This window comes from Dipteris shenzhenensis, chromosome 26 (genome assembly GCF_047967505.1).
Source record: "Dipteris shenzhenensis isolate YYH24624 ecotype China chromosome 26, Dip_SZ_1.0, whole genome shotgun sequence".
Lineage (NCBI taxonomy): Eukaryota > Viridiplantae > Streptophyta > Polypodiopsida > Gleicheniales > Dipteridaceae > Dipteris > Dipteris shenzhenensis.
Window position 1 is genome coordinate 51,773,443 of NC_141621.1, and position 72,089 is coordinate 51,845,531.

Here is a 72,089-nt window from a genome sequence, read left to right on the forward strand (position 1 = left end):
GTGTCATCTTTGCATAGGATAGACAATATACGTACAAAAGAAAGGACATATTTACAGGCATTGTAGGTATACATAATCTTATCACATAGTAGGCATATAGTTAATGCTATGGGTTTTAAGAGCTTTTTCTTGGTGTGGGATGCATTGTTGGTCTTGCTTGATGTTGGATAGGGCTTTAGTGCTTTGAAGTGACTTGGGTTAACTTTGGTTTAAAGTTGATGTTGAAATCCCACCTATTGTAAGGTCATGATCCTCTAGATTCATTATGCTTGACGTGCACATGTAAAATATAGACACTTCCACATAAGGTGTTGAGAGTGCCAACATTAGGGTGGTTTCACACATATTCACAAAACCAAACCATGAAAATTGTATGTGTGCCCATGCGATCAAACGTCCGTGTGTTGTTGGTCTTACAAGGTACATATGCTCCTGATGCAAAGTTTTATTATATCCAATAAACGCCCAGTATTATTCACCAACGAGAGGATGTTGAGCTGGTAAGGTTGATGGCCTGCAGACTTGAGGGACCTGAGTGATTGCACAAATCTGGTGGACGTATTCTTGGGCGGCACATAGAGGCCTAGCTTGTTTGTGACTTTTTTGTTTATTAGAGTGGGTGGACGGGTTTAAAAGTCTCTTCTTGATGTTGCCACTTTTGAGTGGAGTTGGACATCTTTGTGGCAAAAGGGGTATACATTTACAAACTAAGGCTGGGTTAACACCAACCGGGGGCTTTGATGGAGGCATCTGGGTGGTGAGGTGTTCACACCAAGCAGGCTCCAGGAGCTCCTCATGCAATCTCTCGATAGGCTATCAAGGAATCCTGCAGCAGCAACCTTCGGTTGGTACTATGGAGGGTGACCGGGCTCGACATCCACGATCCATAGGCGAGGATGCAAGGAAAGGTGTGAAACCAAACTAACCCTAAAGCAAGTTGTGACCCAACCCACAAACCAGGCGTTAGTCCTCCGCCCACACACATCGGCGGGAGAGGCGGACCCTTTTCATATATGCCCTGTGTGCCTGTTGTCTCCTTAGCACCGCCTGCTTCTTTCCCACGCAGGTTCTCATTCTTCTCCCCCCTTCTTCTTTGCAGCGATGCTTCCCCCTACTTTTCTCCTTCACTGAACCACCTCCCTCCCTTCGATTCCTCCCTCTTCCCTCCCTTGCCTCCCTCCTTCCGATCGGATCCGCCGATCTGCTCCTCCCTCTCACCCCAGTCGACAGGAATTCAATCCAGTTTTATATATGTCCCATCACGAACCTAAAGGAGACCGGAGCGACGCACAGCCGCGGAGCATTGCCAGGTCTGCACCCCACCAGCGAGCGGGCGCTCACGCTTCGACCGTGAAGGGAGGCGGCGGAGGAGGGCCAAGCCCTTCAACCAGCGCCCCCCTGCTCTCTCAAAATCCTGCTTCTGCGCTTCAGCCTCTGCCAGTTTCCGGCGCTAGAAGGTGAGCATCCATTTTACAAGAATCGACTTTGGATGTGTAGCTTGATCTTCCATGATTCCAAGGTCATGTGCTCTCAATCACAATTGGACCTTTCTCCTTGAACCTGCTTAATCTCCTGACCCCGATTCGTCTCTGGACCTGTGTGACGTGCTTCGAATCTAATATTAGGTCCGACCAATCATATAAAAACTCAATAGAAATCGTCCTTTGACACCTTGCCGACGATGCGGATTACGAGAACGCGCGGGGGGTGGTTAAACCCTGGAAGCATGTGTTTAAACAAAGAAGGGTTATGCTTTCTTTTTGCTTGTATTCTCCCTTGTCACGTGGTGGCACTGTTTCGGCGTATAGGCAGTGAAAAACTGGTTTAAATAAAAAAAACCCTAAACCTAGCCAATAAATGCCCATTTTATCTACGCAGTTTCCCCTTTGGATCTTCTCTAACAGTTTCGACTTTCTAACCCTAAACTTTTTGAAAACTCAGTGCTTGGGTGTTTATATCCCGGGCAAAGGTTTAGCAACTGTAAAAGTTTTCTCGGAGCTGGAGGAGAAAGAGATTCTCTCTGTCTGAGAGCCAGATTTGTTTAGTAAAAGGAACCCCCTCTTTATTGTGGTCGTGCTAACAACAACCAACGAGAGAAAAGTGCTGAAAATCAACGCAGAAAGTTCATTTATGAAGGATATAGCCTGGCTTAGACAGCTTGGCTTATTCTTTAGCTAGGTTAATGCCCACGGCACAATGTGTTGCTTAGGGAAGGATTTCTCACCTTTCGTGTGTACCATTGCTTTATTTTTCTCCCTGATAGCCTGGTTTCTGTGGCAGTGGCAAGCGGTCCAATGGAGGTAATGCACAGCCAAGTGGAGCTTCACCTGCCGGAGTTGAGACTACTGACAACCAGAGGGTTCAACGGAATGTTTCACCGCAACCAGGTCCTAAGATCGGCTGATTTTACAGGACCAAAGCCTGCTTCGAACTTGATCGATCTTTGTATCGTGTCAAGTTTTAACAAGCAACGTCTGTGTTCAAATTGCAGGGGTTCAGCCTTTCAAGCAACATTCAGCCGTGCTGCCAACTAGCAATGGGGCTGCTTCCAGGTCATCCCGGCCTGGGACACCACCAAGCTCTTCTGCTATGGTATCCACAGAAACTGTGGCACCTGCTGCTAAAGCAGGTTCGGAGGGTTGATATCTTTTAATTGTTGTATGCATCCGGTTTCTGCAGATGTTGTTTTTGGGCTAATCAGAAATGCGTTTCTGCTTATTGCCTCAATGCAGCTGGACCTGGGGAATGGAGCACTGCACAGTCTCCTCTTTCGATTCAGTTTGGAAGCATAGGTCCAGGTTTTATGCACAGCACGGGTGTTCAGGTGGGTATCTTATTAATGTTTGGATTATGTGCCTTCGCGTAAACTCATCTCACTATGCATTTGTATGGCTTTTGCAGATTCCTGCTCGGACAAGTTCAGCACCTCCTAATCTTGATGAGCAAAGACGGGCGACTGCAGTCGTTGCCCTTGATGCATCTATGAGTAGTTCGAGCCTTGAACCAATTGAAACCACTGCAACCAAAACTAATGATGCCCACAGTACAGCTGAAGTAGTTGGTGCACACACCCAAAAAAATTCAGACGATTCATTCAAGGACAAAGAAGAGGAGCAAGAGGATAATGATGCAGTACCCCAAGTGACAGGCGAAGCAGTGAATTCAAGTGTTGCACACACCAGCATTTTGGGTGCTGAACCTTCGGGGACTGCCTTAGGGACGGGGGTCTCAGCTGGAGCTGTCAAAGCACACAAGGCCAAAAAGGAACCCGTCACTGCAATCGAGGCTATAAAAGAGGAGAAACAGGAGAGTGAAGCAATGGCTCAAGTGATGTCACACACTCCCACTTCTAACGTTGTTCCCACAAGCAATCTTGGTGCTGAACCCTCAGCATCAGAGATGGCGGTTGTTGCTGAAGGTGCCAAGGTCGTGGGGCTCTCTGATGGGCCAAGTGAGGCAGCTTCAAGGGCAGATGAGGGATCTGATGCAATCATTGAAGATCAGAGGAATAAGGAAAGGGTTAGTAGTGAACACGATGCTGTTAGTTCTCGAGCTGGTGATGTTGTTAGTGACTTCTCTTCCTCCCTTGACAGTGCTAGCAAGTTGGATGAAGGTGAACGATTGCAAATGGATCCGTCAGGATTGCATGAACGGATGAATACAGCTGAAGTAGAAAGTTCAACACGCAGTTCCCACAAAGAAGGTCATGGCAGTAAGAAGAAAAAGAAGAAAGACCTTTTAGCAAAAGCTGATGCTGCAGGTACCACTGCAGACCTGTATAATGCATATAAAGCTCCAGAAGAGAAGAAACTTGATGCGGAGAGGGTTTCTGAATTGGCTGGTACAAAAGTATTAACCACAGATGCAGCCAAACCAGTTATTATTCCTGAGGAAAAATTGTTACCACGAGAGGTCGACAATTGGGAGGATGCTGCTGAGCTTCCGTCCCCCAAGGTAGCAGCAGGGCTTGCAGCTATCATGACGACTGACAGTGCTAGAGCAAACGAGGCACAGGCACAAGAGACAGTAGGTGGAGAAAAATACACCAGGGACTTCTTGCTGACGTTCAAAGATCAGTGTAGAGAGCTTTCTGCAGATTTTGAGGTGAGGGCTGATATTGCTGAATTGCTTATGAGTCCACAAGCAGTGTTCTCACAGTCAACAGAGCGAGATGTGCTTCCAAGCCCAGGCAGGATGCTCGATCGCCAGTTTAGTGGGGGTCCTAGACGTGGCGGTATGGGGGCTAATTTTGAAGAGGAAAGATGGACCAGACAACCCGCCACTGTGCATTCTCCTGGTCGTCTTGATGCCTATGGTGAGATGGGACCTCCCAGCTTTCGGCCAGGCAACAGCCAAGGGCTTATTCCACGGATGCCCTTAAATGTTCGTCCAGGAATGGCGATGCCACCTCTGGTTATGAGTTTAATTCCTGGAAAACCTTTAGTGTCTCCGATGGCATCCGTAAACCCTTCTTTGGTTAGAGGCAACATTGCTGATGACCGGTGGCAACGGATGCCAGTTGGACAGAAAGGTCTTATTCCGTCTCCTCAAGCCCCTCTTCCTCCCATGCATAAGGCTGAGAAAAGATATGAGGTCAATAAGGCGTCAGACGAGGAGGACGCTAAACAGAGGCAAATGAAAGGGATTCTTAATAAGCTGACACCCCAAAATTTTGAAAAACTTTTTGAGCAAGTGAAGGACGTGAAAATACAGTCTGCTCTTACACTCACCGGTTTGATTTCACAGATTTTTGATAAGGCACTGTCAGAGCCAACCTTCTGCGAAACATATGCAAAGTTCTGTGTGCAGCTTTCTGTGGATCTGCCAGAGTTCATCGAAGATGATGAGAAGGTTACGTTTAAGCGAGTTTTATTGAACAAATGCCAAGAAGAGTTTCAGCGCGGTGAGAGGGAACAGGCTGAGGCTAATGTGGAAGAAGAAGATGGTGAGGTCAAGCTTACTCCAGAAGAAAGGGAGGAGAAACGGGTGAAAGCCAAAAGGCGGATGCTAGGTAACATTCGGTTCATAGGGGAACTTTACAAGAAGAATATGCTGACAGAACGTATAATGCATGAATGCATCATAAAGCTATTAGGCGAGTATGAAAACCCTGAAGAAGAAGATGTCGAAGCATTGTGTAAACTAATGAGCACGATTGGTCGGATGATTGACCGTGCAAAGGCAAAGGAGCACATTGATGCCTATTTTGACCGGATGATGAAACTATCTAATAACCAGAAGCTCTCTTCAAGGCTAAGATTCATGTTGAAGGATGTCATAGATCTTCGGAGAAATGGGTGGCAAGAGAGGAGGAAGGTTGAGGGCCCAAAGAAGATTGAGGAGGTGCACAGGGATGCCGTGCAAGAGAGGCAGGCTACTGTCTCACAAGCTGGCCGCCTGACACGTGGATCAAGCATAGGACCTTCATCCGGAAGAAGAGTTGTACCTACATCAGAGTTTGGCATGCGAGGTCCAGCATCGCCTATGTATTCTCCAACTACACCAACTGCTAGTGCTCCCTTGGTGGGAAGTCTTAGGGGGGCTCAGCCTCAGATACGTGGTTCTTATGCACAGGATGTGCGCATGGAAGATAGGCTTCTCTTGGACAGTAGAACAATGCCCATGCCTTTGTCACAGCATGAGGGTCCTATTACACTTGGTCCACAGGGTGGCCTTGGTAGAGGGATGGCAATGCGTGGGCAACCAGTAGGGTCAGGGCGAAGTGTGTTGGCAGAGGTTTCCCCAATGATAATTTCTGGAGATAGCAGAAGATTTGGACCAGTTTCTCTCCCAGGTTATAGTTCTGGCATATCTCAAGAGAGGGGGCATTTCGGGGCCAGGGAAGAGATGTCACAGAGAGGTGTAATGGCTGAAAGGCCTCTTACTCCTTCTGAAAGGCCCTTATTGGAAAGGCCTGTTGCATTGGACAGGTATGGGTCTGGAGCTCCAACTAGAGGAATGCGCAGCCTTGAGCGAACTTTAAGCGACAGGTCTGTGAGCACACCCATGGCATTGGCAGCGACCCAACAGCAAGGTTTACATAGCAGGCCATCTACTGCTCCTGCATTGGTATCTTTGAGTGAAGAACACTTAAGGAAGAAGAGTGAATACATCCTAATTGAGTATTTCAGGTCAGTATTGTTTGGCAGTTTGAGGTAGTCTTTCCACCCCTCGTTGTGCTTTTGGTTTCATTGATACGTTTTCTTGTATGCATGCTTTACTTGGCAGTGCTCAAGATGTGAAGGAGGCAGCTTTATGCGTGGAAGATCTGCGGGCTCCGCAGTTCCACTCCACTATCGTGTACCTTTGGATTTCGCTCTCTCTTGATCAGAAAGATATCCAAAGAGAACTTTTGGTGAAACTGCTAATATTTCTTTTGAAGACAGAACCTAGTTTGCTCAAACAAGATCAGATGATTGGAGGGTAATATGCTTTGGTAGCTCTGCTCTTTTATTTACCCCCGCGTGCCCCCAAACACACACACACACACACACAGACACTCACATATTTGCGTGCGCGCAGGGGGGGGAGAGAGAGAGAGAGAGAGAGAGAGAGAGGTCCTCACGGGCCTATGAGACAAAGTACACAACAGAATGAGTAGCTACTACATCTCTGACTATCAGAGAGTCGAGGAGTGCACATGGCATCTCAGCTTGATGTGATTATAGCAGACATCTATATTCTAGTCCTATCATAGAGTGGCCTTTATTACATCAGTTTAAGACTGAGAGTCTTTGGGTTTGGATTTTGAAAATGCTTGTCTCTCTTAGTAGACTGCCCACTTGCTTTAGTGAGTTCAATATTCTTTTGTGTTGGGGTTAGTTCTTCACCTTCAACTTATTTGTTTGTCTGAGAATCTTGACTCTTGCTGCCTTCTTTCTGAAATAAACCTGCAATTGTGTTCCCTTTTGAGTGATAGACCTTATGTCATTTTCATCCCATTCGACTCGGGTATTTTCTTTTTGAGGCATATAATTTTTTCATCTTTTGTGTGTTCCTCATCATAAAAAAGGCAGCCATCTTGCAGTCTCCCAATGTGTAGGATCCTCTTATTTTGTACCATGGCTTCCTGCTCCTTAACTTCCACATAAGGATCTGCTCTATTGACTTTATTATTGGCATCAATAGCCATTTCTTGCTTGACTGAGCTCGGTAATCATCTCCTTGACCGCGGAAACAAGCATTGTATTTATTTATAACTTCTGCAATGATTACCCTGCATACCATTACTCTACATATGAAGCCTATACTTTCCTCTGGAGGCTGCAAGCTGAAGCCTGAGCTCTTTTACTTCCTGTTGTAAATAGTAAATTTGCTCCTTTGGTTCTGAGCTGAACCTGGGCTGAACTGAACTGGACTGAGCTGTGGCGGGCTGAACTGGCCTCAAACTGAACTGCCCTTGAACTGTTGAGTAGTGCATGCGAAGGGACCTGCTGCTATGACCAAACTGCTGCAGCGGTTGCTGTCTGCGACCCGGACCTGGAGCTGCTGTTGTTACCCGGACCTGCTGCTGCCTCCCACGCACTGCGCTGCTGTTGTGCCCTTGTGAGCTGAGGCCGGCTGCAGCAGCTGGGGTTAAGGACGGAGGGTGGAAGCAGGTGAGAGGTGAGCGAGAAAGACAGAACGAAAGAAAGAAAGATCTATTACCATCCTCGGGGGCCTATGGGATTAGAGGATGGGTTTGGGAATGTTCCTGGATTCATCTAGGTATATACATGAACTACATCAATTGCTCCTTTTCATGCGTAGGATATTTGACCTGTGCTGGTGTCAGCTTTTGACTAATAAAATCTACATGTTGAACATTTTGGAACAATACTGTATAAATAATCTCTAGCTATCCTACAGGAACATGAATTTCTAATTTTTAGGAATTTATGGTGATTGACTAACCTGGCCTCAAACTGATTAAAATCGTAAGGACTTTAGAACAATAAATTCCATGGGCCAAGGCAAAGGATTTGAAGGTTAGAGAGGTGTATGAATCAAGTGACTTGCAAGGCAAGCAAAGCAGCTATTCTTGGCTCTAATGGATTGGGGGCTAAGCAAGGGCTGGTCCAGCTCCTTCTCAGTGCAGAATCTCGTTTTTCTTGCTCCCCAGCTGTCCACACACCTTCCAGGAGCCCATCTTGTTGATTTGCCACTAGCTAGGAGCCTTGCTAGGTCCCAGCTTGCAAAATCGCACTTCCCAGGGGCTGTTTTTACTGATTCGCACCTTGCTAGGGCAGTTCCAGGAGCCTGTTGCTGATTCACACTTTGCCAGGGAGCCTCTAGATCAGTGACTATCAGACTTGCAGCATCCAGAGCTTTTCCCAGGGCTTCGAGGGCAGTGGCCTATTCAGTTCTCACCTGTTAGAGGCCTTTCGGGGCTGCCAGACAGGTTCTTTTGCAGATCTGCTGCTATCTGGCTCTTTTGAGAATTTAACTTCAAATTCAGCACAAGTGAGAGGTGCTTCTGATGTCTCTTCAACTCTTGGAACCGGATACTTGTGTTGTCCCGTAAGGATGATTCAACAGCATTCACATGATGAATCTGTTGCAGGGAAGGGAGGGGCTGCAGTGTGCAGCACCCTGCCCTTATGTAAGGCCAGGAGGGCTGGTCGGCCAGCCCACAGCCCCATATAGGGAGCTGGTGGGGTCGGTTGCGGTCTGATCCAGTTGGCCATTAAGGGGCAGACTGGTCGGGTATTTTGAGGGCCCTAGAGGCCTATAAAAGGAGCCCAATACAGGGCATTCATTCATCCCATTGGAGCAGTAGTTCAGCAGCAGATTGCAGCAGGAGGAGGCCAGCCAGACAGGCTTCCACAAGCCCCAGGAAGGTGTCAAGGACCTGCAGACAAAGAGCTTGGAAGAGGCTTCACCCTTGGCTGTCATCTTGAACAGCAAGGTGCAAGGATCATGGACGGAGAGTCTACATACGCTTGAAGTGGAGCATGCAGGCTCAAGTTCTAGAGATATCCGGCAGATAGTAGAAGTACGTGGTGGTAAGATTAAAGGACCACGCTCTGGTGGGACTTTGGATCTATCTTTTTTGTATTGTGTCCATAGCTTTGGACGGAAATATATGGATAGCACTCTTGCCCATCATCTGCCTGTAAACTCGTCTTCTCTCTTGCTGAGAATTCTCAACGACTGCCAACTACTGCTCTTCTTTTCCCAGATTCTCTCTGGTTCAATCTTCCTCTCCTCAAATTCACTTCCCGAGCTGACAAAATCACAAGCTACTGCAAAATCTTCAACAACTGCGAATTGGATCCATACCTGGAATTCGCCACTCTATCGTAGCTTGCGTCACCTCAATCATGATTGAGATCATTCACGATAGGGCAGCTCTGATATCATTTGTCACGCCCTCACAGGATCTAGAACACAAGAATCGTATGCAGGCAACTCGCCACCCAACCATGCTGATTCAGACTTGGTCAGTCCCACTGAGCCCACCAAGCTAGAGAGCCTCGTGGAAATTGCTAGCCCTTCAAGCCAAACCTCATCCTTGGCGTCCCATACCGCCTGGTGAACAGCCGCACTGGTAGCTCCTAGCTCTGCGTTGTCTCTGGCCGGTGTGTGCAACTATGGCGTTGGCAATCCCTTTATAGCCTCAAGGAAAAGTGCTCGCCAAGAAAAGCACACGAGCGCCAATAAAAGTGAAAAAACAATCTGCTGACCCATGTTCCCACGGATAGCACTCTAGCCCATCATCTGCCTGCCTGGCCCTAGTGTGCACATGAGAAGCAGCCACTCTATGCACACTAAGTGACTAAAGCTCAATTCAGCCTGCTTCCCTTGCACATGATTGTCATGATGATATCCAGCTTGCTACATGCGAACTTGATGAATTGCTTCACAAACATGCTTCTTTCTAGAGGCCAAACACAATTCTCTATCCAGGGGCCAGTTGAATCTACCACTTCTTCATAAGAGGAAGATTTGTGCATGCATACATCAAACCACAGCCTCTACCAATGCCTAAAGACCACACATCATTTGGGAGAAGATTTCTCCACGAGATAAGCAAAAAATAAAAACACAGAGGTAGGTCTGAGGAATGGGTCGAGCAGCTAGCAGAGGGGGATGAACTCCTGGGAGCTTGAGCAGACCATGCTTCTTTAACTACTTACTCTGTTACTTATGCTATTAAAATGGGAGAACACTGGACCCATGAGCACGAGGGCGGTAGAAGCTCCATATTCTGCACGAGGGCCTGCCCCAAGCTTTACACAAGTACCTCCAGCTCTGCTTGTTCTCAAGCATGCAGATTTTGGGCACTGTGGGCTGAATTGAGACCCCTCTGTTGGCTGTTGAAGGCTATCCTGGCTGTGTACTGCTGAAGAGTCAATGATAATGACCCTTTCTTATGGTCTGCATGCCTCACTGTTGGCTGACTTGAAGACTGTAGGGGCCAGCTAGTGCCCTGGTCTGACAGTGGATTGCTGGCCTCCTTCCCAACTTGTGACAGGATGGCATTGCTGGCCTGGCACCCTTTCATGTGGTATTTTGGCTGCTGTCCTCGCCATTTCTCGCCCCATGTGGCCCTTGAATTAGAGCTATTGTACAGTACCAAGAGGATGAAAGTGACAGGTTTTGATTTTGCATTTAATGCATTCTATCCTTTAGCCTGTAAGGAGTTCCTGTCCTAGGACCTAGTCACAGGTAGCATAATGCGCATGGGGCTGGGTGGTGCATATAGACTTAATAAACATCTCGAGCTGCCTTTAGGTCAAGCAAAGTACTTTTCCTGCTGGATGGAAAACAAACCTTTTGGGTGCAGTTCTATTAATTCTTCAAAGCTGCTTAAGGGGGGCGTGTGTTTTCAGAAGAGAGGTAAGGATCTGAAGATAACTGAATTATCAAGTTCTTAAAGAAACCAGGGCTTTTAGCAAGATTGACTAAGAATTGTGCGTTTTCTATTTGGACAAAGCTAGAGGGGAACAAGATTTAGACCTGCAAGAGGCTGCTAAATGAATTGACATAAAGAGAGTTATGCACGGGATGCTATCGTTTTGCTGAGATTTGTTTCTCTGTGACAGTTTTGTAAAGGTTTTGGAATCATTGGATGATTTAGCTATGGATGCACCCAGAGCTCCGGAATTTCTGGCTGGAATTGTGAGGAAATTGATTACAGCAGGAGTCCTATCAATTGATCAAGTTGGTAAAATGATGAAAACAAGTGTAGTGCAGCTTAATTATGGTCTTGACATGCTCGAAAGAATACTTGAAGGTCTGCGTCAAGAAAGAGGAGAAACATCTTTACTAGAAATATGCAAATGTCCGAGGATCTGCCTTGATGACGTGTTTGAGTTTGGTGACATGCAAAGGAGAAGATTAGATGCCTTTTTGCAAGAGAAAAATCTTCACTGTATACACCTGGTCAGTTGGATAATCTGAATTGGGTTCAGGTTTTGAATTTTCTTTTGCCCCAAAAAAAAGTGATTGTTAGTTTACTTTAGGTGACGCATATGGTTTGGTCCCATGTCCTTTCCCTCTTCTGATGTGAACTCTGATCATGGATTTCAGATGATATTTGTAGGGAAACAATTGCGTGATCATCTGAACAGAAATGAAGCAATTTCAGAGACTCAGAGATGGCTTGAGGTCAGTGACGTTTATACTTCTGTAATCTGAAAGTTCCGTATCAATTAATACTTAGTATATACTATCATCATTTTTGGTTCCTGCCCTGCAATAGGGTCCAGAAGGGTTTCTTTGTCCTTTCTTTTCTCTGTTTCTGTTGTCTCCTTGTTTTCTTGGAGGAAAGTTTGTGTGGATATGCTTCTGTTCGTTACACTTATTTATTTTGTGATTCGATTGCTGAGCATTGAGATCTTTGGAAGGATTGGGGATTGCTCATGTGGGATGTTTTAAGTTCAGAGATGTTGGATGTTCTGTTCTTTCTATGCTTTCCACAATTGTTCACGAGTTGTTTCTTATATAATGAATGGCACATCTCAGCATGAAAGAAGGTTTTTCTGCACGGCAATACTGCATTGACCATGGTAGTCTGTCTGGTTCAAAATGCTTAGAAATGTTTTGCAAGCATTGGGGTACATTTCCTTAAAAACTATGATAAAGTTTGGATGCGTGTCAAGCACAGTAGTTTTGAATTAATGTCGTAGCATCCTTTTTTGCAATGATTTCATGCCACATAATGTCTTTTTGAATGTTCCAGAGGACCATTGCACCTGTGATGCAGTCAGATCCAGCTTTCTTATGGATTTTGATGACTGAAATTCTTAAACACTGCATGCCATCTTCACCAGGCAACTTTGAGGTGAGGAACTGTTGGTTGCTGTTTTCAGTCTCCTTTTCTATCTGCTTCTAGCAGGCTCTCATTCATGTCAAAGTAACATGCTGTTGGAGCACACTGCATATGATTTATTGACAAGCTAGTTGAGGTGCTCGTTTGGGAGAGACTAAAATGAAATCGTTTAGACTTCACAAGCAGTTGTAGTTTGAATGAAGAGATTTGGACTACTTTTTGATTAGCCTTCTCCTTTAGTGCTAGCCTTCGTCATGGCTGAGTTTGCCCTTCACCTCCGGAGTGCCGACAGAAACTCAGTACGAAGACTTTGTATAAATGGATGCTCAAGTATGTGTGGGTGTGTGGATTTGTATGTGTGAGAGCATACTTTTATACTATGGTCTACACCCACTCTTGGGTGCTGATGATGTCAGTGGGGATGTCATAGTAGCTGGTCCCTGCTATGCGTGATGGAGTTTATGGTTTTCAATCTTATGAGTGACTCTCGTGAGATTGAAACTGCACTATGTTGTGTTTTTAGAGGATGAGTTTGGGAATGTTCCTGGATTCATCTAGGTATAAGCTAGTTGAGGTCTCTGTTGCTGACCGAGTTCACCTTGTTTTGAATTTTTTTAAAAGTCAAGTTTATAGGTGGATCTATGTCTGAAACTGAACCTGCTGTACAATTCTGAAAGGAGCTAATACTCATGATTGGGGGTGAGCAATTAAGAGTAAAACAGACTGATATGAATTCTACTGCAAACGTATCTGTTCTTCCAGTATCTTGTTAGAGGATCCCTTGTAGTCTTTCTGCTCGTGTTAAGTATACTACGTGGTCAACACACTGACTTGTTTTGACCCGACTGAGGTAAGTGCAGAAGATTTTTGAGGTTAAGAATGAGGCACAGTTCTTCATAGAGAAACCAGCTCTCTCTTCAAAAATGGAGGAAGTAGAAGTCTTGAGCTTGTTACAATGTCAAAGACTTGCAGATACAGCTTGTAGATATATCAACAACACTTGATAGCTTGTGGGGCCCTTATAAATTTTTGTTAGACATGAGACAAGGAGATGGTTGGCTTATTGCTTCAAGAGGAGCAATGTCCATGGCAACATAAGAAATATTTTGAAGCTATTTCAAAGGGTTCTACATATGTACCCTATCACTATAAGCGGTAAGGTATCTTCACAGCCCGGGCAACAAACAACTAAGAGAGAGGAATAACAGATGCAGTTGTTTTCACAAGATGGCCGTCACACAAAAATAATATTATTAGCAATTAAATGTTACTAATTTGAGAGCTAGGAATTATGGATGCTTTTGGAGCCTAAAATGCTTCCGCCTTAAAAAGAAGAAGCCGAAAACGTATCTACCACCCTGAAAAGCCTATTCCCCTTAAAGCAAAATGATTAAAAAAAAAACAAAGGGGGTTTTAGGAGGGGGAGCATAAGTTATATGTATTTGTATTTGTATTTTCTCATTTACTCATAATTTTGTCTAAAGTCTCTTACAAGTTCCTTTCCTTTGTTCTTTCACTTGTTCTATAAAATATTTTTAGCCTTATGAAGGTATATTTTTTCTAACACCTTAGCGGATGCAAGTTCTATAAGAAATTTTGTCCAAGTGGTGGTTAGCTGCTGTGCTTATGACCCAGCAGCTACCTTATCAAATATGTCTGTGAGTTCTTGAATATTTTCAGTGAGTATGCTTGCCGAGTCTCTTTTTCTTTTTGTTTGCTTTGTTTTAACTTCTTCATTGATGTTTGCCATTTTGTTATGCTCTTACTCTTCTTTCTTGTTTAGTTAGTTGGTTTCTATTGAAACCAAGCAGAGAACTACTTCGAAATAAATGTTGATTACTTCAGCAAACGTTTACGCCTGAGTCTCTCTCTCTCTCTCTCACACTCACACACACACACACAACACACGCGCGCGCGCACGCAGGCACAATAGGACCCAAGACAACAATCGGGCTGGACTCCCCCCAAAATTGTGAGTGACTATCGTGAGATTGAAACTGCACTATGTTGTGTTTTTAGAGGATGAGTTTGGGAATGTTCCTGGATTCATCTAGGTATATGGACTCCCCCCCGAAGGTCTTTATCCCTTGAAAATATCTGAGTACAGAGAGTTCAGTGCAGAGCTGTTCTTACAAAATTCCAAAATGTGAATGAATTTATAAAGAGCTCAAGGCTCATTCATTTCGCAACATTCCACTTGTCAAATCAACTAACTAAAATCTAGTTACATGCCACAAAGGGCAAAACTGTAGGATCTTCGTAGCCCTTGGTCACATGGATACCTTTTGGCGGCGCGTAGAGCTCCATAGCACTTGGGTTTTCAATCCCGCTTGGTACCTGCAATAATTAACTAAAGTGCACAACCATGGCACCCAGTAATGGTTAGCGCTTTGCATGTAAATAATAATTTGTGAACTAATCTTAGTCACCGCGGGCGTCCCCACCAAGTAAACACGTGCACATAACATAGAACAATTTATTTGGTCGACCGAGGTCAACCCTCTTGGTCGTTAGTCAAAGCGCCTTAATTATGGCCAAGTCTCTCCGATCGAGGTTGGCACATCTTGGTTAATTGAACTTAACCCTCTTGGGGTGAGCCAAATCTTGTTGACCGAAGTCAACACTCTCTGACCAAAGCCCGCGCTTTGGTTCTTTGGTTAACCGTGGTTAACCATCTTGGCCGAAGCCAGGTCTCCCTAATCGGGGTTAGGCTTACTTAACTGAGGTTAAGTATCTTTGACCGAAGTCAATACTTTGACCAAATAAGTGTAACTCTTTGAACATAATTAAATAAATGAAGAACTTAATGGTCAACTAGAACTTTGGCTTTGGAGTATTTACAGCTTGGTGACATCTATAGTCTGGGTTAGTTTCTTATTTGGATGTGAGACTTATTGTACTGCTTTTTTCTATTTTGAAGAGCATGTTAGGGAAGCTAGGAAGTTCATAAAAAGGTTCTTTGATTTGAGAATTAAAACATTTATATGCAGCAATGGCAAAACCTGGTTTTGAATTCATTCATTTTTTTCCTATTGAGCATATGAATTGGCTAACTTGAAAGAAATTTGCAAGGCGACTAGACCCTGAGAAATTTTAGGAATTTACATGCCTTCTTTTCAAGAGGCTTCAATTTAGAAGGCATATCGACTCATCACAAGAGTAAAAAGGCTAGTCAAGGAATCCTAAGGTTTGGAGAACCCATCCAAAGACTAAGGATGTTTCTCCTTATCGTCGCTATCCAACTCAAGTGTGGAAGCCAAAAGTGATTCGTGTTATTTCTCCCCATTCCCCTAATGGTGATATTAGAAATGTTGCATCATGTTTCTTGTGATTCCCTTATTAGAAACATTGCATCTACGTCTAGACCGGTACATTATGTTTCATGTGATTCTTTGCAAATTGTTCGCCCATAGAGACTATAAGAGAAGGTTACAATTATTGGATGATTTCTATTAAGGTTTAGAGAGAGATAATATTAAGGTTCCTTTTGAATTTCTATGTACTTGATTAAAGCTCTCTTGTCAGGATCTTTATTTAAGAAATCAACATTGCTTTCAATTGAAAGTATTGCTAGAGAACTTTCTAAAGTCTCAAGTTCTTGGTCTTAAAAGCGCTCCCATTTAAAGAACAGAGCTTACGATCACTATTTTTACTTCTTGTCTTGATAAGGTAGGTTTAAGTTCTATATTGAAGTCATCTTAAGTTCTGAGCGCTCTTCCTTATTGGGTTAGAGGTGTAATCGCACTCCACTTAGACTTTACAAAACAGCGTTACCAAAACGTTCGAGAGGAGTTTGGAATTATCTTGTGGTTGCTCGGAAATACATGAAAACTTTAGGACAAAAGGCTTTCAATTTTGAGACATTGGTAGAAACCTTACAACGCATGGAAAGCTAGCTATTCTTAGTAGCCCTTGTTGCACTAGTAAAAAGTTTGCTCCTTTTGTCGATAATTCTTTAGGACATGTTATTGCTGATATCTTTGTGAGCCTTCTCCTTTAGCCGTCTCCTTTAGTGCTACCCTTTGTCACGGCTGAGTATGCTCTTCATCTTCGGAGTGTCGATAGAAACTGAGTAGGAAGATCTTTGTATTAATGGATGCTCAAGCATGTGTGGGTGTGTGGATCTGTATGTGTGAGAGCATATGTTTATACTATGGTACACCCACTATTGGGCGCTGATGATGTTAGTGGAGATGTCATAATAGCTAGTCCGTGCTATGTGTGATGGAGTTTACAGTTTCAACCTTATGAGTGACTATCATGAGATTGAAATTGCACTAGTTTTTTTAGAGGATGAGTTTGGGCATGTCCCTTGATTCATCTAGATATATGTTGTTATTGCTGATATTGAGAGGTTGATGAGTTGAATTTGGAATGACTCGGTAGTCATAAAGTTTTTTTAACTCCTTTGGAGTTAGAAGAGAATTGTACTCTAGTCTTGCTTGAAACATGTGATTTTACTACTCTCTATATTAAGATAGATTTGGAAGATTTGAAGTCAGGAATAGGAAAGCTTGTTTCACAAGTTTTCAATACATATATGAAAAATATAGATGCAAAGTCTTAAGAGTTAAAAAATCAGCCTTGCATTTTGATTTTGTTGGATGATTCTAAAAAGCAAGACCTTTATTTAAAAAAGAAAAGTACACAAAAGTTGTAGATGTTGAAGATGTCCTTTGGTAGTTAAACTTTCTTCTAGATAATTTGTTCATAACACTCCATGAATTCTTCACTAACTTTGTCGGGTCAGGATATTCATAGATGACTTATTTGACCCATACATTTCTATTTTTTAAGATTTTATGTACACTGATCCAAACTCTTTTGGTGGAGGAATTTATCCTTGAGAGTTTTGTGAATTTAATTGTACAGCTAGTGGAAGCTGCTAAATATGGAGTGATTACTTCCCAGTTCTAGTTGTTATATCGTCTTTGTACTTCCCAATACTATTAGTTCTCTCGTCTTTGCTCTAGTAAGAGTACATTTTATCTCTCAATTTAGTAATTTATTCCTATTACTTGAAACTTCTTAGATAGGACTAAAATACAAGAAAAGTAATGAAGAAACTCTACTTCATCCTATGTTGTTGTCATTATATTGTTGGGATTTCGGCTTTGGGTAGAGTGGAAATCCAAAGTGGGGACTTTGTATAAATGGATGCTCAAGTATTCGTGGGTGTCTGGATTTGTATGTGTGAGAGCATATTTTTATACTATAGTCTATACCCACTGTTGGGCGCTGATGACGTCAGTGGGGATGTCATAGTAGCTAGTCCCTGCTATGCGCGATGGAGTTCATGGTTTTCAATCTTATGAGTAACTATCGCGAGATTGAAACTGCACTATGTTGTGGTTTTAGAGGATGAGTTTGGGAATGCTCGTGGATTCATCTAGGTATATGCTTTTGCCGTATTAGCGGACATGCAAAATTCACCTTGTGAAGTTTTCGTCCAAGTTGCGGCCTGTTGGTATTTTCTATCTTTAATGGTGCGTTGCCCTATCAGCTAGATTTAGATGCTTGTTTGGGAGAGACTAAAATGAAATGGTTTAGACTTCACATGCAGTTGTAGCTTGAATGAAGAGATTTGGACTACTTTTTGATTAGCCTTCTCCTTAAGTGCTAGCCTTCGTCATGGTTGAGTGTGCCCTTCACCTTTGGAGTGCCGACAGGCACGAAGACTTTGTATAAATGGATGCTCAAGTATGTGTGGGTGTGTGGATTTGTATGTGTGAGAGCATATTTTTATACTATGGTCTACACTCTGTAGATGCAGTGTGGCAAGAGCAAGCTTCTCGTGGTTGGTCTTATCTTGATGGGCAAAATATAGCTCAAAATGGCGAATCCAATTGAGGATTTTATCCGCCTCTCTTGCTCCATCATACTTTGGGAACTCTATTCTCTCTCGAGGTTGAAATTTGGCTCTCTTCGAGGGGGTACCTAAATCTTCATCCCCAAAATTCAGCACTCTCTTAGTCCCAAATTTTGTCATAATGGATTGTTCAATCATATGGCTAAGTTGAGAAACCAGCTTATCAACGGGAGACTCCTCTCTCCCTCTCGCACTTGGATTATAATTCATGAATCTCGTAGGTTGTGACATACAAGGGTCTCACCAACCCAAAAGAATTGGTAGCAATAGCGGAGGTATGCTGGAGTAGAGTAATCTCTATCAAATGATGCGAGGTCAAAGAAGATCACATAATTGGTGTGGACAAAGTGACCCAAGGGCTGCATAAATGCTGGGGCCGAAGGTGCAGGTGTGATACACTACTCTGCTGAAGAAGAGGCCCTAAAACTGACAAGGTATGGCAACCTGTCAAACCTGTAAGCTCAATTGTCATGAGCTGAAGGTCTTCTGAAACTCCCTATCAAGAGATTCTTGAAGGAGAGATGAAGGTAATTTTATACGTGGGTTATCATACTCAATATGTGTGTAACTCTCATCTACATTATCCTCTTTAGGAGGAGGTGATGGTGTTCTCTCCCAGTGGAGGAAAAAGGACAATTTCATTATTAAATATCCCTTCTCCTTCCATTCTTTCCTTTTAGTAATACAAGAGAGAAAATGACTTGCTGTAATTTCAGAAAAGGGATTTATTTTACAGCAAAAGTCAAGTGTTGTAGAGTTGGTGGTACTTATCCGACTCCCGCTTCGCTTGTGTTGAAAAACCACTTCAGTTGACCTCTTCTTCCTTCTCTTTTAGCCTCTCTTCCTTGTTTTTATGCTGTAAACTGGTACACTCTGTTTGGGCTACTTGTTTTGAGCAGATTGGTGCTCTAGATGCCGTTATAGGGGGTACTTGATGGGTGGATCACCCCCTTAAAATCTTGTTCCAATCTGACTTTCCGTTGGGGAGAACCGGGGGGGGGTTCTCTTTTCCCACGGTTTAAGGGTTTTAAAGGTCTATTCGCACAGGGGGAGTCACCCCGTTAGGACACCCTGTTTTCCATCCAAAGACCAAAAAATTCAAAGAAATGCCTTAACCTCAAGGCCTCCAAAAATGCAAGGTTTGCAATGATTAGAAATACCTTCCTCCAAAACTTGCACCTTTGTTTTATAGCCAACCTTTCTGCCCTGTTGTTGCACGTGCTTTAGTTTTTGCACACGCCGACCAAGGCATTGTTGCACGTAGGCATTTGCAGGCCACCGTTCATTGTTCCTTTTGCATGCCTCTCCGCTTGCGAACAGCCTCTACGTGCAGCGTTCTTCTTGTGCCTTCTGTGCAGCCTTCTTTTCGCGGCTCTCTTCCATGCAGTCTTCCTATGCGCTCTCACCCTCTGTTCCGCGCACCCTCTTGTTGTCATGGTCGTGGATTGTCGTTGCTCTGATACCAAATGTGAAGAAACAGCTTTCTCAAGAATGCAAATTTTTGCAATGTATGCAGAATTTTGAATGCCAATTGGCCCTCCAATGGGGAAGAGCGCCCTCGTGAGAGTACTTGTTTCTATTTTGACCTACATGCAAAGTGGGAGAGAGACGACGGATGAATGCAAGGTGAATGAAGAATGCTCCGTGAGATTCACAGTGAAAGGGTGATACCCTTTCATTAATGTCCCTTGAGATCACTCAAGTTCCATCTTTCCATTTACACCTACCCTTAGCCTATGGCCCATGCATCTACCATTCAATGCACCTTAATGCACCCTTCCCTTCCTATTGCCTCTAGGACCTAGACATGTGTGTGCATATCTTTATTAATAAAATAAGTATCACATGTCCAAATTTGATGCTGTCTGAAGCAATGGCTCCAGCTTGACTAATATATAATGTCTACTAATCACGGATTAGTGATTTCTCTTGTCATGACAGTGTGTGGATTTGTATGTGTGAGAGCATATTTTTATACTATGGTCTTCACCCACTGTTGCGCGTTGATGACATCAGTGGGGATGTCATTGATGAACAAGTATTAGTTGCGTGGAAATCTGTGGAAATCCAAGTGACCAGCGTAGGACACCTCTGACGGGAGTTTCTGTTGGTAGGGAGACCACAGAAGAGAAGAGCCAACGCAAATTCAGATTGGCAGGTGTGAAGAATTCCATCATCCGGGTCCTGAGGCGTCGACTGAAAGACTACGCTAGGTGCCTTAGATTGCTCAGGTGTCTGATGGAGAACCCATGCAGGGTGCGGGGTACTATTTTATTGGTATCATTGCCATGTGCGTTGCGCAGTTAGGTAATAGAAACTGTCGACCAAAGCGCACGTCTGACGGAGAAATCAGGTTAATATCGAGGCTGAGTCATCTGGAGCGTGGTAGTTTTTCTTTCATGGCCCCGTGAAAAAGGTGCAAGCAGAGATTCTCCGAAGGTTTAGCGATGGCGCAACGATAAATGTGCAAAGTCTTTTGTTTTTTCTTCTGCTGTTGATGCCCTGTGTGCACAGTGCACGTAAAACCTCCCGCGACGGACGACGCCGGCCAGCCAGCCATGGACGTTGACGTCATCTGCTAACGTGGCGTACACGTGGCAGAGGGGGTCTTGACAGGTGCTGACGTGGCAGGGTAGTCTTGATAGGTCAGCAGACACGTGGCACATAGGTGACGTGGCGGGATGATGTGGCAGCCAGGTGGCATGCATGTGCAGGTGCTGATGCGGCACACGTGTGGATGACATGGTAGTCCATGCTGGCAGGCAGCCCAGTGGATGACGTGGCAGGACATGTGGCAGCTGAGCTGGAGTGCCAGCTAGACAGCTGAGGTGGCAGACTTGAGGTTACCCTAACCTAACTTTGGTTAGTGGACTGGTTAGAGGTCCAGTTAGATGACCCAACCAGACCAGTCTGGTCACTGTAACCAGACTGTGACCAGTCCAGTTAGTCTAGTTGCAGACTAACCAAACCAGAACCAGAACCAGTCAGTCTGGTTAGAGTAACCAGTAGTTACCCATCTGGTTACTATAAAAAAAAAAAGACAGTTGCAGAGACTGTTTCTGCTAGCAGTTTTCACCTATCTGAGAGAGTATTTACTGTCAGAAAAAGCAGAAATCAGAGAAAAATCAGAGATTTGCACAAGTAAAGGAATACATGCCTTTGTGCTCAAAAAAAGGGATCAGATGCATTCTCAGTGCTTTTTGCAGCAGCTAGAAAAGGGGCAATACAGTTGTTGATGCTTTGGCAATTTTGTGGGTTTATGCTTTGAACTGGCAGCCCATTACTGGCACAAGTTGTGAATGCAAGACACCTCTTGTTGAGGTACTTTCGTTCTGAAAAGCAAAGGTTGCGTGCATCAGTTGCATACACAGGGTGTGTGAGAAACTTGCAGATCTTAGACAAGTTGAAGGAGAATGGCTCAATTACCTATCCAGTGGGATTCACAAGATAGGGACGCACATCCAAGACAGAGAAGTGCGCAGCAAACTCAGCAAGAATTTGAGCATATGGTACGCATTCGTATGCAGGAGATGAAAAATCTCACAAGGGATCCAAGAGCTCAGCATTTGTTTCAAGCAGAAAATATGCCTATTGTAGCTTATGATGTGCCAATGCTAGAGGCACACTCTCGTGTACAGCCTGAGAGAGAGAGATCTCATAGGGGATGGTCTCATAGTAGGAAGAGATCGAGGCATCATCACCGATCTTCCAGTCCTTCACCATCTACCTCGAGCTCGACTTTTGTATCTTCTTCTTTATCAAATAAACCATCCAGGAAAAGAAGGAAACACAAGAAGTCTAGGAAGAGTAAGTCTTCCAGAGAGACCAAGGAATTCAAAGAGGGAGGTAAATCTGTTAAGTTTATGACCTATAATGGACAATATGGTCATATAGACAAAGCATCGCAGTTCATCAGGCAATTTGATGCTGCATTCGGTACAGAAAAGTTTTCAGAAGTTAAGAATGGTCAGTTTGCACTTGATAGCGACAGCTAGTGCATGGTGGAGTGCAGAGACCACAGATGGGATTGGATTTTTGGTAGGAGCTGCTCTACGCTGAACTGTGTATTGACTTTCTCTCAAGAAATAAAATACCTTCGAGAGGGTCCAGCCCGACATGTTGTCCTGGGCCCTAGCTGTTTGTTGAGAGAGGGAGAGAAAATGAGAGTAACTTTGCTATCTTTTACGAAGGGAGGATTACATTGGTATCAGATTACACATTTCGTACATGCTCGTTGCACGCCGTCTGTACTTCTGTTGTTCGTGCGATGTACAGCTAGTTTTGTATCTATTCTGTGCTGTTAGCGCATAGTATCCGTACAGGTTGCTGTACATGAGGTCGTCGTCGTACATTTGCATCAGCTCTCGCATTCTGCACGTGCTCGTTGCACGCCGTCCGTACTTTTGTTCTTGCGCCGTACAGTCAGCTTTGCATATATTTTGTACAGTCTGTACGGATTTTGTACTGTCACCGTAGAGCACCCGTACAAGTTGTCGTACAGTAGGTCGTCGTCGTACATCTGTACCAGCTCCCACATTCCGTACAGCTGACAGGTCTCGTATAACACACGTGTGGGTGTCCGTACAGATCTCTGTACATCTGCGTCATCTGTATAAGTTCGCCGCACACAGGCCGTACATCGTTTGTACCTTGTACAGAATTTGTACTGACAGTTTCGTACAAGTTGAAGGTGTCTGTACTTCGTGCAGAGTTTTCTTTGCAGGTGGACTTTGGAAGGCGTTTTTTGGTAGGCATTCGTGTAGAGAGCCATTGTTTGGCCTGCATTCTAGAAGCACGTTTGGGGCTTTTGCATTTTTTGTAGAGAATTGCAAAAATTTGGGGCTTTTAGTTGATTTGTCCATTTCAGGTGCAATTTCTTGCAGAATTTTGAGGCTTTTGCATTTTGGATGCAATTTGGCAGTTGAAAGATCATTTGGGAGATTTGCAAGCAGTTTTGGACTCGGTGTGAGTCAAATTGCATACTTTTGTCACTTTTTGCAGATATACTATGCAGATTTTTGGGCATTTGGAGAGCATTGTGGTGCATTTCAAGCCTTTGATAGGCTGTGACAGTAATTGTCACTGTGGGTAGAATTTTTTGGCAAACTCTGGTTGTGCCCTTTACATCCCAAGAAGGGATTTTACTCGTCTAGTTTGTTGCGTTTTTTTGAGTTTTTTGGCAGAAATGGCTCAGAACAACCCCGATGAGGTGTTTGGAGTCCTCACACAGGAGGATAAGTTGGATGGCACTCCTTGTGGAGTTTTATGGTTCGCAACATCTTGGTTGGTAGACATCTTTGGGATTATGTCAATAAAGGCTAGAATCTGTGGCTACACCTGTTACTCCTACAGCTAGAGGCAGAGGCAGAGGCAGAGGTCAAAATGCAGCACAAGTAATTGGAGCAGCTGTTGGATTCTCGGGATGCACAAGCTATTTCTGTTATTTCTCTTTCTGTCAAGAGATTCATTATTCCTCACATTTTAGAGAGCATGTTTGCAGCAATAAATGATGCTAGAGTTTCCTTCCTGAAGAGAGAGCTATCTCATACACATATGGATGAGGGAGATTCCATGAATGCTCACCTCACAAAACTTCAGGATTTGAGGGAACAGTTGTTGAATATAGATGAAGTTATTCCGGATTTAGAGATGATTACCACCACTCTGAATTCTCTTCCTGAGTCTTATCTTGGTTTCCATACCTCACTGAATTTGTCAAGAGATTCATTATTTCTCACATTTTAGAGAGCATGTTTGCAGCAAGAAATGATGCCAGAGTTTCCTTCCTGAAGAGAGCTATCTCATACACATATGGATGAGGAAGATTTCATGAATGCTTACCTCACAAAACTTCAGGATTTGAGGGAACAGTTGTTGAATATAGATAAAGTTAATGTGGATTCAGAGATGATTACCACCACTTTGAATTCTCTTCCTGAGTCTTATCTTGGTTTCCATACCTCGTTGAATTTGTCATTGAGGGGGGGCAACAATCCTCTCTCTTTTCACGAGTTGGTAGGGCTTTTATTGCAGGAAGAGTAGACAAGAAGAAATATGGCAATACGGGCTGGTGAGCATTGCCAAGCTTTCTAAGTTCAAGCCCAAAGGAAAAGGGCAGCAAAATCAACATGCCAATCAGCCAGCACATCAGCATAAAGCTAATTCAGGATAGCCCTCTTATAAGGCTAAAGGTAATGCAGATAAGCCAAAGAAGAAGGGCATTTGTCACTACTGCAAGAAGCCAGGTCATTACATTAGTGAATGCAAGAAGCGCATAGCTAAAGCAAAGAAAAGGGATTCAGGTATGGCTGTCTGAGATGCATCAGCTCCTAATGCACATGATGAAGGGGATGTTACAGCCAACTTTGTGGAAGAGCACTATGCCTTTTTGTTTTGCATTTCAGATTTGTAAGTGGATAGTTTAGATACTACAGCCACTCTTGAGGATGACCTATATGCTTTCTTGACTTGCAGTTATGACCCTTCAAAGGATGCATGCCCTTTTAGTGTCAATGAGACATTGAATACTTGTTATTTTGATAGTTGTGCTTCTAAGCACATCACGTCAAAGAAGAGGCTTTTTGCATCTCTGCATCCACCACCTACTAAAAGGAAGGTGACATGTGTAAACAATTCTTCTTATTCAGTGTGTGGAGTGGGGGGCATCATACTCACATCCACGGATGGCGCAGATTTCAGAATTACAGATGTTCTTTATGTGCCAGGTATAAAGAAGAATTTGCTTTCAGTGTGCTCTCTCAATAGAGGAGGATTTCAGGTCATATTTGACGATGCTAAATGTGCAGTCTGAGACAAAGAGAATGACTATGCTTTGATGTTGTCTGGCACTTTGTATCGAGGTCTTTTTCAGCTTGACATTTATGAGAAAAGATCCGATCTTGCACTTTCATTGTGCACTCCCACTGCTGCGATGTAGAATGCGGAGTTATGGCATGCCAGATATGGGCACATGAGCTATGGCAGCTTGTTGACACTTTAGAAGCATGCTATGGTTGATGCATTGCCTCCTTTGGAGTCACCTCCTCCTCATGCATGTGAGGGTTGCATCCTTGGCAAGATGCATATATTTCGTTTTAAGAAGGATGGTGCAGTAAGAGCTACTCGTAAATTGTAGCTCATACACAGTGATGTCTGTGGTCCCATGAGAACACTTGCTTTTGATGGTTATCTCTATTATGTTACATTCATAGATGACTTTACTAATTATACTTGGGTCTATGGTCTTAAGGAAAAATCGGAAGTATTTATGCATTTCAAACACTTTGTGGCTATGGTTGAAATGAGACAGGACTCAAGGCGCAGACACTTAGCACAGATAGAGGGGGGGAGTATATGTCTCGTGAGTTTGAGGCATTTTTGAAGGAGAAAGGCATCACGCATCAGCTTACAGTGAGACTTACACCTCAGCAAAATGGCAAAGCTGAGCGCAAAGATCGCACTCTTATGGAGATGGATAGATGCATGGTTACTAGTAAGAAGTTGCCTCACAGGTTTTGGCTCGAAGGTCTTATGTGTGCCAATTATGTTTTGAATCGGGCTCCCACAAAGGCTTTGAAGACAATCACTCCCTATGAAGCATGGCATGGGAGAAAGCCTTCCGTGGATCACTTGAGAGTTTTTGGTTGTGTTGCATATGCCCACGTGTCTGTGGAGTTTCGACATAAGTTGTCATATAAGGCACTTAAGCGTATTTTTGTTAGGTATAGTGCAAAAAGCAAAGGCTATCGTCTCTAGAGTCTACAATCCTGCTTCTCGTAAGATCTTTGTGAGTAGGGATGTTATTTTTTCAGAGAATTCAGCACATACACATGCTAAATTTACTATTCCAGCTTCTTCAGATGATGTTTTTGAGGGGAAGCTTCCTATAGCTTTTGGTTACCCAAGTTGAGTATCATGCTGAAAATTAGAATTTACAGCAACCTCTTCCTGATCCACATTCCCCGATTCAGCCACAAGCTGATTTTGTACCTCCACAAGGTGTGTAGGAAGTTGTCAGGCAAGATATTCAAGAGAGACATGTAGCCAAAACCGTTCTGAATTGGTTGCTACAGATTCTTAGGGAGAGTAGGCTTGAGGCACCTTTGCCTGGCAGGACTCAAAGTGCAGTAACACATGCAGGGGGGGCTCTTTTTGTTGTGACAGCTTATGCAGGTACTCTTCTTGATGAAGAACCTGACTCTTTCGAAGAAGCCAAGAATAATGTGCATTGGATGCATGCCATGCATAATGAATTGCAGTCCATTGAGAAAAACCAGACATGGGATGTTGTGGACTTGCCATCAGGGAAGCATGCCATTGGTACCAAATGGGTTTTCAAAGTGAAAAGGAAGCCAGATGGGTCCATTGATAGGTACAAGGCACGGCTGATTGCCAAAGACTATGCACAGAAGAAGAGCATAGATTATGAGGAGACTTTTGCTCCCACATCTTGGATGACCACCATAAGGCCAGTTATTGCCATGGCTGCAAATTTTGTTTGGAATGTCCATCAGTTGGACATAAAAGCAACTTTCCTTAATGGGAACTTGCAGGAAGAGGTTTATGTCAAACAACCTTTTGGATTTGAACTTTCTGGCAATGCACGTCAAGTTTGCAAGCTGAATAAAGCTTTGTATGGGTTGAAACAAGCCCCACGTGCATGGTATGCCAAGATTGATACATTCCTGGCAAGTAAGGGGTTACATAATAGTTCCACAGAAAGCACCCTCTACGTCAAGAAGGATGGGGGGGGATATTTTGGTCATCATTCTTTATGTAGATGACATGCTGCTCACAGGGTCAAATGAGGAAATAATTACAGATTTCAAAGTTGAGTTGAAAGTTGAATTTGACATGATAGATTTGGGCATGTTAAATTTCTATTTGGGGATCTAGTTCATACAAGACAAGCGTAGCATCGTTATGTCTCAATCCAAGTATGTGCAAAAGCTCTTGGAAAGGCTCAACATGCATGATTGTAAGCCTATAGCCACTCCCATGGAGCCGAGGCTGAAGCTTACCATGTATGATGCAGGTGAATCAGTGGATGTCACACTTTTCAGCTAGGCTGTTGGATGCCTCATCTATTTGTGCAATACAAGGCCCGATATTCAGTGTGCAGTATCTCAAGTGAGCAGGTATATGCTCAGCCGAAAGACAACACATTGACAAGCTGTCAAACACATCTTTCGTTATTTGCAAGGCACAAAGTGTTATGGCTTGATGTTTCCCAGGGGGAGTGACTTGCAGATGCATGCTTACAGTGATTCAGATTGGGCTGGAGATTATGATACCAGGCAGTCCACTAGTGGCAATTGTTTCTTTTTGGGCAAAGCTTGCATTTTTTGGTTGATCAAGAAGCAATCTACAGTGGCTGCTTCCTCATGTGAAGCTGAGTACAGGGCAGCTTTCATAGCGACAGTTGAATGTGTTTGGCTGCGTCATTTGTTTGCTGATCTTCATCTCTTATTGGAGGGCCTTCTCCAATTCTCAGTGATAGTCAGAGTGCTATAGCAGTGGCAAAGAATCCTGCGGTTCATGCTTGCATAAAGCACATTGAGGTTCGTTATCATTATGTCAGAGAGAAGCTGCATGTAGGGGAGATCAGTATGATCTATGTGTCAACACATGACAATGTTGCAAACATCTTCACCAAAGCACTTCCACGTGAGAAGTTTGAGGCATTTTGCAGTGCCCTAAACTTATCTCCTTTTGGTGATTGATCACTTCCTTATACACCACATTGGCACTGCAGGGGAGTGTTAGAATAATTATATAGTCTAGGCAGTGGCCAATGTATTGTAATAAGTAGGTTAGGGGCACTTTTTCCTCATTGAGGTTTTTTTTCCTAACCACAATCCGATCCCTAACTAGGGTTAGTGGATAGGATAAAGGTTTTGTCACTTAGACAAAATCCCTCACTCTCACATGTACTTCACTTATTCTATTCAATTATTCAGCTCACTCTTGCTCTCTGACTCTTGCATTCTGTTTCCATTGTTCTCACGAGATTTATGGATACTCCATTATGGATATTTATCATTTCTTCTGTCCCTCCCTGCATCGCTATCTTTAGGATGCGCATTTCATGGGAGATCTTCCTGCGGCCTAGTAAGAAGTGTTCTTTCACTTTTAAGCACTACCTTCCAGGCAACGCTATCGTTACACTTTTCTTAAAAAAGTGTCCCACACAATTTTTCGCCACGTGGCCCCTTTTATTTTGGTTCTTTCTCTCTCTCTCTCTCTCACACACACACTCACTCACACACACTTTCTTTTCTTAAGAACTCTCTCTCTCTCTCTCTCTCACAGAGTTTGCAAATCATTCGAACTTTCCTATACACGGGCTTCCATCACAGGTGTTGCAAATTAATCATTCATTCATCTTGACAATTGCTTTCCTTCGACAGAATCAATTGAAGGCAGTGCTCACGAGTACTTGTACTCACTTTTTTTAGTTTTGTTGTACTAGCTGTTCTTCACTAGTGCTGCTATCATGTGTTTTCTTTTTAGCTTCTTCTAGCTTATGAGCAGTAGTTGTCTCACTTAGGGATAGCTATGAATGTACATTCTTTTTAATGAAAGGTTCTTTTACACAAAAAAAGTGTGCGCGTGCGTTTGGGAGAGATTAAAATGAAATCGTTTAGACTTTACAAGAAGTTGTAGCTTGAATGAAGAGATTTGGACTACCTTTTGATTAGCCTTCTCCTTTAGTGCTAGCCTTTGTCATGGCTGAGTCTGCCCTTCACCTCCGGAGTGCCGACAGAAACTCAGTACGAAGACTTTGTATAAATGGATGCTCAAGTATGTGTGGGTGTGTGGATTTGTATGTGTGAGAGCATATTTTTATACTATGATCCACACCCACTGTTGGGCGCTGATGACGTCAGTGGGGATGTCATAGTAGCTAGTCCCTGCTATGCGTGATGGAGTTTATGGTTTTCAATCTTATGAGTGACTATCGTGAGATTGAAACTGCACTATGTTGTGTTTTTAGAGGCCGAGTTTGGGAATGTTCCTGGATTCATCTAGGTATATGTGTATGTGTGTGCGTGACTTACAAAGTTTTGAAACATCAAAATTTTGCAAGTCTTTTGGGCTTATGTGTCATCCAAGTCTTTCTTATCTCTGTGCAGGTTAGAAGTTTCATAAAAATCCTAAGAAACCTAGATTCATTGTAGCGGCTTGTAAGACTTCTCTAGCTGATGTCTCAGAGTGGTTAAGTTATTACTTCAAGGCCATATTACCAACTGTTCATGAACTTTGGAGAAACTTATTGAGAGAGGCTGACGGGTTGTAAATGCCTCGGTGGGAGTTATACCTGTGATAAAGTGTTTTAAACTCCTTTTGGAGTTAGAAGAGAAGCGGACTTCAATCTTGGTCGAAACACTTGATTTTACTACACTCTATACTAAAATAGATTTGGAAGATTTGAAGTTATAAATAGGAAAGCTTGTTTCACATGTTTTTGATTATAGATATGAAAAATATAGATGCAAAGTCTTAAGAGTTGAAAAATCAACCTTGCATTTTGATTTTTGTTGGAGGAAATCTAAAAAGCAAGTCCCTGATTTGAAAAAGAAAAGTACACACAAGTTGTAGATGCTGAAGATGTCCTTCATTAGTTAAACTTTCTTCCAGATAAACGCTCCATTTCTTCTTCATAAACTTAGTCAAGTCAGGAGATTCATAGATGACTTATATGCCCCTAACATTTCAAACTTTAAAGATTTTATGTACCCAGATCCAAACTCTTCTGTTGGAGGAATTTGTCCTTGAGGGTTCTGTGAACTTAATTGTACAGTTAGGGGAAGCTGCTAAATATGGAATGACTACTTTCCAAGTCTAGTGGTTCTCTCATCTTTGCACAAGTAAGAGTGCATTATCTCTCCATTTGGAAGCTTTCTTTATCCCTTTTTCCTTGTCCTTCTTTGTTTTTTTCGAGGCTCCAAGTAGAGCTAGATTCTCGAGAATGTGAATAGTATGAGGTCGGCGCAAAGTATATATAAGAAATTGCACCGTGCGGTATGTCACAATACCGCTTTGTATGTACCAAAACCCGAGTCTAGTGTCGGTGGTGGGCTCGCTTAGGCCAGCCGATGTCTACAAACACTAGGATGCAAAATGGACAAATGCGTAGCTCTCAGTTGATGGTTTATCGTTTGTGATTTGAAATATTATTTTTTAAAGAATGTATATATATATATATATATATATATATATATATATGAAGTTATTTTCACAAAAATGAAAGAAAGAAAGTAGTGAAGGAACTCTACTCTATCCTATGTTGTAGTCGTATCTTTGGGATTTCGGCTTTGGGTATCTTTAGGATCCTTGAAGGTAGAATCAAAATCCAAAGTGGGGAGCTTAAAAGTCCATCTTCTTTTTAGTTCTTAGGGTGGTTCTATTTTTTGGAGTTCATCTACTCTTAGGTACCTGTTGGTTTAGTTCAGTTTTGCAATATATGTGTGTGCGCACGTGCATGTCCTTTTGTGTGGATGTGTATACATTTATGTGTGTGTGTGTGGAAGCCAGTTTGTATAGGGTTTTGGTGCCTCCTCCTTGGAGTGCGCAACAAGGAAATCAGCTTTGGTCCATGAATCGTTATCTTAAATGGTATTGGCAGGTTTTACCTTCCTTTATTTTAAGGATGCTGAGTAGAACGCCACACAGAGTTAAAATCAAAACAGAATCTTTCATGATACTGCTTTGACTCCTTTTATTCCTGCTACATGAGTGGAAGGTCCATACTGTGTTAGCAGGAGGGATTTCTAGATAGACATAATGGTGATAAGAGATTTCGTCTTGTGAGCCTTACTCTTAGCTTTGTTTGTAGTTATATGAAGATCATGAGATCTTGTTATTTTTTGAAGGCAAGCATCCTTATTTCCCTTCCCTTTTCAGTATTTTAAGAAATTTCAGAGATAAGAAGCCTTTTTTCAACTACTTTGTTGTTATATAAAGATAATGAAACCTTTGTTAATTTTCTCTTCCGTATATAAGCCCCCCGCCGTCCTAGCGGCCGACCCTGCCCTCTTTTTGGTCCTTCTTTGCCTCAGCTTCTGTTCCCCTTCCCTTTTCTTGTTTTCTTTCTGTTGGTTTTTTTTTTGTTGGCTGTCCAATGATAAGCCAAAAGAAAAAGTGTTTTTTTGAGAAGTTGAATTCATATAATGGTAGTTGAATTTGCATAATTGGTGGCCTTGTGATTTAATGAACAGAGAGAAGATTTCAAAGAAGCTATCAAAGGAAAGCTGAAAAAATATAGGGCACTCTTAAAGAGATTCGCCTCTGGCACCGGTAACACTGCTGAAACAAACCAAAGGCAATGTATGTATTTTTCTTCCTTTCTGTTTGCATGTTCATGGTATCCTAATTTGGTCACTCTGCAAGAGCAATATGTCTCACTAAAGTTTTCAAGGGGTTTTAACACTCAGGATAGAAGTCTGATAAAGAAAATAAAGTATATTTTCTACTTTGGTTCTAAATCAATCTGGTGTAGCGGCCATTTGCATCTTCAGATGGATGTCGGCCATTGAGTTGGATTGGTCTTTTGATTTTATTTCATTCTTTATATGAGGCTAGGATTGATTGTTTGCAGCTTTTTGTGTAGTGCAGTACCTGAGATCTTCATACTCATTGAATTTTCTTAATGGCATCATCTAGGTGTGAAGTCAATTCTTGCTTCAGAGAGAGTTCTCTGAACAGATTTAAGTGTTAGTGGTTGAGAATGCTGCACATCTTCTTCTGATGCCCTTTTGTCACCAAATGTGATTAAATATACATGATCACTCTCCACACGTCCTGTCACAACCACAGATAATAAAAAGTACGGCTTGTACAAAGGAGCCACTACTTGTCGTTATGCTTCTTTATGTCTGTCAATTCTGTTAGGAGGTTAGTGCATCCATGTCTACTATGACAACAGCATGTAGACATGGCATTTAGTCACAATGGTAAGAATATGCTGCAAAACTGAACTGTTGTGAATTAAAAGGGAGCCCAACAGGACTATGGAACAGCAAAAAACCAGTTAATACCTCGGTTCAAGGCAGGTCCCAAGCAGTGCATAAAGCTACTCCGAGTTACTATAAATACCTACATTGCAGTCTGAAAATAATATATGGTCACACATCAGTTCAAGACTGAGGGTCTGATTTAAATTCCTTGATGAGGGCCATGCCCTCACAATATAGATCCCATTTTCCATCCTTCCTAGCAGCGTTGCCCTTGGCTGGTTCCGTTTCATTTCGGTTTAGCTGAGCTCGTGTCAGTTCTTCGGCTATCCATATCTTGGCCCCTTTCAGCTTATAGGATTGGCGAAGAAGCTTGATTCGTATTTCCCGTGTGCTAATCATAATTACGGCATGCCCTCCAGAGTGGCAGATATTAGTTGTTGAGTTTGTTCCATCTTCGTCTTCTTCAGGCCAGGCCGTTCACTGTTAGGGGTGACTGCCTTGATTTGTACTAGAGTCTCACTGCCTCGTTGAACCAGCCTTCAAGAAGGCCTCCTATCTTGATCTTTGGTGCATTTTTGTACCTGTCCTTGATCTCAGCCTGAACGTCAGCTTTATTTACCTTTGCATTAACCTCTACTGTCACTTCCTTCTTGATTGTTCACACTTCTGTTTGAACAAGCTCCTTGACTGTAGAGAGCTATTGGGGAGTAGGAGGAGAGGCCTTGCAGGTCTACAATTACCTCAGTGATTATGGCTTTCTTTCCGGGTCCTTCCAGGTCAGGATTTGGCTACCAACTGCCATCTGTAACTTTTAAGTCTCACACTTCTTGCTGCAAATAGGGAATCTGCCTTGGGGGCCAACGATGGGCCAGTTAAGGCCTGCATGTTGGTATGTCTTTGCATAGGGAGTGGGTATAGAAACAGCAACTGTAGAGTATAGGAATTTTCCAGCTGGGCTCGAGATTGCAAGAGATATTGAGGAGTTTGTCTGCTCCATTCTGGCTGTGACATCTTAATTGCACCCCCTAGCTGAAACTACCCCCCTGGGGATGGGCTGGGGTTTCAGCCCAACTCCGGAGGGAGTTGTTACTGAGCTGAACGAAGGTGAGAAGCTGAGCAGAGGTGCAGTAATGGTGGAGAGAAACTGAGTTGACGGGCTGATTCGAGGTGGCGAGCGGAAGGGGCTGTGAGGGGTAAGCAGAGGTAGCTGCCAGGGAGGAGTGGAAGGGGCTGGGAGAGGGGGGGGAAGTGGAAGGAGCTACGAGCAAGGAGCAAAGGGGCTGTGAGGGGGTGTGTGGTTTTGTATGTGTGAGAGCATATTTTTATACTATGGTCTACACCCACTGTTGGGCGCTGATGACGTCAGTGGGGATGTCATAGTAGCTAGTCCCTGCTATGCATGATGGAGTTTATGGTTTTCAACCTTGTGAGTGACTATCATGAGATTGAAACTGCACTATGTTGTGTTTTTAGAGGATGAGTTTGGGAATGTTCCTGGATTCATCTAGGTATATGTGAGGGGGTGTGAGTGGAAGAAGCCACGTGATGGGGGAAGGGGGTGCGAGCGGAAGGAGCTACAAGGCAGGAGCGAACGAGTGAGATGCGGGGTCACGCGTGAGAGAGAGAGAGAGAGAGAGAGAGAGAGAGAGAGAGAGAACAGCAATGTAAGCTTGAGAAACCTAGAAAACAGCAAAGTATTTTTAAAAACCTTAATTTATCTCTACACAATCCTAGAAATTTGAGGATGATCTCTTACTTTATTCTTCAAATTCTATTGAGGATGATCTCTTACTTTATTCTTCAAATTCTAGGCACAAGTACTTGAGCGATTAAATAGAAATCAAAGGACTAGCTCCACTTCATTTTCAAATCCCGGGGACAAGTGTGTGAGCAATTATCTATGTTTGGTGTATATTTAATCCTTTTTGAGTAATCTAGCGAGAGTTTCTTAATTCTTCAATTTAGGAATGCAATTGATTTTTCAGTTTGGCCTTGTCTGTGTGTCAGAGTTTGAGGATCACCTTCTTGAAATACTCACCTATTGTAAGTTGTGTTTCAGATATTGTTGCCATACAGCTGTTTTCACATGAGCTAGGTCATCCAATGGGCTTGATGACTGCATTATTTTCTTCATTCTACGAGATAGAGGTAAGTAAATGGATCATGTAATTTAACACTTGGTTATCTTATTATTTTATCTTTAGCTATGGAAAGGGTGCAATAAAATGAAAGTAGTGTGAAATACATACAATTTTAAGGCATGTTTGGTGGTAAACTAGAAGGCAGATTACAAGAAAATTAAGATCGACGTCTTTGATTGGAAATTAATCTGATGCACTGCCATGGACACTGGGGGCTGGTGATCGTAGCTAACCCCTGTCATGTGTGATGGAGTTCATGTTTTCAACTACCTGGGTGACTGTCAGGAGTTGTAGACTGTATTGTTTGTCTTGTTTTTAGAACCTTGAGTTTGGGCATGTTACTGGACTCATCTTGATAAGGAATAACAGCATGTGATAGAACGGTTTGAGAAGTACAGAATTATGAAACTGGGCACTGAGAAGTAGGTTAAGGACAACGATTACTGCTATTTCTTCAAGCTCTAATGTTGCACAAGATTAGTGAAAACATTTAGTTTATTAAAACTCTCTTTGCCAATATTTACTAAAGTTTTGTGTCCACTTTCAGAGATCAACTTGCTTAAGTAGCCATTCTTAAATTAAAGCTGCTGACTGAGCCTTAAAGTGTCAAGTTTTTCGCTGTTTACCAAACGGCTTCATTTCGAGACGAGTTTTATTTAGAGACAATTTGGGCGGATGTTTTGTGAATTGAAGAGGGCTCTGGACTTGAAGTTGAGGACTTCAACTGCAGGTTCGGTTATCATTGTTAACATTAATAACATTAATTCCCTAGGGCATGCACATCTGTAGACGATTCCATTAAGTGTAAAGCAGAATCTACTCCAGTGATGAGGCCAATCGTGGGCAACAGACCTTCTGGCCTCTGGTCAGAGGCCCTAAAAAGTGGGCCTCTAGACTGGCTGGCTTTGTCTGGGCCTATTGATAGCCCTTGCCAGCCCCTTCCTTGAGCCCGTCTGCTAGGCCTATTGATAACCCTTGCCAGGCCCTTCCTTGAGCCTGTCTGCTGGACCTTTCCTGCCCGAAGCTTGGCCCACCTGTTACCTTATGTGCTGGCTTTTATCCACAACCGATCAGGGATCAGATCTGCAGATCTTCGAGTACCTTGTGCATCCTTACTCCCCACATGGCAGCCTTCCCTCTGCCCACATGTCAGCTTTGCTGCTGCGCTATGTATGCTTCCGTGCTGCCTTATACACGGCCATGTGAGCTCTTGTAGATGCTGCCCATGTGTCGGTCTATGAGTGGACCACTTTGCAAAGCATCTTGGATAATCTTGATCTGCCTATGTAACACCACCACCATGCGCCCACATGATAGTCTATCCCCTCATCCTGTGCAGGTTCCAAGTCTCTTTGCTCTCCTCATTTGGGGGCTTAAACAGGTGGGATGGGACAATGAACCAGCTACTTCAAGAAGCTATAGATAACCTAAAAGATTCTCTATACCATGGCTCTCTGGGCTGTCGTGGCACCTCTGAGAGGCTGTGGGAAGCATGTGACACCCTTTGACAATCACCATCATTGTAGATAACCAAAGTGCATTTCTCTCTTAGTTGTTCGTAGTTTCTCAAGGGTGTACTAGCCATCTCTAGTTTCTTTAAAGAGCTGTTTAATATAATGATATTTTCTTACTTGCTAGTGTCATTGGCTTGTCACAAACTTTAATAAATCATATTCACTCTCTTTCTCTCAGTTTTTACTAGCTCCGTAAAGGCGTGCATAGCACCTTTAGTTTTCCTATGAGCACACAATGTATGATGTTGAGTCTCATAGGCTTCTCGGGCCTTCCACAAATGTTAATAAAATCAATTTTCATCCCTCCCTCCCTCGCTGTCTTCTTGAGTGCACACCTTCCTTAGCTTCTCGTGTGATGCCTCTCCTCAACAGAACTCACCCCGTACTTGCTTACTTGTATTGGTTCATTCCTACACATACCCACTTGCAAGACCCTCCTACTTGCTATATTCATGTCCTTGCCATCCTAATGTTTCGAATTTACTGATCCAAGACTCCTACTAGATGGACCTTTGACTGCATTTTGGCCTCCATTACCCTTGGCACATCTTACTCAAGCCTGTCTAAGATAGTGTGCTCGATTGACCTACACATGTATCTTGCTGTCAGAAGTCTTCTAGCATAGAAGTTCCATTGATTACTTGGATTGTCCTTGATGGGAGCGACTAGAGGAGATGACAACGCTCACTAATAAGGGTCAATTACGATTTAGATTATGTATGATGGATAAGACGGTTTTACATATGGGGCTCTTTACGTTAGGTCACAAAGACTAGGTGCTCATAGGTAGTGGTGCCTCGTGGACTTATGGGAGGAGTGTCTTTCATCAATGCCACGTTCTCTACTAGAAGGTTGTATTGGACAAGTAGGGATTATGCCCCTCCTATGAGTCCCCATGTACCATGTAAGGAGGTTTCGGGGGCTTGACACCTATGTGACATGGACACTAGTAAATGGCTTAAGAGCTACTTCGTGGGTTGGATCTGAAACCATAGAGAGAAAGATGATGGTCTGCATGTGCAGCCACATGCACCTGTATACATGTAGTGACCTTGTTGTGGCTTGATAAAGTATGTAGTGCATTTCCCTATCCATTGGATCGTCTAAGCATTTTTTACTTGTTTGGGGGAGACTAAAATGAAATTGTCAAGTCTTCACAAGCAATTGTAGCTTCAGTGAAGAGAATGTGGACTACTTTTTGATTAGCCCTCTTCTTTAGTGCTAGCCTTTTGTCATGGCTTGTTTTGCTCTTCACTTTCGGAATGTTAACAGAAACTTAGTTACAAAGACCTTTGTATAAATGGATGCTGGAATGAAGGGGGGAAAGGGGGCCAATTTAGAGGACCTTTAGAGGCCTCTTAAGTGGTAAATATGGAGGGACTATATAAGTCTCCAAAAAGTGGCCAATTCAGAGGACCTCTCCCATCCACCCCTTATTGTACACTTTTTGATGTGACATCTAATCCTATCTACTCCCACCTCCTTCCTCCTATGTGCTGCCTACCAATCTCTCTCTCTATTTTTCTCTCTTCCCTTCTCTCCCAATCTCTCTCTTCCTCCCTCTCTTTTTACACACTTCTCTCTCCTTCTCCCTCTTCCTATCTCTCCCTCCTCCAATCTGACCCTTGTCCCCTTCATTGCATTGGTATTAGAGCTCCTTCCTAGGGCCCTATTCCTTCCGTCCCTTTACTTTTACTCATTCTTGGTGCTGTCTACCATACCCCATGCAAGTAGAAGCAGTTTAGCGTCAAGCAAGGGCAATGTAGAACAAGATAGAGCAATATAACATCGATGATCCACGAGGTAGAAGTGAGTAATTTTCACTTCTACTCATTCTTAGTGCTATATTTACTTCTTAGCGTCAAGTGAAAATCCCACAAGGAATTGTAGGTTGCAACGCAACATCTGTCCAGCGCCAAATCTTGCGCTAAGACGATCAACGCCTAACCTTGTGCCAAGCATATCCTCACTGAGGCAGTGCCTTCTGTCGCTAGACCTGTTAACAGCTACTCACAAGGGCAGTTCGTCCAATTCGTCACTGCTGATGGCTGAATGGCTTGTCGTTGTGGATCCTTCTAGCACATGGTGATTGAGGGCTCCTCATTAATAGCTCACAGCCCAACAGCGCACAATGTCGCTCATTAACAAGCCACGGCTCTTAGCAAACACACGAACCAGACGACCCTCAGACTCCACTCCTTGTTGCCCGTATGACGAACTGGCCATCTACTCGAATGAACTAGACGAACAGTGTCGCACCACCGTCTGCGCCAAAAGATTTTTGCCGCGTCGCCAGTGCCCTCGCTATGCCACTGCCTTTGCCCTCGTCACACCATCGCCTTCGACGCCACGCTATTACCCTTGCCACTCGTTGGCGCCGCCCTTTCTTTTGCGTTGTGCCATTGCAGAACCTTAGCAATTGCTAAGGTCTGCAGGCTAGTTAGGTGGGGTAGGCCTAGTTAGCTTAGTTAGTAGTTTGGGTTAGGTTTAGCTAGTTTGGGATTAGGTTAGCTTAAGCTAACCACGGTTGAGTTGCGTTAAGACTTGGGTTAAGTTATACTAACCAAGGGTGTCGTGGTAGTCCTAACTGTCTTAGTAGTCTTTAGGTTAGGCCCAGAAGAAAGGGATTTAAAAAAAGTCCATTTTCAGTTGCTTTTCACAGCCCCCTTTGGAGCCAATTTAACTCCATTTTGAAGCCTCTTCATCGATTTTCCTCTCAATCTTCGCCATCAGCCTTTTAGTGGTTCTACACACTATATTAGGTGCTCATTACAGCAGGGTTTTGCTATCTACTTCTCTGATCCGCTTCATTTTCTTGCCTGCACTCGAGCTTCTCTCTCTTGTGGCAATTACCATGGCACCCCCAAGCATGCCCCTCGGGATATATTGCATGATAGTGATGAGGTTGCTCAACAATACCAATTGCCTTACACAGTGGGTGCATCCATTGGTGGTACAGAGATCCCTAGAACTCAGCCTTTCTCTCTTGCATCTCGCGAAGCGTAGGGAGTGCAGAACCAGTTTTTGGATGCCCTTGCTTCTATGCTCCAGGGTGCTATCCGCCAGATGGGACAGGAGTTCAGCCATAAGCTTACCACGGCCATGGCTATGCAAGATATAGCTCTTGCCTAGATGGGACATCAGCTTGAGCAGCGGATCGGCCAGGCTGTGCAGGACAAGGGCAAGCAGTCTGCACCCTAGCAAGGGGACCACTCAGACAGTCAGGATATTTGTTTTGCTCTGCGCAGGGGTTTTATGGCCGATGCCCACCGCGCCTATGAGCATGAGTCTTCTGGACCGTTGAATGTATCCCAACATGGGGATTATTTAGACTTGGATGATGCATTCTCTGCGCCGCAGAGCACCTTCTTGCAAGATGTCAAGCCATCTTTTGGCTTAGAGTTTTTTGCTTCTATGCAAGGCGAGCCATCTCTTTTGGGTCGACCTGTTGGTATGCATTTGGTTAGTGCTCCTTTCACAGGACTAGTGAGTATGCCTGGAGCCAGTTTTGGTTTATATGGTAGCCCACACCCCTGGGAGAGAGGTCAGTTCTCTTCTCAGCCCTGTGGCATGCCATCAATTCGGAGAGATGCATTTGGCAGAGAGACCTAGCCAGGGGTACTTGCACCTATCGCTCTGCCAGTGAGCACATACAGCCAGACGCAACGAGTGCATCAGATGGTAACAGCTACTACGCAGCAGGGGGTTAATGGTGGGCAGCATGCTACTTTTGATGAGATGCTGGCAAATTCCTTGCAATCATATAAGGCCCTACATGAGGCCATCAAACTTGAGATGTCTTTCTTCGATTATGTGAACCTCAAGCATGATGATGTCCGCACTTCTGGAGGTTACGTATACATGAATTATGCAGCCAAGGATGTCAAGGACAAACTCTTAATGCATAAGTTCAAAGGGGACACTCGCATACCTAATGAGCTGGAGGAGTGGCTTACAAAGTTGGAAGATTACTTTCGCTTCTACCCAAAGCAGGATGAGCACCACAAAATCTTTGCGGATATGCACGTGCAGGACTATGCACATACTTGGTGGCGGTATATGAGGGATTCATCTCAAAGGCCAACCACATGGAGGGGTTTTAAAGAAATCATGGTTTTAACCTTCGTATCCCCACTCATCTTGGATCAATACTTGTCTGAATTCTATGCATTATCGTAGACTGGTACACTTCAAGAGTATTTGCAGTGCTTTCGGAGGCTTGTAAAGGATGTATATGAGAAAGGGAAGTTGTTGCATTTCATCCAGAGATTGAGTCTTTCCCTGGCTGCAGATGTAAAGACACATAACCCTCAAACAATTGAGCATGCAGCCCAGTTGGCAGAGGTGTATGAGCCCAAATATGCCAGTAAGTATAAAATGGCAGTGGGCAGCGCATATATGACTGCAAATGAGGTTGAGAAGAAGTCTAAGGTGACTGATTGGCATGATAGAAAATCAGCATCAGCACCATCACCATCACCATTTCCGAGGTTTCCCTCTGTTACAAGCAGCAAGATGCCATATGCATCTGATGCTAAGTAGCTAAGCTAGGTGTTGGAAATGAAAATCAGAATTTAAACAGCACACCAGGGCTATTACAGACAGCAGAAAGCGGGCAAACTTATGCTTTAAGTATGGTGAGGAATGGACTCCTAAGCATCGTGAAGTTTGCAAAATGCATAACAGTGGCACTGTAAAACTCAGCATGATTATTGAGATATCGGATGATGAGGATCTAATGGATGCTTCTGAGACCTTGGATGCCACTCATGATGAGCTAGAGGGTGCACATGACGTGGAAGAAGCTCCAGATACTGGAGCCACGAAGGGGGTTGATTTACCCTTTGATCCCGGTGGTGCTATTGAACAAAATATGCATGGTATACAATCAAATGACATTCAGCCCACCTGTGGCATGCAAGGCCGTTCGCCTATTGTCTTTCATGTGGAACATCAGGATGCTGTGACTTTTTATGCGTGAGAGGATGCAAATGGAAATGCTCTTGTGGACGAGGAGGAGATCTATTGGGATGTGCAACAATTTATGCTCTCTCTTCTCATGCCTTGATGGGTGCCAAAAGTGCTGACACAGTTAGATTGAGAGGACAAATTAATGGCATGATTGTTCACATGCTTGTGGACAGCAGTAGCACTCATAGTTTCATCAATTCTAAGACCTTACAGAAGGTGGGACTGATTGCTACTAAGATTGATCATGGGCTGAGAGTAGAGGTGGCAAATGGGCTGCATTTGATCAGTAAATTTTGTTGCCAAGATGCAAGGATCAAGCTCTTTCAGGATTATGAATTTCTTGGGATCTCTTGGCACTGGACATGGGCCCAATAGATGCTGTCCTGGGCTGCAATTGTTGAAAATCTTTGGGTAAAATCAGCATGGATTTGAATGCCCTATCACTCAGCTTTGTCCACAGGGGTAGAATTATAGCATTGCATGGCATTGCCACTCCTAAATTGCAGGTCATTTCAGCAAGGCAGCTGGCCAGAGAGCTCAGGAAGGAGCATGCCCTTTATGCATTGAATGTGTCAGTATCTCAGGGGAGTAGTATTCTTCGTGTTGAGGATTGTGATATGCAAGAGTTGCTCTAAGAGTTTGCTGATGTATTTGCTGATATGCCGTCCCAATTGCCTCCCAAGAGGGATGTGGATCATGCCATTGTTTTAGAGCCTGGCAATAAGCCCATAAACAAAGCCCCGTACCGTCTTTCTAAGGTGGAGCGCGAGGAAGGGATAGATAACATGTTGGAAGAACTCAAGGGTGCTCAGTTTTCATGAAGATAGCTTTGAGGTTTGGTTATGATCAAATCACGGTGAAAGAAGGAGATGAGCGCAAGACGGCCTTCTGCACATAACATGGCTTTCTTGAATTCAATGTGATGCCTTTTGAAGTGCCCCTAACCCTCCTAGCTAACTAATACATTGGCCATTGCCTTAAATATTACAATATTGCCAACAGACAGTTAGCAAGTACATAAAAGTAGGTCTGAGATGAAGTGCAAGTACACCTAACAATATAGAGATCCATCAATAGGTGGTTAGAAGGCCACAAATTGTGTATAGGCATCTTCTTAGGCTACTGGAGTCAAAAGGATATTGGCTCTACCAAATCTTGCCAATAGAGACATTTCAAGAGCATGACATTAAAGAAAGAGGTGAAGCCTTGTTCGTGGAGGAAAAGTAGACGAAGGAGGTATAGGCTCTGCAAAAAGAAAAAGAAGAAAATAAAGAAACCTTTAGAGATAATTGAATTGCATTAATTTGCATACGTGGGTAATTTTTTATGCTTGGTCGCCAAATGTCCAATAGGGTAACCAATGTCCTTGGGTTATTTATTGAAAGGTAATTAGTATCGGACCACCAAAGCGTTAGTACAGAGAGCGGACATTGAGGGGGTGAATCCACATCCATCTAGATCTAGTTACTCATGTGTAAGGCCCACCATGAGAGCAATAGGACAGATGAGGCTCGGTTACATCAGCATCTTGTATTAACATGAAAAGGTAGGTGGACAACATGGCAATAAGGTATGCCCACATGGTCTTTTTTTCAGTCTATTGCTGACCTGGACTACAGGTGCTGATGTGGCATCCATACAGATGACGAGGCATAGTTGTATTGGTGACATGGCACAATGGTAAAGCTGATGTGGTTGTCGATAGATGACTTGGCAGTAGTTGACAAGCCTCATGGTAGACTTGTGACGTGGCAGTTAGGTCATGTATCGAAGGTGCTAAACATGGCAAGTCAACCACGTGAGAGGTTGGCTGGTCGATTTCAACCTAGGGCTGGTTGCCCTACATACTTGCTTTCAAAGTGGGCTTTTCACTCCGTACAATCACATTTAACTCATTTGCCGAAATGGTAGGGTGAGTTATACTTCAGGTGTATAATTTCTGAAGATGAAAGGTAAAGCTATTTTAAATGGCCTTATCAAGGAATGTGGAAGAGTTGCAAATATTTTTGGATTATCCAGCTTTTATAGAATGCAAGGCAACATCTTAGAAGATAATTTTTGATTATATGTCAAAGTGGCTGAGAAACGTGACGAAAAGTTTCTATGGAACGTACAGAACACCAAAAGAAGGGTCATTTAAAAAAAAAATCATTTTTTATTTTGTAAATAAAAATTTGGGGGTTGGTTTTTGGTTTCTTGTATGTATATGCGATGCAATTTTAATTATATATATTAATAATTTTATATGCTTTATATACTATGTATTTTTATTGTATAACTAGAACACGTTTCTAGGAAGAAGTCTTATCAAAATCTTGAAACATTTCTAAACAAAACTTGAGAAATGCGTTTCGCAAAATGTTTCTAGTAACACTGGAGGTATTATTTATGTGGTGCTAGGTTGAGATCCTCTCCGATGAGGAAAATATCAAATCGTGGTGTATTCAGTCTAAGCTAGGAGGCTTAGGCCTGGAGGGTTAAGGAAAGGAAGGGCTTGCCATAGGTCTATTGTTCCTAGTTACGACACTTATAAGATGTCTTGCTTTCTGGCTTTGTGTAGAGCCTTCCAGACACTAGAATGTTCGTGTGGATTGGTTCAGGCATGCCCATCCATAATGGAGTTTATGGTTTCTACCTTATGTTTGTAAAGAGTTTAAAAGTGCACTATCTGTTTTAGAGGATGAGTTTTGTGTACTGTTGCAATTGGATTGGCTGTTAGGTCCGGGATGGCGTGCTGATGAACTGCCACTATTTTGAAGGTTGTCATTTGAAGCAGCTATCCATAGTTACCAGCCGAAACGGAAACGGAAGAAACGGAGTTTCTGGGCCCCGCCGAAACGGAAACGGAAGAAACGGCAATATGATACAATTTATGTATAAAAATTTATTTTTTATACATAATATAATTATCAATAGAGTGCAAATCATACATAATACAAATTACAATTATCTATACTTGAAGGTTGAAGCTTCAGGTTTCAGCCTTCAAGCATCTGCCATCAATGCATCATTCATGATTCATGCCTCTATGATTCTAAATTCTTGAATGATGCTTCAATAATCTGAAATCAACATGTATCATGAGTCATGACTAACAAGTTTGGCATTACAAGAATCTGAAATTTAGAAGTTTGAAGTACTTAAAAGTTTAAACTTAGCACACAAGTTGAAACTTGAAACTTGAAACTTGAAAGTATTCAATGTCCAGACTCCATAGATGATCATGATTCATGGTCCACAAATTTCATGATCATGATTCATGACTCATGACTCATGAGTCATGCAAGACTCAAAATGAAAGCACTCATGGATGATATAAAAAAAAGCAGCAGGACTACTGATCATCTGCATCATCCATGGACTCCTCATCATCGTCATCCTCTGCGTCCTCAGATAAGTTCGAGGCATTTGTGTCACTGTCTGAAGAAGAATCATCAACATCAGGATCAGGACCATCGGGTGCAACTGAAGTACTAGCACCATCTCCAGATGGTTGAGTGTATGATCGTGTGTGGTGTGCTGGTGCTGACAGCTCCTCATACAACATGGTGTATATGTCCAGCTCCTCCCGTGGGATATCTGGTATGACCTTCATCTTCTCCACGTCCACCTTGTCTACATTCACTTGGCGAGGTTCGGGGCAGCTGGCGGTGAACTCAAGGAGACGGAGGTTGCAATGACAAAACACCAATCGCTCCAATTGAGCCGTGCTCAATCTGTTCCTCTTCTTTGTGTGAAAGAGGACCCAAGTGCTCCAGTTCCTCTCACAAGGACCGGAACTGCAGTCCTGTGAGAGAACACGTATAGCAAGGCGTTTCTGCCATAAGCCAATTAAGCCGAGATAAGTATCAGGAACTTGATAACTTTAAACATATTTGTAGTAGATAAAACTTCAAATTACTTAACGACTAAGCTCCAACTAGTGGCGTTGAATTTTGTCTCTTAGACTCTTACCAAAGTAGGAGTACAGTTGCCATATTTCTCCCACCAGGAGACAGGTTGCAACTGTGTCTCTCGGAGCCTAGCCGTAGGTCGACCAAAGGAGAGGCTGTGATTGCGGAACAATAGAAGTTCATCCTCCAGTCTTCATTGCATCTCCAAGTCACCACCCGTCCAATTTTGTAGATACTGTTGCATCCCCTCCTCCAACTCGTCATTCTCATATTGCTCTTGACTGCGCCAGAGCGGATGCAATACATGTGCCACCGCATGGATTGGGCGGTGGAACCAATGCCACCGCTTATTCCATATAGCACGGATGGACTCAACCCTAAATCATGCCACAAGAAATTAGAATGCATTATGCATGCAAAATTCATAGACTATAGATAATAGTACATACATAATATATATCTGAAAATTCCAGGCTTCATGATAACAAATTGCCATTTAGTAACTGCAATAATTATACATATTACAAAAGTAGGAAGTCTTACTTATCAGGCGATAGGGAAGTGTTTCTGTTGAGGGCCTCTCCAATCTTGTCCATAAACTCGTACAAGAGCCCTAATGTGCTTCCCTCCATGTCTGTGATGCGAAGCACCGTGTAGATAGGATTAATCGATTTGATTAATGCCTCCGCCTGATTCCACCAAGACTCATCCATGATCATGCGAAAAAATTTGATAGACTTTGCTTGGCCTCTATCATCCCAATCTCCCCACTCCCGAGACACAACCGTGCGCAACAAGCCCTAGTGCACTCGCACAAGCCTCTCCACCACTATGAACATGTAAGCAAACCTTGTGGCTGGAGGTTTCAATAGCTCAAGGTCACTGTAAGCCCGATAGATGCTGAGGACTTTGGGTCTCTTCGTGACAAACTTGACGATACTGCGGGCTGTGGAGAAGATGGCATCAATCCAAGGTATCTTCCCTAGGTCCTCCATCAAAAGATCAAGGCAATGTGAGGCACAGGGTGTCCACACAATCTTAGGGAACTCATCTTCTAACATGGCACCCATTGACACACAATTGCTGCCATTATCTGTCACCACCTGCACCACATACTCAACACCTATCTCCATAATGGCTGCCCGTAAATGCTCCCAAATATACAGCCCTGTAATCACTGTACCTGTAGTGGAAGCGTCTATGGCTCTCAAGAACATGGTTCCCTTGCAAGAAGACACTAAAATATTGTACACATTCCTCTTGCGTGCATCTGACCATCCATCGCATAAGAGTGTGCATCCATATTTTTTCGAAGTCTCTTTCAAGGGCTTCATTTGGTCTTCCACACATTCCCTCTCTCTTCTTAGCTCTCTTGTCCGCAAGGCCTCATATGTAGGCCCTTCCCATTCATACCCAATGCGGCTTACGGCTCTCATGGCCTTCCTCCATCGTGTAGTCTTCGCCACATGAAAGGGTATTGGACATTGTATGAAGAGCTTTGTGAGCTCACTAGTGGCCTCCTTCACTGCTTGCTTTTGCAAGCGTGCTTGAATGCTAGACCTTTGCAGTGATCCTCTTTTCCCCGCACTAGCATCCACACTAATTGATCCATGTGGCAAGGGTGTTCTTGTGGCAGTAGGACCCGCGCTCGATGTAGTTGATGCCCCTCTACTTCTCTTTGCAGAACCCAATGTGCTGGCATCATCCAATGGCTCAGTGTCAGCAGCCTCTTCTTCATCTTGCAGCCCTTGTCCTCCATTTTTTGCAGCCAAGGCTGCCATACGCGCACGCTTCCATTCTGTTAGGCCACCTTTCACTGCAGTAGGCACGAACTCACAAGGTCCTACATCCTTGCTGGGAACACCTGCTAGATGGTCTTTCACCCGTGTGACAGACCCCGTCTTGCTTATGCCGCAATAGTTGCATCTCCACTTCTTGGAGCCACCGCCTCCTTTATAACTATCCAGGAGGGAGACATGGACCCAATAAGCATCTCTCGGCATTGAGGAGGATGGAGAGGTGAGAAGGAGGATGGAGAGGTCACAAGTCACTCGTGAGAAAGGATGGGAGGTAGACCGTAGAAGAAGGATGGAGAGATAGAGGTAAAAGAGGATGGAGAGGTAGAAGTGAAGGAGGATGGAGAGGAGGAGGATGGAGAGGTAGAAGGTAAGATTAAAGAGAGGATGGAGAGAAGAAGGATGGAGGGATGGAGTCAGGAGAGCAGGCTGCCAAGCTGCAGGCTGCAGCTTGCAGGATGGAGAAGATGGAGCAAAGGATGAAGAGGATGGAGAGAGCTCAGAGAAGGATGGAGGTGACGGTAGGTCCAAGAGCAAAGGATGGGATGGAGAGAGCTTGAAGAAGGTGGAGAGAGGAGGAAGGATGCACAAGAGGAGTAGAACAGGCGGGAGGCGGCGAAAGACGAAGAGAAGCGCCGAAATCCCGTTTTTAGGGTTAGGTGAAAAAACAGAAATTACGAAACGGCGTTTCTTGACGAAACGCCGTTTCCGTTTCGGCGTTTCCGTTTCTGCCCACGAAACGGGCGTTTCGTGCAACTATGCAGCTATCCTTGTCTACAAGGAATTAATCACACTTGGCTTTGGTTGACTAGGCATTATGATGCCGGATGCAATTTAGGTGAATGACTTGTTGTGGGGTATCATAAGACACTTGGGACTAGGTTAAGCTATTGGCAGATACAGTAGAGGGTATAAGGTAATAAGTGGAGACATTGTTTTGTGATGTTGCAAGTTGGCTGGGTTTATATTCTCAAGGGAATGGCATACTGATGGAACTGGGACTATTCTGAAGGTTGTCACCTGAGGCAGGCTGCAAGTATCATTTTCTGCGAAGGATAGGTGGTAATTCTGCATCTAGGCTTTTCTAGGTTGGTCTTCGAAGTATGCTGAACAGGCCATTGTAGTTATGTTTATTGTTTGGCTTGTAAATAAGTAGATGCTAGCGTAGTTTGCATCTGTAAGTTCTCCTATGCTGTTCTTATTTAAATTTGCCTTATATTGATGGAAATCGATATATATTTATGCCAAATATAGGCCGACCTCCTTCCTGTGCATGCATGTTGAAGGGTGCCAAAGGGGTTGGTACTAGGTAGTCACATGGTCTTCAGGTTTATTGGCCTCTTTTACGGCTCATGGGTCTGGAATTTTACAGGTAATCTCTCCATCGGCATATTTCAAATGGCAAGATGATGTCAAGGATTCCACTCTTGTAAGGGATAAGGTCTCTCTTCTCCCCCCGTCCTTCCCTCTTCCTCTTTTCTTGGTTCTGGTTGCTCAGTTTTCTCTTTGCGTAAGTGTGCACCCTTGTCTGTGTTCATGTTATTTCATTAGAAATCAAAGTCTCTTGGTCATAATAAATCCAGATTTGGGGTGCTTTTTTGATGAGCCGTTTACTTGTAGATAGTATTGTCTAGTAATTTTAGGAATGGTTGGCTGTATGCAGACTGATAGGGAAGTTTATAAATGGTTGTCATGGTTGAAAGCAGCTTCTGACAACACAGAGGTTGGTGGTGATTGATGTCCTGAAAAAATTAATCTAGTGCTGGAGCATTCCCTTAGAGTGTGGAATCGGATTTGTGTATAGCAACCGCAGAGACCCTCAACTGACCACAATTTTTAATGGGTAAATTGTCGGGCAATTCTTAGTCCAGACTCCATACTCAATGATTTTTTGCTGTTCTAGTTAGGAATGCTGTCACAGTGGAATCAGAACTACAGGAAAATGACAGTGAAAATTTTCCTGTAAGCTGTAACTTTGTATATTTTTCAAGCTAATGAGATTTCTCTCTCTCGTCTATGTCCTCTCTCGTCTTTGTCTTGGTCTCTTGGTTTATCTTTCTTGTTTACACTTGATTATTTGTATTCGTAGAAATGTCATCATGACATTGAGGTCTTTTTATGTAGAGACGCAAATGAAGATTAAATGTTGTCAGGCAGAGAAATTTTGGGATATTTCAACATGTTGACTCTATAACATAGTAGTTTGTCACTAATTCATCATTTGGGCTTAATGGGCTGGGGCCAGATCGGTTGACAGTCTGTCTGAATTTGTAATTGTGCAAAATATGAAGCTATGGGTGTCCTAGAGGGCCATATAGCAAATTGAGGCCTTCAAAGTAAGGCCTTCAAAGTTATTTTTATCTGCCGTCCTTGGTTCTTCCAAGGTAAATGGTAGTGAGGGCCACAAATGTTCCAAAGAACCACACTTCGGAAAATTTGTATTGTGATTGTGTGTAAAGTGGTTTTTGGTGGTGCCAATTGTATGGGTCTCTAGACATTGTGAAAATACTAGTCATGCATTGGTCTTGGTTACACGCGATAACTTCGCAAATCATTTGCGTCTTTATAAGCATCTCCATTTTAACTGTTACATTGCCTAGCATTGCTTTGTTTATGTGTGGGGCAATATGTGGGCACATTTTGCACAAAATCAATTTGTTGTAATACTATAATTACGAAATTGGTTTGTGATCGCTTGTGACCATGATCAATTTTGCAATTGTAGTGCCTACTCTACATCTAGGGAGTTTAATTGAGATGAAAGCAAAATATTAAAAAAGCAAGGTGTGGTAGTCAAAAATTGTAAATTGAGGTCTTGCTTGAAAATTTTCTACTTGTAATTTGGCCCTCTTAATTGACACTTGAAGAGTTTCTTTTGTTTGAAGATGTTTTAGTTTTTGAAGAGTTTCTTTTGTTTGAAGATGTTTTAGTTTTTGAATTTGTTCAATTGGGGCATATTGGTTTTCCTAAAGTACATCAAAGCAATTTGAAATTATAGAAGAAAATCTTTAAATTGTCAAATATTCACGTCAATGGATATAGGAATTCTTGAAAAATACAAAGATGCCCTAAATATAATAGCGGAAAATCGATCATAGCTACACTTAGTTTTTGTCCTAATGGAGAGGGTAAACATGCTTTTTTCATAAAAATTTTCCATTAGGAAGTAGTCTCATGAAGAATTTAATATTTTTTTTGTGAACTAATTTGAAGGGAGGAAATGCCATGAACATTGTGGCAATAAATGTGCTTAATAAGTTAAAAGAACAAAAAATGAAGGTTTTTTATGTGCGCTTGAGGCATATATGATGCATGATTTTGGGAACTTAGCATGCATGTTGGATTCGAAAAAGCATGCATGTATTTTCCATGGCCTCATGGAACCTCTGTTTCGGACGGATGGCTTGCCCTGTGTGCTGTCTCGCAAGCTATGTGTGATTGATAAGTGGCTTGAGACTCCTTCCTTATACAAATTTTGGTTTTCTCGCATGTATTTCGTCCCTATTCGAGAGTGTGTTCTCGCATTCTCGGAGTCTTTTGTCGGGATAGTGTTTCTTGTAGTGATAGTCCCTTGTCCATGCTTAGCTCACGTAGTATCTACAGCTCTTTTTAGATTGAGCCTCCCATGTCTTGATAGTTGATGATCCAGTACAGCTAAATGAAGACGTTGGAGAGGCTACAGATTTGATGGCTCCGATAGTTGTAGCAACAATGAAATTGCAGCATTTCTTGCGCGACAAGGATAAGCAAAGAAATAGGCCCTTCTCCATGAGATCGGAGAAGTTCCTCCATAATTGTTTGTTGCAAGGCATTCCAATGGATCAAGATGTTCTAATGAATCGAGACGTTTGAGTACACAAGATCATGCAACATGGAAGAACCAAGTCCCTCAAAGAACACTTTCCCAAACTCCTCCTAGAAGCCTCTCCGCAAATCCATCAACCATAGCTGCAATGGTCGGCATCGTCCCAATGCGAACTCTTCTCGGGAATGGCTCCCCAAGACTTTCCTCTATTGCCATGGCTAGCAGTGCACCCCCACGAACACCTCACGTCCATCTGATCATGTTGTGGAGGTCGGCACTCCACCCTCACAAACTCCTCCCAGAAATTACCCCAAAACATCATTTGATCATATCTCGTAGGTGGGCACTCCACCCCCACGAACCCCTCCCAGAAATCCCTCCATAAGAACATCTAATCAAGAAAGCAGAAACGAGCTGCATGGAGCCATTCTAGCCATTTGAGGATAAATCTTTGCATTGTTTTTTTGTGTTTCTGCACACCCCGGTGGTGATTTCCAAGGGATTGGTGCCTGTGCAAGGTATGGCTCATTTGGAGCATATGTATGTGTGTGGCCTTACCTTCAATCCAAATGATCCGTTACCCCTTGATTTTAGCAAATGGTGAGTAGACCATCGATTGCGTCCCCTATTTCCCACCTTCGTACGCTAGAGATATGCCTATGTCGGTTCAAACAATGCCAAATTTCTTAGTGGATCAAATCGAGGATATACACAAAGCAACAAGTGTCATCTTGAACACTTGTTGACATTATATTAAAGGTTGTTGTCTACTTGATCAGCCCTTTGATGCTCATGCTTGGCTCTCTTGCATCTAATGATGGCGCGCTTCAAACAGAGAGTAAAAGGAGTCTGAAGGGAAGAGGAGGAGGAGATGAAGCAGAGCAAAGTGGGCAACGGGTCGTTGATGGAGACAGACATGCCTGGGTAGTTGTCCGACGTGGTGGTGGCATTGAGAGACTTCCAAGAAATGGTGGTGAAACTAATCTTGTAGCCCTTGCTTGTGCAGCTCCACAACATTATCATCGTCCTGCAATGCTTCCTTTCGAGACATGTAGTGGTGAGCGAAAGAGGTATTGGTCAGTAGCTGTCTAAGTGCCGCCTTAAAGGCAAGGGGTTCCTCTGTGTGCGCACGGAATCCACTTGTTGAGCAGTCCTACTTTAATGAGATTGATAGCAATAGACCCTTTACAAATCAAATGTCGTTTCTCTTCCATTTTTAAACATATCCATTCTACGTTGTAGTACATGTCATTCACTATAGGCTTTTCTGAATCTTTTATAAGTTTCAAACTTTGTTCCATGGGAGTGGCTACAATCTTGCAATTTGCCATATGAAACTTCTTCAGGAGACTGTCAACATATTTCAGATGACTCATGAAGGTAATGTCTCAATCTCTCCAGAACTCAATACCAAGACAATAGTGCATAAGTCCAAGATCTTTCATGTCGAACTCTATAGATTAGTCTTGTTTTAGCTTTTTGATGAAGCTATCCTTGCTACTTATAACAATCAGATCATCTACGTACAAAAGTGCAAACCTGATTCTCCTTTTTTTGAGATGGCAAACTTGATTCTCCTTTTTTGGTTCAACAGAACATGCTGGTTGTTGCATGTAGACTTCCTTGTCTAGATAACCATTGAGAAATGCATTCTTAACATTGAGTTGATACACATTCCATCTACTAAGTGTCACTAGTGACATGAAGAACCATATGGAATCCATCTTTGCTACTAGAGCATAAGTATCATCATAATCCTGACCATATTGCTATGCAAATCCTTTTGCAACAATAGTCTGGCTTTGTATCTTTGAATGCTTCCATATGGATTGTACTTCACTTTGTATACCCATTTGTTTGCTATGGCTTTCTTTCTTGGTGGAAGGTCACATGATTCCCAAGTATTATTCTTGTACAAAGCATCCATTTCTTCATTCATAGTAGTTTGTCATTCTGGCTTGTCAACTGCATCTTTGAACAACACTGGCTCTTCTGTAGCCATGATGGTAGTCATAAGAGCATAGTTGGTAGTTTCTAACTAAATTGCTTTGCCTCATTGAGCATATGTCAATTTGGCTGATGGTCTACTTTCCCTAGTAGACCTTTTGAGTTGTGGTTCTTCTTGGGGTGCTTCTGGCAATTCATGCTCATTTTTATCAATCTTTTCTGTAGATGACTGAGTAATCTGTGTGTCTATCTCTTGTGTATTTGAGGTTTTCCATTTTGATTCCTCATCAAAGATTACATCTCTAGAGATAATGACCTTGCGATTGATGGGATCATACAACTTGTATGATTTGTTGTCTTCATTGTAGCCAACCATGATGCATTTGCGTGACTTCGCATTCAATTTTCTGTGATGATCGTCATGTATGTGGGCATATGCTATGCAACCAAATATGCGAATTCTGTCCTCACATGCTCTCTTTATAATCCATGAGTTCCAATTTGTCATCTGTCTGACTCTTTCTTGCACATTGTCTATTCTTGAGTTGTGCAGCTTCATTGCTACTTTTCACACCCTTTAATCCTATGCAAATCTTCTCGATTGTATGTTGTTTGAGTTCATGTTTTTTTGTGATTGCATGGGTATCAGGCTTCTATGGGGGACTTGAATTTCACATTTTTAGTTATGTGTGTATTACCATTAGGAAGAGTCCTTCAAGGGCCACGTTTTATTTTCGTTAGCTTTATTCATCTATGAAGCAACTACCACACATCATGTCTAATTGTCCATGTGTTCGTTGCCCCATTTTGGCTACCATGTTAGTTGCTCATACTAATCTGGTTGCATGAGTGGTCCACAGTCTTCCATTTTAGTTTAGGCATGACTATCACTCTACCAACATGTTCTCTTCACTGTCCAAATTCATTAGTCTCATCTAGATCCTTTGCATTGATCCCGTTGTTGAGTTGCTATCCATAGTGCCGCACTTGCTTGTTTTTTCTATTATCATTATTTTGTCTTTGTTGCACATTAGTCCATTTTTACATTACTCTAAAACTGTTGTTGCAATTTATTTTAGCTACAACTTGCTACATCTGGTCTAGTGGTCCATGCTATGTTTGCGTCAGTCCATTGTTTGCTATTAGTTGCTTTTGTGGTTTGGTCCTCCTACATCAATTTGTGATAGCTGCTTGTTGCAATCTACGCTTTTTTCCCTGCACCTATATTATCTTTTGCATGTTCTATAACTTTGTTTGCACTCTGCTACCTTGATGTTCACATTAGGTCTGCTTGCTTGGCATGTTGCACGATACTTAGTGGCTATTTGATTCATGTGTCAATTTGCTTCCTTGATTAGCTTGTGCACATCCTTGTCTATCTTTGCCATTTGTGCTACAGTCCAATTCTTATCACATCTCTTACTCAACCCACTTGCATGTGCAGCCTGCCATTGCTTTTGGAGCCGGCTCTACCGCTGCTATTGTTTGTTTGCTTGAACTCCACTCAATCTTTTTTCCTATGTGATTTAAGGATCTGGTGCCCTATTGTGATGTAGCGTGTGCACGCGTGAACGCGCGTGTGTGTGTGCATGCATCAAGTCATGCCCCAAGTCACGTATAGTTAGAGCCATTAGCTCCAATACCATGTTGATATATTCAGCACATGGTAGCATCTATTGGAGCCATGTATTGGGGCACCTATTATTGAGAGTTGTGTATTGAGGGTGCCCTAATCATCAACCACCTAGCCACTCCTACGAGCCTCGTTCCCAAAAGTAGATTTGGGGGCATTTGAGGTTTCATCACTAAGGTTTTATATGCCTTAACATTGGGCTACCCACTTTATATGTGGTATTAAGCCCATTTATATTTGCAACATGTCATTCTAAGGTGTGATGTTCCATTTGCCCTCTCCCTACTAGCAATTGCACCTTCATGCACTCATGATTTCACTCATTCTCATAGATTTGAAATTTCAACAATCTAAGAGTTTTATGTCATTTGATTGTAGACTTCTTTTTCTTAGACTGCAACACTTGATGAGGAGCTCCTTCACACTTACCCATGGACTATGCATAGAATGGTTCATCCTGTCATTACATACTTTGCTTGATCTTTTCCCTTTTCTCGATCGTTGAATCCTCTCTTCCAACATTCTCTGGCCAAATGTCCTTCTTTATGATGTTTCTTCATCAAAGTTTTAAATTTGCAAACTTGCCCTTAGAATTGAAGCTAGTAAGCATGCAATACTTTTAGCATCAAAACTAGATGACTCTTGATGCATAATAGCCTCTTGTAAAACGTTGCTGATCAAGCTAGATAGAGTCAAAGTTTGAACATTACAAACAGTCTCCAAGATAAAGGAAGCGCTAAAAAGAGAATCGTAACCTATTAACGGGCGAAAAAACATAAAGCTTGCTTACGTTCATGATATTACTATGTAACTGCCTGCTTGTTAAGGAGGTTGATCATTTTCTTTTCCTTTGAAGAGTGAAATATATTGACATGTCTGCGCCAACGTGTCCATTGTTCCATGTATCACTTCAGCAGTTTAGTCCACGTGTCATTCAGATGGTTTGGAACCATTGAAATGGTTGTGACATCAGTGTCTTGAAATACGAGCCTTGTGCCTATGAGCCAGTCCCCATGGACCGGCATCTCCGAAGAAGCTGATGATTGTGCACTATTTTTGCACCCGCCCTGGTTTTTGTGGAGTTGGACCACCGGAGAAGTTGAGCTCATTCAAGATGTGGCTAAAGGCACCCTCGAGAGACCAGAGATGCCCACTCCACGCTTTCTGTACCAATTTGAGCAGATTGTCGTGACAGTCTCAAAACTAGCTTGCATTAACTCTCATGCTCCCTTTGGTTAGTTAAGAAGATGGAGCAAACGAAGTCGAACTCCTTATGGTTGGTAAAAAGCCTCCTTCAGTCAATCCATGGGGATCGGCTCTAAGAGCCAATGCCCACGAGCCCAAAAATGTGAGGCTAGAGGCGCACAGGGCGCAAGATTCAAGGACCTCCCTCTAGGAAAACTTTGTTCACACGAGTTTTTACAGGGTGCTCTCCCTGGCGAGACTTTCACCTGCTAGTGACTTGCTGTACATTTCTGTACCCCTCTGCCTTCCCGGTAAAACCTAAAGGATGACTGGCAACATGTCAAACTCAGTGATGCACTTGAAATGGGAGGTGCCATTTCTAGCACGTGGGGATGTTCTGCGCGGGGCTAGAATGGAAGCGCCACTTGGAGCGTGTGCAGTAAGCCTGATGCCGTCGCGAGGCTTGAATTGACAAGTGGAACACTGGACACGTGGGAGGATGACTAGGCAAGACACGTCACGATAAAGCAACATGGCAAGACTTTTCAAATGTTGGCCAAGGTCCAAGAGCTACCCTTTCATTGAAAGCAATAAAGCAAAGCAAAGCAGAGCAGAGCAGAGCAAAGCAATGGGCAGCCCCCTCGCAGCCTTCGCCGCCGCGATCTTGTTTCTGTTAGCTTCTGCTTTCTGCTCTTCCTCCTCTCAACCCTTGTTTAAACTCCCACACGCCAATTTGGAAGACAGGATTCGCGATTTGATAGGACGAATGACCCTGGAGGAAAAGATCGGGCAGATGACACAGATTGAGCGATCAGTTGCTAGTGCATCCGTAATTCGTAGCTACGCTGTAGGTGAGTCGAGCTCCAGGGCCTTCTTCAGTTCTACTTCAGCTGATATATCGTAGCTTTTTGTACCTGCATTTGGATTAGTGACCTGTGTTTTCACACGCGAAACAACTTTCCCGATAGCTCCGCTTTTGCTGTGGTGAGCAGGAAGCATTCTGAGTGGGGGAGGAAGCGTTCCGGCAGATCGTGCCTCCCCGAGTCAATGGGCGGATATGGTGGACAGTTTCCAAAGGGCTGCTCTAGGTACGCGTCTGGGAATTCCGATCATGTATGGAATAGACGCAGTGCACGGCCACAACAATGTCTATGGCGCAACAATATTTCCACACAACGTAGGCCTCGGTTGTACAAGGCGAGTGCTCATCGTGACAAATCAGCTCCTTGTTGGCTGGAGTGTGAGTTTTCGCTATACCTCATAAGGCTTCCACTGCAGGGATCCGGAATTGGTAATGAGAATCGGGGCTGCGACTGCGTTGGAAGTTCGGGCAACAGGCATCCCTTACACTTTTGCGCCCTGCATTGCGGTATGGCTCATCTGAAGTACTGCAGGTAATTTTGTTCACGTCCATTGACGATTCACCCTGGTCCCCTGTCTTTACTGACTAGGTCTGTAGAAACCCAAGTTGGGGCCGCTGTTATGAAAGTTATGGCGAGGATCCTCAACTCGTGAAGAACATGACAGAAATCATCGTCGGCTTGCAAGGAAATCCTTCGACTCTAGGCTTTCCTTTCGTGGCAGGGCAGTAAGTTTGCATGCCTTCAGTCACGACAGGTGTAGATTTTGCAAAAATCGTATCTAGTAGCGACATAACAACTATGTCCTTCACTCGGCACTAATATTCTGGCCGTAGGCACAATGTGGCCGCTACAGCGAAGCATTTTGTAGGCGATGGTGGTACTGTGAACGGCATTGACGAAAACAACACCGTGAGTAGCTTCAAGAAGTTGATCGACATTCATATGGTTCCCTATTTTGCTGCTGTTGCAAAAGGGGTAGCGACTGTCATGATTTCGTACAGCAGCTGGAACGGGCAGAAAATGCATGACAATGGTTTTCTCATCACCCATGTTCTCAAGAAGCAGCTGGGGTTTAAGGTGAATCGAACTTGTCTTTGGTGATCGTCAGTGAGACTGATTGTGAAGAGGCAAATTTGCCTGATTTCTACAAGTACATTGGACGCAGGGCTTTGTGATTTCGGATTGGCAAGGGATCGACAGGATTACTAGCCCACCTGACCGGAATTACACTTTCTCGGTGATGGCCAGCATCAATGCTGGCATCGACATGGTAAGGGTAATTTCCTCTGTCTTGCGATCCCCCCAGATTATTTGGGGCGAGACTGACTTGAAGTGTTTGGTCGGTTGATGGGTACAGATCATGGTTCCGTATAACTTCGCAGAGTTTCACGATGACTTGCTAGGCCTCGTACGCTCAGGGCATATTGCGATGAAGAGGATCGACGACGCAGTTCGTCGGATTCTGAGAGTCAAATTTGTGACGGGACTCTTCGAGCACCCATTGGCGAATCGTTCTCTTACTCACATGGTTGGCGCTCAGGTAATTTGTTTGTCGTCACAGTGCCACTTTGTGCCTCATGTACTCTTGTTGTTTCCATTGCAGATCGCACGAGTCACTGCCTTGTGCTGTATTTTTCCCAGGCCCATAGAGATCTAGCTAGGGAAGCAGTCCGAAAGTCCATAGTGCTGCTGAAGAATGGGAAATCTGAGGATGCACCATTTCTGCCACTGGACAAGCGAGCACCCAAAATTCTTGTTGCCGGGAGCCATGCCAATGACATCGGAAAGCAATGCGGCGGGTGGACGATCACTTGGCAGGGCGCAAGCGGGAACACAACCGTGGGTGAGCGAGCTAGCTACTTCCTAAGCAACAGTGATCAGTCACAGTGTAGGCTCAACCAAGCTGGTTGACGAGGGGCATGGTGTGCAGGGACGACGGTCCTGGAAGCTATAAGGAGCAGCATGGGCAGTTCGACGGAGATAGTGTACGAGGCATCACCGGACGCCAATTTCTTCGAGAGGAACGAGGGGTTCACGTTCGGGGTGGCAGTGGTGGGAGAGATGCCATACGCAGAGTTCATGGGGGACGATTCGAAGCTGAGGATAGCAGAGGAAGGCATAGATTGCATAGAGGAGGTGTGCGGGCATGTGAAGTGCGTGGTGGTGCTGATTTCAGGAAGGCCATTGGTGGTAGAACCATATGTGGGTGTGATGGATGCGTTTGTGGCTGCATGGTTGCCTGGCACTGAGGCCAGCGGCATCACCGATGTGCTTTTTGGAGACTTCCCTTTCCAAGGAAAGCTGTCTACCACTTGGTTCAGAAGAGCAGAGCAGTTGCCCATGAATGTTGGAGACCAACACTACGACCCTCTTTTCCCTTACGGCTTCGGGATGAGCTCTCGCACGCCAGCACACGCAGCAGCACCACCACCTACAAGCGGTAACTTCTCTCCTTCCTCATTTCTTTCACTAGTTTCTCTCACTCTCTAGCCAATAACTTCTCATTCTTGTTTGTCTTTGCCAGGCAGGGTACCCCTCTCATCGATGTTCCAACTTGGTTTCCTATTGCATTACATGCTCATATTGTATAGGTAGGCTTCCTCTCTCTCTTTCTCTACACACACACAAAAACACAATTTTGGTATTGTAACACCTTGTATTCTATTGAGCCAGCCAAACACAAAATATTTAATACTCTTATAGCATACCATGGCCCTATGTGGGAGCCCTTAAGGTTCACATGACGTCCATGGTCCTGACTACCATGTGTACATTCTAGAAATACACAAAGTTCACACTTAGAAACCGACTAGTGCTAGATCTTCAAGTTCATGTGTGCTACTTAATGTATCTTTAAATGTTATTCTTCCAATAGATACATGTTTGAATGCCTCTTGGATTCAAAACAATAGTTAGAATTGTAAAACTTATGGGAAGCAAAGATGTTCTTTGTACAACCCTATAGGAGCATGTAATATAGAAGACACTTAAACATTGAGAGACAAATCTTACATAACACATACAAAACAAAAGTAAAGCACAATTGTGCCTTCAATGTGGGAATTCGTGCAAGAAATCAGTGTTGGAATGGGGAGGATGTGTAGACAATGATCCATCAAGGTACATGCCCATGCACACGTGCGTACCTTGATGAATTATTGTTTGCTCTTTTATGCACATGTACTTTGATGAATTATTGTTCACTCCTCCATGCATGTGTATCTTGATGAATTGTTACCTACTCCATCCAATGTTCATTCCAAACAAATATGGGAAAACGATCACAAAAATGGTTGACCAATTAGCATATGTGTACAAGATTAGTAGAAGATGAGTGAAAGTACAATATAGTGTCTAAAAATGTACTTTTTTAATTTGGCAAAAAGATGATGGAGCATAGATATATTCCTAAAGCATATGTTTGTTACAACTTGGATCCTTAGTAAAATTGCGTAAAATTCAAATCTTTCCCCACACATTAAGGATTCCGTGATCTACAATCATTCCTCGCATAGCAAGGATTTCGTGAAACTCACCCTCTCCCTCTAGTCATGCTCTCCTTCTAGTCTCTCTTAGTGTCTATAATCTCTCTTCTTGTCTCAGAGGCTCCTCCCTCTCTCTCTCTTATGTAATCCCTCACATAGCTCTCTTCGTTGTTCTCTTGCAAAGGATCACTTGCATAGGTCTCTCTCTCTCTCTCTCTCTCTCTCTCTCTCACACACACACACACACACACACACATGGTTAGACACATGTATTTGCTATCTGATTTATTGGAAAAAGAACCATAATGTTAATCAGAGGCAATCTTCCATTTCTCTGTATAATAAGATTCATTCACCAAGTAGGCATGTATAAATGCTAGTACTTCCTATCCCATTATTAAATCAAGATTACCCACATGGTAGCCAATGTGGCAGGTGCTTATGCTTTATGTGCTTGTTGTCTACATGGAAGCCCAAGTGTTGTCCATGTGGTAGCCTTGCTTTCTTTGTCAGATTAGTCCATGTGACAGGCTCAAGCATTGGCTACATGTTAACTAACCTAACCTAGCCCACCTCCCCCATGTTCTCCTCATTTGAGAGCTCATAGATGAGGAGGTGGCCATCTATATTCTAATAGCCCCTCTCATTGACATATCGTGGGCTGGTCCCAACATGTCGATTCCATGGAGAATTCCTCTAGAAACAACTCGGAGTTGTTGTCATCCTTTTGGTCTTTCGGCCAATGGCTCCTGCTTTTAGGTCTAGTCTTGCACAATAGAACTATCTTGGTACACAAGTCCAACCAAAATATAGCACTAGGCCATGAGCTCCTAATGAGATCACAAGCAAATACTCTTCTAGACTTAGCACATTCTATCCTTTTGCATATGTCTCTATCTTCACCATTGAGTCTTCAACAAGTCCACCATGTTTAGCTTCTAGCACCCTAATTTCAAGCTTCCAAAAGCACCAAGACTTCCCCCTTTGACTTCTAGGAAGTTATTACAACTTCCAATCTCTCAACACTTGACAAATGCAAGGCACAAAGTCTGCCCAAAGCATGCTATTAAGGTTCTAATGACTAAACAAGGAAGACACATACTAGAAATCTAGTTGCTTGTCTAATTGTCTAAAAGCAAACCATGCACCTCATAGAGGGCATACCTAGCTTCATTGTGTAATCCTAAAATGCCCCCTTCAATATCATAGCTCTCATCTAGCCTTGAATCCATAGGTCCTTCCAAAGAGTCCTCCCTCATGTCAGTGATACTAGCCAAGCACTCATTAATGTCCACCTTCACAAAGGTTACAGACTGCTCTCCACAATACCTCTTAATGTCAAACATGCTTACTATAAACTAAAGTCTGCATACCTTACCTCGATAAGACATGGATATGTCATTGAGGAAAGCTCTATTGAGATTACCACACTTGCCTTTGGAAATAACTCATTTGAATCTTGATTGGACAACTCCTTGTTTCTCTAGTCCTTGGCAAAATGTATTGGCTAATTGCAGTAGAAGCAATTCTTTTGATCTTTTCTCTTTTCTTATTCTCACCATCAGGAGTGTCCCCATCATTCTAAAATCTTCCATGCTTCTTCTTATTGTTATGGAGCCTAGGAACTCACATAGTGGTATATTGAAACACAAACTTCTTATCCTTAGTTTGTGCTTTAATAGATGTGCAGACAACAAATAGACAATGCACAAACAAGAGATGTAGAACCGAAAAATATATTTCAATCCAACATTGACACAATATAAAATCTATGTTCAATGACCACCCTCTATCAATGGATTGCTGGCACTTGGTGTGCGTTGCTCCCCTAGAGCTGTGGGCCTTGTATGTGCACCCACAGCAATCACACCTTTCGATTGATCTTCCTCGATAGCCTCTCATAAGGCAATTCTTGCTATGGTCCTTTTCCCTCCATGTTGCTCCAAATGCAACCCAAGCTGAGGCACAAGCCAACTCCTTTTATCCCATCGTCTTTGCTGTTGCTTGGTAGCCGATGGTGAAGACTTGTGAGTTCCTTCTTCCTTGCCATCAACCACTTCCTTTGCTTCCCCACAACCCTCTTGGATGGTACCTTGAAGCCAGGCTAAACTACTCTCGAAAATCTCTCAAACAATGGATAGTTTGCTTATGCCAATGGCCCCCTTTATACGTCATCTTGAACAAGGCAAATTAATTCACCATCCTAGTAATCAGGTCAAGTTCATAAATTCTTGAAGTGTCACCTTTGAATCTTTAGCCTTTGCAAGCATTGAAAATGTGCCACTTCAAAAGTTTACCAACATGATATTCATTACCAGGACAGTGAATTAAGCTAGAGTTTTACGTCCAAAACAACCGACTGAAATAGTGGACAAGTTAATCTGTGAAATCACGTAGTCTACAACCACTTATAGACACACCTAGCCATGTGGTAGCTTGCCTTTGGCCTAGATCCCTTCTGCCATGTCCCAAGTTGTTTCTCAATCTTTACTTAGCCCAAACTCCATTTCTGATCTAGGCTCGTCTAGGAAGATAGTATATATTTGGGTGTTACCCACATGGTAGCACATGTGCTACCCATGTGGCAACCCTAAAGTTTTGCATATTCTCTATGTGCTTGCTACCCACATGCTAGCCCATGTGTTATCCATGTGGTAGCATTACTTTCTTTGTCAGATCGTCCCATGTGCCCACATGTTAATTAACCTAACGTGGTCCACCTTCCCCATGCAATCCTCATTTGCGAGCTCATAGATGAGGAGGTGACCATATATACTGCAACATAGCAACTAATTATAATATGATCGAGAACCTTCATCCATCATAAATCTCACTTCTAAGACTATAGACTTGCAAATTAACAACAAGATTATACATATTCATATGACATGTAATTGGAATCTTGGGAGAATGTGCAAGTGCTTCTTACAACAAGTAGAAGTTTTTACTTATGAAAACAGCTTATTATGAGGTCATGTACAAAGCTAAGATTATGGGCTATAAAATTATCCAAATGTACCAATCTACCTTTACAAGTCATTTACAAAGATAACATCACCTGGCATCATAAAACAAAATTGTGTACAAGCTGCCTTCAAGGCTCAAAGATAGGTGGATATTGGTTATCCTATGGTTTTCATGCAAGCACTTGCCCTAATGTGTCCTCTGGCATCTCTTTGATTCTTTGCTAGACAACCTCCTAGTTTGTAGGTTTTAGATTTACACTTATAAATCTAATGATATTTTTTATATGATCCATTTCAACATTGTCTGTAGAAAAGACTTCAAGGAATAGTTGAATTGGATCCTCACTAGCATTAGTTGCTAATAACTCGATGACATGGCCTTCATATGGGTATTTTAAAGTAAAGTCTAGAAGATTTCTTTAAAATCTACTTCACCAAGTATGGTAGTAAGTAAATTGACAACTCCTTATCCTTGGTAGCTCTTTTGTAGGATGAAGGAATTATGCAAGTACAAGGTGGATTTAGCATTGCCTTTAGAGGTGTGCCATGAATCAACAGTTTGTGCATGAGATTAAAGTCGTCATCAAAGTCAATGAATTGAAGCGATTTAGCTAACATATGTCCTATGGTCATATCGGATGGTGGTGTTTCTTCATTGTATGACATTCATCTTGTGAAAAGGTGAACTTGACCTTGAAGTGCAGTCCAGATTCCCAAGCTAGTTGCAAAATAATGTTGGCTCAATCTTCTCCCCCCCCCTCCCTCCCTCCCTCTCTCTCTCTCTCTCTCTCTCTCTCCCTTGATAAATTTTGAATCACTTGGAATTGTTTTTCTTTTTTATAAAACCGAGTGTGATAGGTGTTGCCACTATGCTTTTAGCATGTCCCAATGCTTCTAAGTGTCTTTTTATGGGAAGATGATTCATCAAATCTCTTCAAGGTGAAATCCGACATTGTTTCAATTTTCTCTTTCAGCTTCGTCTCAGTCTTTAGAGTCTTAAGATTCACAAGGATGTTTGTGTCATGGAATCCTTTCCCTCAACTCCTCAATATATTGCTTAGGCGGTTGCCCAATGTTGTATTTGTAGCTAATTCTCTTCATATTTTTGGAAGCATTGTAAATTTTGTCTATGTGATGTAGTGGCACTATGGAGGATGATGGCTATTACATTCTCTTTTTGAGAGGAATGGGGATTGGGATTATGGTTCTAAGGATGACATTATGGGGAGTGCAAGGAGTCTTTGTGGAGATGGCAAAGAAAATTGGTAGTTGCAAGGTGGGGAGAACGATTACATAGGTATAAATTTAACTAGACACTTGACCTTCTATGCAGCAGACATGACTAAAGACAAAAATTATTATCTTGCATGATTATCTTCTCGACCTAGAGTGAGCTATCTTGCAATAAACTCATGGTAGTACGGGACTCGCTATAGTAGTTGCTCTACTATTAAGCTAAACTTCATGTCTCTGCATGTTTCCCATGCTTTTGTTGCTTCCAACCCTCATCACCCTTGTCTCTCCTCCACATTTTCCTCTCTCTTCTCCCCATCACCCTCCTTTTCCTCACCTTAAACCCCCTCTCTTTTCCCCTCCTCTCGTAATTTCCTCCCTCTCCTTAAAATACAACTCCCCTCTCTTTTTCTCTCCTCTCCCTCATTTCCTCTCTCTCCTTGAAATAAAACTCCCTTATCTTTGTGCCACATCACTAGTGGCATGACCCTTGAAACTCCCTCCTCCCACCTCATTCGATCCATTTATGTCTACATGTCTAGTCCCCTTTTGGTGCCATGAGTAGCCCCCGCCCCATTCTCATCAAAGTATCCACTTTATCACATGGAAGGGGTGGAAGGCCTAATCCTAGTGGATGCTAATCAAAGTCAAGCCAACAACTATAAAACACCCAACAAGTGTTTTGTATGTGGGAAAAGTCACAAAATAACTCATAAAGGTAGCTCAAACATGTTCCAATCTATGTGCAAATATTGTTGAGTTGTGTTGACCCGTGGTACCCACACAAGGAGACTTGCATGTGAGGGTATGTGAACATGGATAAAGTGGGAGAAAATTGGTGTGGGGAAGTTTAGCAAGAACCATAGCATGCAACAAGATGTTCAAGAACCTCGTGTAGTAAAGGGTAGACTGATCATGCTTAGGGAGGAATGTGCACACAAACTCTTTATAAGGGGATATGGTGACTTAGCATGGGATAGATTTAGAGAAAATAAGACATCACCTAAAGAAACTACAAAAGGAGTGTCATTTGTTTTATTCTACACTATTCCATGAGGTGCAGAGGAAGGTGCATCCACAGACTAAGAGGAAGCACGTGCTGAGAGGAAAGTGCATCTAGACATTGAGAGTAAGCATTAAGCACATTGTTTTGTCCTTAGTGTTAATTCCACCATGTCTCCATATATATATGACCCATAACAACAAACTTAGCATCATATTGATGCACAATCTCCTCACCCCCACCATTGGCATCTATAGTAACCCTTGGTGCATAGAAGTCAATAGGTTGCATAATTGGGAACCTGAGTGGCCAAGGGAAGAAGATCATCAACATTTGGTGAACACAATGGGATGGTTGTAGAAAAGAAATGTAATTTAAGTAGAGTGAGCATTAGAAGCCTCTAGCCATGAGAGCATAGTTGTGACTTGAGTGCACAAGGATTCATGCTATCAGGGCACCAATTGTTTAAATTTTTGGGAATCATGTCCTACTTCAAACAATTGATATTGATATCCAATGAGGATGTGCAGCTTCTCAATTGATATTGATATCCAATGAGGATGTGCAGCTTCTCAAAACCTACACAACAATAAGCATCTAGAAGAAAAAGTACAGACAAGGAGTTGAGGGACTACTTGAAAAAAGGTCCAAATTAGATATGAACACTATCAAAGGTAGAATGCACATTGGAAGGAGCACTTTAGAAAGCTAGAATGGATTGGGAGACACAAATACCAAGAAGGCCTAAGGTGAACTCAAAATTAGAATTGGATGACCAAAGACCAAGATCAAGAGCAGATATGGCATAAGATATTGTGGAGCATGAGTTACAAGGAGACCTATCCCAACTAGATCAAGAGGTGACTCATCAGACTAATATGTTGTGACTAAGAGTGAACCATTCCTCATCTTTTGAACAGTCATGTAGAGGACCAAAAACAAAGGGAATTGGCCTTAGAACAATTGCATGCTATAGACTCAGATCTGTCATCATCAAATAGTGAGGATTAAGGGAAAAGACCCCACAGTGGAATTCCAAGAGAACAATATCGAGCACACTTTCCAAAGTTTGATCAAAATCAACCCCAACCGAGCAACAAGAAATATTTAGGTGGTGATCATCTTCCTACTTTTTGTACTCAAGGCAAAGTAGCTTCTAGGGTCTAAGCTCATCGGTCTTCTATATACATGCCTTTTCTCCTTGCTTGGTGAATACTTAGTCCTACCTCTTGGGTAGAGTAAACTGTAATAGATTCCTTGTCACTATCACTTGATTCCTCTACTCACCTACCTACTACAATGCTCTCAAAGCCTCTCTCAGTCTTTATCAGGGCTCCTTGGGTTGCCTCAAATTGAGACAACTTTAATAGGTTCATTTCTAGTCTTCACTTGGTAGCCTAAGACCACATCACCAATCAGAGTCATCTAGAGCCTCCTTATGCCTCGTAGTCCGCTAGAGTTTGTGCCATTTTCAAATCCATTTGTGTGGGACCTCAACTCTCCTACATCAAGTTCTAGGATAGCTTCTAGCCTTCTTTCTTGCTATTCTTGGTTGTCCATGTTTCTTTGTCATTCTCCAAGTGTTCTACACGGTAAGCTATGTACCTTTGGAGTCTTGCAATCTTGCATTCTTTCACCCACATGCCAATCTTGCAATCTTGCATTCTTTCATCCACATGCTAATGATTGCATAGTCCATGAGAGCTTGCACATCTCCTTCTGTAACTGGTATAAAGCCACAAGAATAGGACATGCATCCCAACACCATGCACACCTTGTGCATTAAAATCATGGAAAATCTCTATGCATTCAACTCATGACTACATGTAGGATTTTGGTGCACTGAAATGACCCCTCTTTTAGTCATGGTCCCAATATACATATGCATATGCGCGCGCGCACACACACACACACACACACATACACGCATACATGCATGCACGTGCACGTGCACATGCACACACACACACACACACACACATACATGCATACATGCATGCATGCGCACGTGCACGCGTGCACGCATACACACATGTACACACACACACACATATACATCTATATCTATATCTATATATATGTATGTATATATATGAGAGAGAGAGAGAGAGAGAGAGAGAGAGAGAGAGAGAGAGAGAGAGAGAGAGAGAGAGAGAGAGAGACTCCCTCACTTGATGTTTGCTAGGATTAAACATGTACTCACTCTCTCCTCAAGAACAAATGGAAAGAAAGACATAAATGATGGAATTCTATTATATTCATGGATGGACCATATTCCGAACTGCAGTACTAAAATTATGTGAAGGTAGTGGGCATAAACTTCAGTGCATGTAAGAAGATCAACAAACTCTATGCTCTCTAAAGCTTTGAACAACACAACTAAGTATTTGAGTATTTGCACCATAGAATTGTTCAATATTGAAAACCAATCTTGAATATGTGCTTCCACGTTTATACTTGCAAGGATCAAGATGGCAAAATACCCTTATGGATTCAAGAATGTACTTGGTGCTATATACTTGCCATGGGTCCTAGAATCAATGTTGTTAGCCAAGGTGACCATGTATCTGCATATATCATTAGTATACTTGCATGTGGGCCCAAGCACATAGGTGCTAGGGCTTGACACAATCAAGAAAATTAGACCAAGGGGATTAGGTAGAGCCTAGCCTAAATTTATGCTAAAGGTTAAGGCACATGCAATCAATATGCATAGTAATCAAAACTAGACCAAGGAGATGAGGTAGAGCCTATCATAATTTTATGGCAAAACTTAATGCACATGCAATCCATATGCAAAGAAATAAAAAGGCCACTAGAATTGAGACACGTCATTATGCCATGTTATTTGGGCATATCTAATTAGAGAGAGAGAGAGAGAGAGACTTAAGCATCAAATTTTGAATTAATCATGTGTTTCATGTTCCCATAAAAGGAAAAGTTAGAGAGATTCATCAATAAATAGAGTACCAATGTTAAACAATAGAAACAATGGTCGGTGGTCAATGGTCAATGGTCTTTGGCCAGTGGTGAAATTCAAGCAAACATGTGCCACCTTCCTCACACTTAGTCCCATAATGTGCTAAGTCAATATGCATGTGCCACCGCCAACCCACCAGTGTGGTGGAATCAGTCTACTATGAAGGGCTATATAAGGAGGCTACTTCTCAAGCCTCAACATCAAATGCCAGTATCCCTACCTCAAGTCCTTCTCCATCTAGATTCTATCTAGATCACCATCGAAGCTCTACTGGAGAGCGCAGGGGTGGACAACACCATCAGTTGTATATTATTTGGTGATACAAAATTTTATTCTTCTCTATTGTGTCTATTTTTTGGTTAGTGTACTATCGTTGTTGTCAAACGATCTCTCCACTACATCGCATTTCTATAAAACGATATGCCCACATTACTACATATTCATATTCATATTCAAAGCACAAGTAATGTAGGATTAACCATGAAAGTAAACATGCCATATTTGACAAGCCCACTAAAGGACAACAAAAACACTTAGGCATGCCACATCCAGCTAACTCCTTTTACAATTGTTAGTTAATAGAGCTCAATTTGCTATTCATAGATAGCATAAAATGAAAACTAGTCTAAAATCCCAACTAATATAATAAGGACTTCATTCATCCATTAAATTCTATAATTCTCGTACCACAGTAAGATGCTAGATGTACTCTACATCCCTCTCTTAGTACTAATTAAAAAAGATTGCCAATTTTATTAAGTACCAAATACCTAGAAGATAATTTCAATACTCGAAATTTTCTCACACATCTTCAAATAGACTCTCATCTTCTTCACCCATCATATTTTCAAGTAGTTGGCTAACATGAAATATTGGATGTTCAATTGAGAAGGCTGATACAGTTTCTTCCTCAAGCCCTACAAACATTAGTGCCCTAGATTACGTTGAGGGTAGGAGCATAGGAATAAAGGCACAGTATGAGTAAAGGTATGAAGGCAAGGGCATGTTGCCTTATGTTAAGGAGGCATTATCCTAAGGGTGTCCACTTTTTGACCACTTTCCATGGCTTGGGAGGGGGTAGAACATCCTTTTTTATATTGTTCAGAGTGGTATTCAACTAATGAAAACACAGAACACATGTCAACTCAAATGCAACAGATGCAAGGAGTTAGACAAGAGACTGATAGGAGTTGGATTGCATGTAGACTGAACTAAACAATGAAAGAACAGCAAAAAACTCGTGAATTTGCAAAACAAGTATGTTGTATTATGCTTCAGCAAAGATAAACAACAACTCAACCTTAAAATGGGTTGTTACAGGACTTTTATAGATGTCCAAATCCCTTTCAACTGTTATAAGTCTGCAGTCAGTTATATCTTTTAGTAACAGCCCTTGTTACAAAACATCATACTACTACATTAGACCACTACTTGAGCTGGTTGTGCTGTCGAATGCCAGTTGGACTATTCATGTCCTAGTTGGAGGCAGGTCGAATACCAGTCGGATTGCGTTGTCCAGGGAGTCGGCTCCTGTCGGATTGCCGCTTCGATCACATATAGATTTTGTGTATGTTCCAACTCTCATGTGACGACATCATAATTAACCTCTTGTTTTAAATAGTTTGCTGCTTTGTAGTTGGTTTGAGTGTCCTGTCGGGCGGGCTACCGCTTGATATTCTATCAGGGTGGTGGAGAGATGTTTGCTGTTGCTACTGCTTTTGTAGTAATCTTTGTCGTTGCTGCCTCGCATAGTACTCTTTAGTTGCTGCTCTTGATTTCTTTCATCTGTCGGTGTGTAAAATAATTCTGATATTGCATTATTTTCTTTATTTGTCACTGGAGATAGTTTTGCTTTGATTTTCTATAGACTGAACAGTTGTAATCTCTTAAATGCTTGTAAGTGACGTTTGTCTGCAGGTCCTTGGCTATGTGATATACATAGAGTTTGTTTTTTGGAGATGCTAGGTACTTTGGTAACTTGAAATGTTGAAACAGAGTGAAAATATTATGTTGTATTTACAGAATCATGCAGAGAAATTGTATTTATTTTTGCCTTTGTTGTAGGATCTTCAATGTATGGCTTCATTCTGAAGCCATTTACTGGTTTGTCAAATGGATTACCATGGAGATCTGAGAGAAGAAATGTCCCTTGTTCATATGCCTCAAGTACCCTAAATGGACCATCATATATGAGCTTGAATTTTCCTAGCATTTTTCCTAGTTTGGTGTTGAACATCAATACTAAATCTCGCTTTTTGAAAAGCTTAAACTTTATGTTTCTATTTATCCATGCTGCTCTTCTTCTTTGAATAATGTCAACTGTGTGAGAGCTTATCTCAATTGTAAAAGTTGCTCCAATCTTGCATTGATGGAGTTTTCTGGGGAAAGTTTGTTGTCAATTGCTACTCTGAGACTTCCTGCAATAAATTCCATGGGTACTACTGCCTCACATCCATACACTAGCCTGAAAGGTGTCAATCCTGTGGCTACCTTGTGAGCTGTCCTTAGTACCCAAAGTACTGAGTCTAAATGTTGATCCCAATCCTCTAGATGATTAGCAATGGTTCTTCTATAAACCTTTTTCATTAACTTGTTTGTACTCTCAGCCAAACCATTGGCTTGTGGGTAATATGCTGTAGAATTTTTGTGCAACATCATGTGCATTTTTGTCATCTTTTTGATTGTTTTGTTTATGAAATGGGTCCCTATATCAGATACAATCTCAATTGGAACACCAAATCTGGTAATGATATTATGGTATAGAAAATGTGCAACTGTTCTAGCTTTACATGTTTTGAGTGCAACAGCCTCTACCCATTTTGTGCAATAATCAGTAGCACCAAGTATATATTGGTTATCGAAATATTTTGCTGGAGGCTTGATTGGTCCAATAAAGTCCAATCCCCACTTTTGAAATGGACCCAATGGGATGATGGGTTGGTGTGGCATCCTGTCACTATCCATTGGTCTATCATCTCTTTGGCAAGGTAGGCATGATTTTGCATATTTGTGGGCATCCTTTAACACTATGGGCCACCATAATCCAACCTGCAAGATTTTCTTGCCTATGATATCTCCTAAGAAGTGACCTCCTACTGTACATCCATGTGCTTCTGTTAATACAGCTTTTTGCTCATGGTCCTGGACACATCTCCTGATGACCTAATCAATGCCCCTTCTATACAACACTCCAGTAATGATAAGAAAAGATCTGCTTTACAACACTAACTTCTTTCTTTGATCTTGATTCATTGTTTTTGGGATTAGTAGTCCATTTGTGAGAAAAAATAACATTTTGTCATACCAGTTTTGCTGCTCATCAATCCATATCGTGAACAAATTTGCATCAACAAGTTCATCTAGTATACCTATCGGAGGCTCTCCTGATTGCAGCCTGCTCAGATAATCTGCAATTGCATGCTGTTTCCTTGGTCTATGGACAATTGTGTAGTCAACTCTTGCAACAATAGCATCCATCTTGCTAATCTTCCTATTAGATGCTGTTTGTTGACCAAGTAAATTAAAGCATGGTGGTCAACATGAAAATGTACTTTGCTAGCCAAAAGATAACGTCTGAATTTATTTGAAGCATACACCATACCAAGTGCTTCTCTTTCTATTGTTGCATAGTTCTTTTCATGTTTTGTCAAGATTCTACTTGCATAATATATAGGTCTGAACCACTTAGGTAATTGTTGTTGCATGAGAACTACTCCCACTACTGAATCTGTTGCATCCACAAAGACTTCAAAAGGAAGAGACCAATCAGGAGGCTGTAATACAGAAGCAACCATCAATATTTTCTTGATTATGTTGAAATCTTGTTCTTGAGGAGTGTCCCAAATGAATGGTTCAGTATCCCTTGTGAGTTTAGTAAGAGGATAACAGATATCAGCAAGGTATCTCAGAAATCTATAGTGCCATTTTATTTGGCCAATGAATCTCTATAATTGCTTGACATTTTTTAGAGATTTAGCATTCTGGATTGCTGAGACCTTGTTAGGGTCAATCTCCATGCCTTCTTGTGAGATAATATGTCCTAGTAGAATACCTCTACTAACAACAAAAGCACACTTTGCTGGGTTTAAGCTCAGACTAGCAAATATGCATGTAGTAAAGCATAATGACAAGTGATGCAAATGATCTATTCTTTTTCCAAATACTGAGAAGTCATCCAGAAACACCTTCATGAATGAGGTTAGGTACTCTACAAATACGTCTTGTATATATTTTTGGAAAGTGGGTGGTGCATTTTTCAATCCAAAGGTCATGACATTGGATGCAAATACACCCCATTCTATTACAAATATAGTTTTATATTTATCTTCTGGAGCCATTTTGATTTGGTTATACCCACTGAAACCATCTTAAAAACTGTAAATCTCATGTCCAATAGCCCCCCATAGCATCAAGCAATGAATCACAAAATGGAAGAGGGAATGGATCAGTGACGGTTGCTACATTCAACTTTCTGTAACATATTCTCAGTTTCCCATTTTTCTTTGGAACATTAACAATTGGAGTTAACCATGTCACATGTGTTTAAGGATATATGAAACCAACCCTTAGCAACTTGTCGATTTCCTCCTTT

The 72,089-nt window shown here is 42.7% G+C and overlaps 2 protein-coding genes across 3 annotated transcripts; both read left to right on the top strand.

The window, feature by feature from the left end:
• The first annotated feature begins 980 nt into the window (after positions 1-980).
• On the top strand, positions 981-48,402 carry EIF4G (eukaryotic translation initiation factor 4G). 2 transcript variants are annotated; one of them, XM_087397123.1, is made up of 13 exons: positions 981-1,457; positions 2,281-2,387; positions 2,492-2,629; positions 2,733-2,824; positions 2,902-6,131; positions 6,229-6,423; positions 11,028-11,367; positions 11,515-11,592; positions 12,167-12,268; positions 31,346-31,454; positions 34,143-34,231; positions 47,771-47,839; positions 48,062-48,402. In XM_087397123.1, exons 1-13 carry the CDS (start codon positions 1,252-1,254, stop codon positions 48,134-48,136), a joined length of 4,830 nt encoding a protein of 1,609 aa, XP_087253249.1. In that variant the 5' UTR covers positions 981-1,251; the 3' UTR covers positions 48,137-48,402. The 2 variants fall into 2 exon arrangements, with proteins under 2 accessions (XP_087253249.1, XP_087253250.1); XM_087397124.1 differs by having other exon boundaries at positions 48,105-48,402.
• Positions 48,403-55,610: 7,208 nt separating this feature from the next.
• LOC147885252 (uncharacterized) lies at positions 55,611-58,549 on the top strand. The gene is made up of 10 exons (XM_087397125.1): positions 55,611-55,819; positions 55,961-56,056; positions 56,247-56,337; positions 56,420-56,556; positions 56,665-56,908; positions 56,997-57,101; positions 57,189-57,371; positions 57,473-57,674; positions 57,762-58,271; positions 58,356-58,549. Exons 2-10 carry the CDS (start codon positions 56,016-56,018, stop codon positions 58,424-58,426), a joined length of 1,584 nt encoding a protein of 527 aa, XP_087253251.1. The 5' UTR covers positions 55,611-55,819; positions 55,961-56,015; the 3' UTR covers positions 58,427-58,549.
• The last annotated feature ends 13,540 nt before the right edge of the window (positions 58,550-72,089 follow it).

Excerpts from the sequence above, each read along its gene's own strand:
- EIF4G (XM_087397123.1), top strand. The coding sequence starts at position 1,252 with ATGTCCCATCACGAACCTAAAGGAGACCGGAGCGACGCACAGCCGCGG. Across the intron at positions 11,368-11,514 it reads ATCTTCACTGTATACACCTG|ATGATATTTGTAGGGAAACA; the intron begins GTCAGTTGGATA and ends CATGGATTTCAG. Across the intron at positions 47,840-48,061 it reads CCACTCTTGTAAGGGATAAG|ACTGATAGGGAAGTTTATAA; the intron begins GTCTCTCTTCTC and ends GGCTGTATGCAG.
- LOC147885252 (XM_087397125.1), top strand. The coding sequence starts at position 56,016 with ATGGGCGGATATGGTGGACAGTTTCCAAAGGGCTGCTCTAG. Across the intron at positions 56,338-56,419 it reads CTTTTGCGCCCTGCATTGCG|GTCTGTAGAAACCCAAGTTG; the intron begins GTATGGCTCATC and ends TTTACTGACTAG. Across the intron at positions 56,909-56,996 it reads AGAAGCAGCTGGGGTTTAAG|GGCTTTGTGATTTCGGATTG; the intron begins GTGAATCGAACT and ends CATTGGACGCAG.